General features: G+C 45.4%; 1 protein-coding gene across 1 annotated transcript; it reads left to right on the forward strand.

The window, feature by feature from the left end:
* Window positions 1-29,027: 29,027 nt before the first annotated feature.
* On the forward strand, window positions 29,028-55,349 carry LOC120836099 (zinc finger protein 782-like). Its single transcript, XM_042288297.1, has 6 exons — window positions 29,028-29,130; window positions 31,507-31,599; window positions 33,089-33,139; window positions 34,161-34,826; window positions 54,778-55,017; window positions 55,234-55,349. The coding sequence occupies exons 1-6, from the start codon at window positions 29,028-29,030 to the stop codon at window positions 55,347-55,349; spliced, it is 1,269 nt and encodes a 422-aa protein (XP_042144231.1).
* The last annotated feature ends 16,740 nt before the right edge of the window (window positions 55,350-72,089 follow it).

Raw genomic sequence — 72,089 nt, forward strand, 5'->3', positions numbered from 1 at the left:
GATTATTTGGTGTTTACGGTACCATTGTATGATGTTATGGATGTCATCTTGTATCGTCATTGCCGCTACTTCGTAATTCCCATGTGCATATACATACGGTACTATTGTATGATGCTATGGATATCATCTTGTATCGTCATTGCTGCTACTTCGTAATTCCTATGTGCATATACAATCCCCGTGTCATCTCCAAATTGAAAGGGCTTACGTTTTTAACCTAACCTTTGCTATCTTGTTAACATATAAATTAAAAAGTTGTGGACCAAGATGTACCTTGTGGTACTCCTTGTTAGATCTTAATTTCCTTCTCCTATTTGAGCCTAAACATAGTACTCGAAATCCATCAGTAAGATACTTTCGAAATAAATTGTGTCTTTCCTGGAATCCTAGTACTGTGTAGTCGATCCATTAATATATCATTATTTATTGTGTCGGATGCCCCGGTAAATTGTGTGAATAAAGCTAGTACAAAATTTCCGGTTTCCACGTTTTCATTTACATAGCCAAAAAAGTCTTTTAGAAGGTCACTGGTTCCTACATGTTCCCTGAATCCATATTGCGTTCAAGTTAATAGGCCATATTGTGCGATATAGCACCTAAGTACTTTATTAATGTATTTTTCGTTATATAACTTACCACCAAAAGGATGCATACCGGTCTATAATTTAGGAATTAATTTTTCTCACCTTTCTTGTATATTGGCCGAACGACGGATGTTTTAAGCTTTTTGGTAATGATGCCGGTAAAGAATATACAATTATACGACTGTAATAATGCAGGTTTCATTATAGGGATCTGGTATTCAATGTCTCTAGCTGTAATTTGTTCCAACCTTGTTGCTTTACTAGTCTTTAAGTGTTTTACTGTTTCAATGAGATCATTGTCATCCATATTAGGAAAAAATAATGAATCACTATTTCTTATTTGATTGGATTGTCTGTCCATTGTCGTACTGCATAGAGTTTTGATTGACTGCAGATATTCTGTATTAAAACTATTTGCTAGTGCCTCTATGTCATGTTCAGGACCCAAGTTTGTTTGAATGGTGTCTTCAATTCTTTTTTGTTGTTTTTTTCTTTTTTCCGTTGTAACGGTTGCTTTACTGAAGACCAGCATTATGCTGCATCTTTTGTCTCAGAGAATTTATTCCAATGGTAATTTATTTTTGTGAATCTTATGAATGATGTACCATATTTTCTGTGCTATAGTCCATGGACTATCCATTTCTAAAAGTTGAAATGTTAGGCTGTGCGGACATCTATGCGTGCGGACTATACAGAAATTCTCTTTTTCAAGATCGTTCATTATGACGAGACGCAGCGGACTTCGTGATTGAAAGAGTATGTTAATGATAATTTATAAAAAATACAACCTTCTTTGTGATCTCAGAAAGCAGACATTCGCCAAGGTGTGCCTTGTTTCGCAGGTCGTATTGCGGTGTTTGTTTCTACTAGAAGTACCTTTAAGCCGGGGTCACACTGCTTATGCGTTATACAAAAGACAGTCTGCAGATATCAGTCACCAGGATATCCGTGGTTCAAATGCCGCGTGCCAAGTGTCTCCTTGAACTCGTTGCCTTGCGGCATTCGAAGCTCAGATCTTGTGGTGACTGGAGTTTGAATCTGTTTGCAGACTGTCTTTTGTATGATGTACAAGCAGCGTGAGCCCGGCTTTGGGGAAAACGTATGGCGGTGAGATACAATCACCTCGCAATGAGTTCGCCATATTTTTTTTATAAACTGTGTTAATTGTAGGTACTGACTTCGGAACACAATTCCGAAGAACAAGCCATTACAAAAAGCAAAAAAAAAGTAATGGCCGGTTTGGCCCACTTTGGCCTTCTTGTTTACTTGAATGCAAGGCCTGTACCCGCCCAGGGCCATTCATGAACGTTGATGTGAAGCCCGAGCCCGGCCCGAGTGCCAGGCCGGCCCGTGGCCCGCGGTCTGGCCCGTACCAGTGCAGATCTCTACCTGTGACGCTGACAGCTCGCCCCTCTGTTATGACTGGGCAGACATCGCGGCCTCGCGGCGAGCGACGGAGTTAGCGCTATAACACACTTCTGCTGTGGACCGAGACGAATGGGACGGCTGGAGAAGCCTTCGCCTTCGCGCGCGCGCTTCGGGATCTCAAAGCTTATGGTACATCATACAAATGACAGTCTGCATACATACTCGGACGCGAGTCACCGCGAAATCCATGCTTCGAATGCCGCATGGCAATGAGTTTGAGGAGGAAACTTGGCACGCAGCATTCTGCGGTGACTCGTGTTTGCAGGCTATCTTTTGTATGATGTCTGAGTTGTGTAACCACGGCTTAGAGGGACACTGGCAGGGTATTTATGCTCGCCGAGGTTTTTAGTTGTACGTGATATATGGAGCCCAACTACCCAGAACAGAATTTGCGGCTCGAATTTCGGTTTCTTTCCGCCCAAAAACCGCCGATCGAGAACTGACCGGTCTGAGCCGCGCTCACTCCCTTTTCCGTGGTAACGTGCCGTTTTCTAAGGTTTCGACGCGACCTGCAAATTTAATCAAAGTTGTGGGTCATTGAAGGCGCACAGTCAATATTAAAAATAGAAAAAAATAGGAAACCCATTCTTTGTGGCTTCCAAACAGCTGCAAATACGTTGATTGACAAAAAGGTAGCACAGACAACGGGAAGCATTCTGTGCGTTCACTGCATAATTCTCAACATGGCACTGTTTTGCGTATCGTGAGACTAGCGGATGGCAGCGGACGACGGACGTTGGATCTACTTCAGAACTATCGTTCACGGTACCGGCGAATTCTGTCTTCCTTCGAAAGAGAAATTTTGGACCGATCAAAAGAACTGATACAGTATAGGCCACTTACAACGCAACCGCTTATAGTGCAGAACCGGGTATAACGCGTCTTTTTTGAACCACCGGTTCGCCTCCCATAGAACTCCATGTAATTACATATCGCTTAAAATGCAGGCGCGCGAAGGGAAGTACCGGTTATAGTGCGGCTTCTGGAACAGCCCGCCGACCGCGCCGACCGACCAGCGCAGCGAGCACGCTTCCCTGTGCGACACTAGATAATGGCGCTAGACACAAGCGTCACTTGCGGGGCAAGGAGGTTGCTCGAGGAAGCGGGGAAAAGTGAAGAGAGAGGCTTCAGTTGCCATAGCGACGGAGGGACGCACGCACTTGTCGTTCACGTGCGTGCGTCCCTCCGCTGCGTTGGAGACAACCGCAACGACAGACAGATCACAAATCGAGGAGAAGTGTTCGCACGCGTTGCATGCCGGTCGCGGGCCGGCTTCTTCTATCCGCAAACAGGGAGTCGGTTGTGATCGTCAACGTAGACGGCGTGGTGGATGCTCATCATTCCGCGTAAAAGCGCTATCCTTGACTGTGATTTTTCGTTGTGTGTCGCTATGATAACCCAGCACGTACTAGAAGGGAATATCCCCCTACTCGTGGGGCGATGTTGTGGCAGCACTCTCAAGACGGCAGAAACGCCCGTGTCGTCGTGTTTGTTTGCTTACTACAGTGGTGCTTTCTAAGCATTTGTGTTTTCGAACATCACCCGGATTTCTTATTTGGAGCATTTCATGCCTGTGCTAAAGTTGAAGGTATTACTGGCGCATACCGTATAAAGGATGCAAATTTTCACGCGTTTTCATTACAGGAGAAAAGTGATTAGGGTCTCTCGTTGAAAAAGGCAAAATAAAACACAAATACTATATATATATATATATATATATACAACAAATGTCACATGCCGAAGAGAATAGAAACACTTAGAAGCAATGAACTATACACTGGAATAGATAAAAATAGGTAATAGAATTGAAAACAGAGGATTGAGAGGAGACAAGCGACAAGGCAATGTGATCTCAAGGCAGAGCGGCAAGGCGAGGGACAGTCTCTCCCAAAATTCCTCGCGCGCTGGCCGGGGCGCTTGGGAAAATTGCAAATCGTCTAACGTGCATCTGTTGCTTCTCGGTCGGCAAATATGGAGAGGGGGGGAGGGTTCCGCGGCAGTCTTTGAGGCTTCCTGGGGTTCCGTGAGACCAAAAAGTCTGAGAACCCCTGAACTAAGAAATGGCTCAAAAAATGGTCAGCAGGCTTCAGGAAAGTGGCAAAAGAACCCACTGGAATGAGGAGGAAAGTTAGTTATAATTTAGGCAGAGTGGCTCAAGGGTTTGCTCAAATCAAAGTTCTTTGCCTTATTTATTTATTTATTCTACTTCACGAGTTTGTTTTTCAAACCACAGTCTCAGGTTTCAATAATCATGTATAACTTGCACCAGCTCGCCTAGACTTTAACCGGTCTTTCAGAATAAAACATGTATTTTTCGCCCAAAATGTGCGAAGAAACGAAAGCGATAGCTGTAGCACGGTCGCGCAATGCGAGTGGAATGGTGCCGTCATGTACCTGAGGACGGAGGTGTGACTTGGTTAATTATGATAGCCGTCGTGGCTTGCGTCGTGGAAACTACTCGTAGGCTCAGTTCCGCACAGCACTTCTGGATGTTGCAGAAGCATTGTGGAAACTATTTGAAAGCGCGCACTGAGTAGGAACTGAGTAAACTATTGCCGCCAGTGAATGCCATCTTCAGCACCAGAACGTGCTTGAGTGAGAAGGGACCCTATTGAAAAAGGCCAATATGAACTCGGCTTATTGGAAATATTGTATTCCACTGAGGTTGGTGGAAACCAATAAAAACTTATTGTTATCCGATTAACCCAATACGCGCGATGTGAATTCATATCGGAGCACAATAACCCGATATAGTATGCGGTTATTGGTATACAATAGGATATTGGAGCACAATATCCTGATATAACTTGCGGTTATTGGTATACAACAGGATATCGGAGCACAATATCCCGACAGAACTTACGGTTATTGGAATAGAATATGACATCGCGTGCATATTGGGGACCGACATGGACATACGGTGCGGCCACACTGGCCACACGATATATAAATATCGTTCGTCGATCACGGGCCCAGAAAGAATACAATATGATATGGCGTGCATAAATCTCAGAACGAATTCCAAGTTACCAACATGAATTACGTCGGCATCTACCGCGGACTAAGAGGAAACGTAACACAATATTGAACGTCCGTGAAGCAACATGCGGATATCGGTATGCCCACATATTCGACATCGCGTGAATGATATCGTAAAACAGCAGGAGTTACCATACGGCAATACGAGAGAGAACGATATTGGAGGCGGATGCACACAGAAACACGAAAGTTCCGCGTTGCAAACACATTCACATGGATCGAAAGCGCAAGTACTACGTACGGCTGTTGGTACGGCACACAGTACAGACAGCCTCGCGCGCTTGAAATGCTAGACAACCACCAAACCATTCAGAATAACTAGCTGGAACACCCGCGACCTACCTTTTATTGAGAAAGCCCAATAACGACGTGCTTATTGGAGTGATCGTTTTCAAACAAATGTTTATTGCAGTTGTTGTAATGCAACATAAGTTAGGTTCCCTGTGTTGAAACCCAAATCGAACACGATGCGTGACAATGTCAATTCGCACGATAACATCACGTGCATGTAGTTGCTTCTTACCCGCATATTTATCGATATTGACCCACCTTTCTGGGTAATCCTACGTCGTACACAAAATCCACGACCACATGCGAGCACATTTCACCCACCACTCTTCATCGCCTGTTTCGCGAGATGCACAAACTGTAAAAAACGACGTGAAAACTACGTGCATTTGCGCCATCAAACGATACGTTACAGACTCGTTTTTTTTTTTTTTGAGAAGGCAAGTTTCCATCGTCAACCCGCGCGCGCGAAAGCTCGAGCTTCGGATGCTTCGGAAACAGTTCGCTTTGGAGCGTTCGCAGGGAGTAGGCAGTTCGCTTCGCGCTTCGCCGCGAGCCCAGCGAGCCGGCGAGCCTGCGCGCATGCGCTGCCTGCGCTGTAGCCCATCGAGTCAGCGAGCCGCCGTCCGAGCCCAGCGGCCCCAGCCGCCCCAGCGGCCGAGCCAAGCCTGGCCGAGCCGTTGACGCCAACTGCGCAGCGACCGACCCGGCGGGACGGCGAGATTGAAGGATGACAGTTCGTCAAGTTCGTCGCGCACTTTGCTTGTAGGCTCCAAGTGAAACCAACGCGCTTTCAATCGCTTCGAAAGGTACGTATACACGACTTTATTGCTTGCAGCATTGAGTGCTTTGTATACACAGATCAAAGTGAACACTGAAGGAGAGAAAGGAGACATGATGTTTTGAAATCGCAGCTTATTTGAACGCACGTGTCCCCTGTTGAAAGCCTCTGGCTGTGCTCTCTTGCAGGCGTTCTTTCGACTGCGTGTACTCCGATGTAACGTCAGTCAGTGTTCACGCTCGGCTAGCTTCGCTATCCTGTTATCTCATGTGCCAAATAGACGTAAAAACCAGCGTATTGTCTCTTTCGGATATTCAACCTCCAGCCCCCCGGCTCCCAGCGTGCTTGCCGGCGCAAAGGCTCGTTGGGCTCGTTCGAACAGGCAGTGTTTGAAGCTGACGAGTCGCCGAAGTGTTACCGGAGCTTCTCTTTACGAAAGTCGCGATCCACGCTCGACTTTGAGCTCGTACTTTTTTTCTTCCCTGGTAGACTATGAGTGCCGACCACTGATCTGTGGTGCCGAATGGCGCCGAAAGAAGTTGAGAAACGCTAGCGAGTCAGTCGAATTTTCGTGACGCCGCCCAACTGCTCTGCTACCGGCTGCGCTCAACAAATAATGTAAGAAGGAAACAACAAAAAAAAAAGTGTTTTTGTTGTTGTTTTCCACCTCATTTAACGCAAAGTAAATCGCGGCTGTACGTTGGTTGACTCCCGATTACTGTCTGTACATGCTAGATAGTCTCATTACAACAGTGTCTTTTTGGTGTGATCTTATTCTGATATCGTTACATCTTGCTTTTTCATCTTGGCGCACTTCTAGACGACCTTCTACATGTTGCACATCTTGTCGACATGTCGCTGGTGTTTGAGACAAATTGGAAGTCACTGTTTGCTCACTCCTTGGTGCACATATTTCATGTTCAACATCGGGTATCTTAAGGAGGCGGCATGAAACCCTGGAGTTTGTTCAGAGGTACCTCAACATACTGTATTAGAGTGCCGTTTTGTGTGGTGTAGTTTCATACAAAACGAAGTTGCACTTTCTTTGCAATATACCCTATAATTGTTCACTACAATTAGAGTTGCAATAAAACATTGGCCACGAAAAATAACTCGGCCAACGCGGCCGAAAAATTTCTCGCATAATTTTCTCCATTGGTCATTTTGGACGTTGACAAATTTTCTTGTGAGTAATAAGTGTTATGGACATGTGTTTCTTCTACTTTTCGTACAGGCACCTCAGTTAGGTAAACCCCAGCAAATGCAGCAATACAGTCTCATGGGGCCACACGAAGGATAACGGCATTCCTGCTCAAGTCCGAGTCTTGTCACCGAACTTCACTGAGCATAATGGTACATTCCCTTTCCTTAACTTTTCCCTCTAAAATGTGTTTTTCTGTTCTTGTTGCTTTTTTTCTTTTGAAAAAAATGTTAATACAATGTTTAAACACCCGATGTTGTTTATTTTTTTTTTTATTTTTCTAAAATATGTAGTACATCGTTTAAACACCCAAGCGTTCGTAAATGGTCTCTGTACAAGACAATAGGGTGTCTTATACTCCATTTCATACATAGCGTGCAACGCTGTCAAAGGTACTGAAGTGGTGCGCATAAAAAAATAAAATAAAAAAAATGTGTTACTCCGCGCGTTTCGTGGACGAGTGGTAGAAGGCACTGCTCTGGTGATACTGACCTCTCAGTGGCGGTGGTATGAACCCACTTGACGTGCACAAAGTTTTTTTTTTTTTTTTAGACATAATTTTTGTGCAAGATTGTGCGCATTGCCGAAGTGCGTATTTCAATTCCTCCTTTCTTGCTTTTTATTTATAAGTCGCCGAGGAGCCAGATTGCTACCATCTGCTCTGCCGCTTTGCAAGTGTTATTTGCCTCCGGCACAGAGTTGTATTTTTCTTTCGTGCAGTGTGGAATGAGGAATCGCCCTGATAGCAGCTTTGTCCCAAAATTTATAATAAGACATTCATCCACAGTAGCTGCAGCCTGTACAATATATTTTGAAATAGCTGTCAAGGGTTGGAATCTCCATCTCAGAGTACTTGCGAGGCACCTTCAGATGAATGGCGTGTGTGAACTCATCATGCTTGACGGTCCCCGTGCTCGAAACTTTCATTTTGCGAGGTCTTCGCTTCGGGGACGCCACCTTTCCAGATAGGCACTGCGCCTTGCACTTAAAGGGACCATGAAATGATTTTAAAATCGAATTTCATCCACCGTGCGTCGTAAAAGGTGTGAAAAGAAACACAAAACCACAAAAATAGGGAGCCAAAAAAAATTATTTGCTATAGAACTTTTAAAAGAAAACTGGACTCTTTTGCGCCTTCTTTTACTACGATGCATCCGCGGAAACGGAGCACGTCAGCCGGATCCACGTCGCCTATTGGGTAAGTCAACCCAGCAATGACAGTTGGGTTGACTTCTGGAGTCTTCACCGGAAGACTCGCTGCACTTCCCAACAGGCATACTGGCGTATGGGACTAGTCCCATGCTGTCGCTGTAGCGCAACATATTGAATTTCGCTCAGCTGCGATGCGGCGATGAGAGGCGCCGATTCAGAAAATACGTCGGTTACATCAGCGCAGTAAAACCTACCGGCGCACCCCAACTCGTCGGATAACGGATGCCTGTTCGCCATTCAGTGAACATTGACGGTTTAATGTAAAATTTATCTGGAAAAAGTAAAAAAAGGTAATTTCAAGGTCCCTTTAACGACAGTACGGGTGCACACTCCGGTGTTGTTACTGGCCGTCTCCAGGACTTCACGACCGAATTCTCCAGGGGGCGTGTTCTTGTACTCGCGTACACATTGGCGATCATCTGCTTGCACTCTTTCAAGATTTTTGCAAAACGAATCTTCGAAAATATCTGAGCAGGAGAGGTACTTGAGCTTGTTGCGTAAGACGCCATCTTCTCAAAGCAAGTCAGTGCCACACAACCCCAAAACCCGCAACGGCTGCCGCACGGACGAAAACAAATATAATTTAAAGTGGTTTACATTATCTTTTCCTTTTTATTGAAAAACATTTGTGCTCCGTCGAAATCATAACGCCACCATCAGTTACTAGCCCCGAGGAGGCACATTTTTCGACTTTTTAAAATTTTTTTGCAGGGGACACACTATTTAATAGTGCGAACGAAGGCACAGTCAGCACTGCAAACCGGTGCGCCAGCTTTGACTGCGTTGCACACTATGTATGAAACGGAGTATAGGCCCGCTTCAGACGGGGCAACTCTTCCCGCAATTTCGGGGTTGGTGGCAGGTTGTTCCCTAGCTTTCCCTAGATCGACACAAATTGCTCAGATTGGGTCTGGCTCGAAGCGGACGAGCAACTCTGACTACTCGGAGATGTTTGAAGCAGCTGCAGCCAATCAGGAATGCAATATTTTCATGTGACACCCCTGTGGTGGTGATGATGACAACTGAAGACTTAGTTCTGGTTTGAAATGGATCGTTTTTGGTAATAAACTGTTTCAAAAAGATGAGTTAGTATTTTTAGCGCAATTTAAAGATATAAACACATGTTTTTAGGATATAACTGTGCATCTAAATACTGCAAGAAAAATAAAATTTTATGATGATGGCAAGTCGTAGCAATTCGTTTGCTGTGTGTGAACGCAGGCGGCCCGTGTTGCTGGTGTTGCGACGTGAAGTTGCTGGGCGAAATTGTCGCGTCTGAAGCGGGCCTTAGGGAACTAAATTCAAGAACCAACCCACCTGAAAACGTTTTTTTTTTTTTTTTTCTTAGTATTTTTATATATATACTTTTTTTTAAGTTTTAACGTATCGACACATAATTTTCACACTAATTCACTTTCAGAAGTGCTTTTATTAACACTCTGGCTTTCTAGTGCTTACAATAGCTTCTCGGTGAGCTAATGCCGGCTCTGCAAAGGGAAAGGCATCTTCCCACGCTTTGCAGGCTGTAAAGCTGTGACTTGCACAGCTCTAGCCTGTCGTACCTCGCTCACTGGCTCCATCGCGAAGCATAGGTGCTGCATGAGTCGTGCCACACCGTAAGGCCATGAAGACGCTTTGCAGCAGCTGTGCATGGAGGCCGCCATAACTGACCTTCAGTTTTTGTTTCCTCTTATTTCGTTTATTTCACTTCATCATTACCATAGCAGGCCAGGTTATTGCCTTACCAGATTTAACTGTGTCCTTTTCTAAAGCATCGGCCTTTGCAGAGGATCGTCAACTACTGTTTCAGTTGCTCGGCATCTCGGTAAGACAAGAGAAGGTCAGCAATGGCGGCTGCAATTGGGCGCGTGTGTAAAGCGTCTATACGGTCAGGTCACAGCACCTGGGACCATTGGTCACTGCACTCGGCTATTGTATGGTGGCATGGTCGGGGCATGAGCCAGGGGTACAACTTGGAAATGCTGATCTTCATCACATTTGAAACACAATTTTTATTACTTTTGTGCCGAGTTGTCAGCATTTTAAAGGTCAGAAAGCAAACAGCAGTGACTGCAAGAAAACAAAAGTTTCAAACCGCTCTTACTGAGAATCTTTTATGAGCACTAGGAAGCCACGTAGTGTAATTAAAACGCTTCTGAAGGTAAATTAGTGTATAAATTAAGTGCTTGTGCCTCAAAAATAGAAAAAGAAAACTATTTAAATATAATTATAAGGATAAAAATATACACCAGGAGGACTTAAACCAAAACTAGTCTAAGTTTGAAATTTGACACCTTAAACCACTAGGCCACCACCCAATTTTATTTCCAGGTTGTTTATCAAGGTATATGAATTTCGTTTGCAGCTGTCGGCTGCAAGAGAGATTGCCTTATTTTCATTTATTTTACTAACCCCACCAACTATGACAATTAACAAAGAATAGAACCTCGTTTGGCGGCCGAGGCACTGTGCTTGCATCAAGGCAAACTAGCCTGGCTTGGTAGGCTTATATTTTGTTTCATCACCCGTTTAGGATTCTGTTGTCGCTCATCAAAAGAAAAAGAAAACTGACTAATTCTGACTTATTTTGGTGTGCAGGTACCCTTGGCAGTAAACTCTGCTAAATGGGGCAAAATATACATGTTTTTTTAGCAAATATGCATTGTTTTAGCAAAATGAGCTACACTATTTCACTAAGGCGAAACAGAACGAGCCTCTCCACCTACCTAGGTCTGTTTTTATCTCTTGCAGACACTATTTCCAGCTTTTTGTGGTTTGTATCAGACTTTTGTGTCTCTGTCCGGCCAAAGCATCTGTGTTAGACTAAGACTGGGTTCTTTAGGATATGTGCAGGTATTCTTCGCAGCAAATGGTTGCCAATCAGGAACACGAGTTTGCTCTCGGCCACCAAGAGCAAATATTTTAAAGGTGAGCTATTACCCGCCTATATAAGTTTTGTGCTTCATTCCTCTTGGATGCCATTTCCTATGTGTAGTGGTCTTGCATTAGTATTTTGTTGTCTCTCTTCTGCAAAAACACCCAAGTTTGACTAAGATCGAGTTCTTTCTTATACATGCAGGTCTTGGTGGCAAGCACCAGCCAATCAAGGCCAGAAGTTTGCTCTTTGCCGCTCATGGCAAGTGTTTTCAAGGTGAGTAATTGATGCCTATCTGAGTTATGTGTTTCATTCCTCACGGACACTCTATTTCCTGTCTTTATAGTGGTCTTGTGTCAGGCTTTTGTGTCTCTGACCAACCAAAGCATCTGTGTTAGACTTTGCTCTTTAGGATATGTGCAGGTATTCTTCGCAGCAAATGGCTGCCAATCAGGAACACGAGTTTGTTCTCGGCCGCCAAGAGCAAGTATTTTCAAGGCGAGCTATTGCCCGCCTATATTTTATTTATTTATTATTTATTTATTTATTTGGTGATACTGCAAGCATTCTGTAGAACGCCGAGGCAGGAGGTGTACAAAAACAATATTCAAAAACAAGCGGAAGTAGTATAAACAAACAGACAGAGCCACTACTCAACAAATTGCGACAGTAGTGCTTCACTAAAAGTATCTAATGATCTCAAATTTACAACACTTTCAGGAAGCTTATTCCACTCACACGTGGTTCTAGGAAAAAAGGATGCTTTGAACAAAGTGGTTCGACATAATGGTTCGACAAGTGTTGATTGGTGTTTGCCTCTCGTGGCCCTTGTTTTTGTAAATGAAGTGTAATCACAGAGGCGCGGTCGCAAATTACCTTGTATCAGATTATAAAGAAACTTCAGCCGTTCTGTTTTTCTCCGGGTTGCTAAATCACTCAATCCCGATCTTGGGTACAAATCTGCAACGGATGACATAAAACCATAACGGTTGTACACAAACCGCAATGCTTTTTTTGCTCAGTCTCGAACATATCAATTGACAGCTTTGTACGAGGGTCCCATACAACACATGCATATTCTAGCATTGGTCTTATGATGGTTTTACAAGCAGTCAGTTTAGTTTCAGGTGAACACAGGTTAATATTTCGTTTCAAAAACCAGAGCTTCCGCATTGCTTTATGAGCCATAAACTCAATATGTGCACTCCATGACAAATCAGAGGTAATTAAAACTCCGACGTATTGATATTGTTTAACAGTCTCGAGTGGTACTCCATTGATAGAATATGTAAAAAACAAAGGGTTGTTCTTCCACGTCACGGCCATTTGAACACACTTTTTACAGTTCAGAACCATATTCCATTTTATGTACCATGCATGAACCAAAGATAGACAATAATTTAATTTTTCTTGGTCAGACAGGTTGTTTAGCTTAGCAAATAAAACTCAATCGTCAGCAAAAAATTGGCTTTGTACAATGGGGTGGTGTATCCTTAAATTGTTAATTAAAATTAAAAACAAAAGCGGCCCAAGGACCGAGCCCTGGGGCACGCCCGAGAAAACGGGGGACTCGGGGGGAAAAAACAGAGCCAACACTAACATACTGCGTTTTGGGTTTTATTCCTCTTGGATGCCATTTTTTAAATGTAGTGGTCTTGCATTAGTATTTTGTTGTCTCTCTTCTGCAAAAACACCCAAGTTTAATTAAAACCGGGTTCCTTCATATACATGCAGGTCTTGGTGGCAAGCACCAGCCAATCAAGGCCAGAAGTTTGCTCTTTGCTGCTCATGGCAAATGTTTTCAAGGTGAGTGATTGATGCCTATCTGAGTTGTGTGTTTTATTCCTCACAGACACTCTATTTCCTGTCTTTATAGTGGTCTTGTGTCAGGCTTTTGCGTCTCTGTCTGGCCAAAGCATCTGTGTTAGACTAAGACTGGGTTCTTTAGGATATGTGCAGGTATTCTTCGCAGCAAATGGCTGCCAATCAGGAACACGAGCTTGTTCTCGGCCACCAAGAGCAAGTATTTTCAAGGCGAGCTATTGCTCGCCTATATCAGTGATGTGATGGCTGCGCCAATTGCGCCAAACTGCGCCAAGGGGCTAACCCTGCTACATCCTGCTACATTTTGCCAAAATATGGGTAATCTGCGTCAAAGGGCCAATTTTGGTCGCCTTTCAAAACGGAAACTAAACTAAGTACCGTAACTGAGCATGCATGAGCTAGGCGGCGCAAACGGCCGCCCGACACAAAATACCCTGCATCAATCGTCCATGCAGGGGTGGTCCAGCTGCGCCAATTGCGCCATTTTGATAAATTCTCCTTTACCTGCGCCTTGCTGCGCCTAAAGACACAAATTGCGCCAAACCGCGCCAAACTGCGCCTAAAAGGGCTAGTCGGTCCGTGAACGAATCCTTTTTTGGAAGAATGGCGTTTTCGGCTGGCAACCCGGGGGAGTTTTATTTTCTAGGCTAGGTGGTGCTAGAGCACTATAGAGCTATATAGTGCTCTAGGTGGTGGAAGCAGGTGCAAGCTGCCGCCCGATATAAAGGGTAGAGCCGTTACCATAGCCATCACAATCCAATTCAGATTTCCGGCCCAGTGGCATTATTGCGCATTATTGTTGCGACCGTTTTGATATGCGGCGTTGTGGCTGTTCATTTCTGCATCGCCACTACTAAGTCCTTTTAAAGAGGAGCCAACGTGAGTAGTTTTTTTTTTCTGCATGCGCGTTTTAGGTTACAGACCCCATAGTAGAAATTTGCTCGGACGCTCGTTCACCGGCAGACCATGCAGCATCAATACCGAACATGGTACTCTTTTCGATCGCGTGGTCGTTGCTTGATTTCCTTGTTGCGAATTGTTGCGTGTTCCTTTTCATGTCAAATGCCGTAAACGATTGGTCACCCCTTGGTTGTCATACTGTCGCACTGCGTGCGAACTCAGAATAGAGCTTACAAACATGTTTAATAAATCGCTATAGTTTCGGACTTTCGGCAGCCGTAATATATATATATAATAATAAAGACATGGCACAGAACTGCTCTATGTTCATGCTGCTCCAAAATGTATAGTTTTCCTGATACCAAGGTGCTCCAAAACGAGCTTTTCTCTGCTCCAAAAGGGGAGTTTATGTGATACGAATTGCTCCAAAATTGGGTTTTTCTTGCTCCAAAAATTGCTCCAAAACCTAAAATGGCTGGACCACCACTGTCCATGGTTTTTTCCGCCATGCCGTCTCTCCTTTCATGTCTCGTTGTCTCGTAAGCGTAAGTCTCGTCTCGCTTTTTTTTTTTAACGATAGTTGCCGGCGTGTGTGTGTGTGCTGCGACGCTAGCGTGCTGGGTACCAGCCATGACGTGACGCTGTGAAACGAAACTATGTTTCGGCGCGGCGGGAGTTAACTTTTTGAGCTGAAGCTCTCGCTCCTGAAATCAACGGCCGCAAGACGTTGGAGATATGGAGCTTCCTAAACTGAAACATAAGGACCGCCGCATGTTCATCAACATTCATGTTCTTGTTTAAAACATACGCTGCTCCAAAATCCCTCTCTAGCTCAAAGACTGCTGTGTCGAAGTATTGATTACCTAGGTTTCTCTTGGTGGGCTTTCTTTCGAGAGGGACCCCGGTATGTGAAAAATGTGTCGCGAAGAAAAGTTGAAGTGAGCTGAAGCAAAGAAGGGAATGTCTGCACGCTGAACTTACAGAGCGCGCTTGTTTGTCTCGAGTTCAGTCGTTGCACAAAGCGACCCTGGCTCGCGATGTCTTGCATCAATGCGCTCAGGTTCTTTTTTTCTGTGTTTATCTCATACCTCACCTGCCGGCCTTGCAAGTACGCGGCGCTGGACTCTTTTTTGTCGCATGCTGGGCAGTTACATTTTGCATAGACTTTTGGCAACCAGTTGGCGGCAGAGCGGAGAGGCATGGTTTCGGTTTCGATCGAACAGCCGTTTCGCTCGCGTGACGAAGCACGTGACCTGCAAGCCTGCAGGAGTTGCCCTCACGTGCATGTGAACCAACGATGCAAACATAATTGCACAACAGAGGCACCAGCCGGGACGCTTGCAATTCATTGTTTTACATTTAATTAGTTTTGACGAAAATCTGGCACGTCGGCAACCAGTAAAACAGTGGCAAGCAGTTTTTTGGAATTGCTTGGCAATGCCTACAGCACTGTACGCTTGTGGGATGTCGCAATATTTCTTTGGAGACATTGAAATTGGACATTCATTACTACCCTAAGCTAAAGCAAAGCTTGCTCCAGCCTTGCAGAATGTTTCGAAAAGCAAAAAGAAATGTGTCATGTCATTGGCATTTCAGTTACATCTTGAAAGACTCCCAGGTGGCCGAACTTCACCATAATTGGTTTATTTCGGCGAGCATGATTCTCTTCGCGTGTCCAGCATTTAAAACAAATATTCTTATTTTTATTAGAATATCTGCTTTAAAAGCTACTTTTGCTGCTCCAAAGGCCACTTTTTCTGCTCCAAAACGGCTTAGACCAATCACATCACGGCTATATGAGTTTCAGCATTTGTCAAGGAGTGCAAAAATCACAGCCCGGGGGTTGGCCATTGCAAAAATGTTGACTCAGAAGCGCATAGGGAGGAAGCTTTACAAAAGTATCCACCTGCCTCTACAAGTGAAACCAAAAATAACAATCTGGGTTCCATTTGAAAAAAAAATTGTCAGCCCGAATTAACTCAAGGCGGCACGGAGCAAACAAGCCATGGTACGAGTAGGCTTGGTTCAGGCTTTTGTAGGGGTGGTCGATGACTTGGTGTTTTCTAAAAAGTTATCTTTTTCTAAAAGTGTGGTGGTCGAATATTCGGGGATGGGCATCGAGTCAGGATCTTAAGGTAAAAATTTCATCCACATGCCGGGATTCATGTGCCTTGTCCCCCTAGCTAGGGGGACAAGGCCTTCAAAATTTTAGGTTCGCAAAAGGGGTGCGTCAGTATTGACGTCTCATTTTACGTCAGGCCTTTCATTTTAAAACTCCCTATGAGTAACATGGCTAAAATTCGTTTGGGTGTACTTCCTCCCAGCAAGTATATGGTTCTGTCTCAAAAGGTCTAATCTGATGTTGACTGCACCTCAGGTCTCCACCGACGATTCATCAGGACGAGACCCAACCGGGACACTAGGGAGGAGCGTCTTAAGCAAGGGAGGCTACATATACGACAGCTTCTTGCGGACAAGAAACGAAAATAGATAGATGGTGAGTGTTTCAATTGCTAAGCCTTTTGGCATGCACATTCTGTTTGTTATGATTGAAGATTCCTGCAGAGTTCAATTTCAACTATTGTTAAATACCGAGCATGCGCTCAGATCGCAGAAGCGCCTACCCTCTGATTTGAAACGATCCGCAACTAATCAAAGGGCATACCAGACACCCATCCACCTGTTTTCAGCAATGCTCAAAATATTAAAAGAGCACATCAAGCTCCAGGTGCTTTGGCGTCTTTGCCACAATGGCGCCAGTTGCAGAGCTGACAGACCTGTGACTGGCACAAGCCATAGCATGGCCTTTGGAACCAGGGAATCGAGATTAAAGAAGTAGCGCAGAAATTGGAGGCGGGTGGTGAAGGTGAGCAGAGTTAATGAAAAACAACAATGAAGGGGGTCCGTCGCATGAGGCATCTATGTCCCGTGCATGTAATTTGAATGTGCTGTAGGCAGCTACTCGAAAAAAATTGTTACTTGTACGTAACTAATCAAAAATCTCTCTTGCAGTTTCCACGGCCCACAAGCCAGCAGGTGCCAGTTCGCTCTCGTTCAAAGGTGAGGATTCCAGATTTTCTAGTTTGCTCTGAAGCAGCAATACTGAAGCCAAACAAGCGGTACGGCATATTTAATTGATGGAACTTAGTACGACTGGGGACGCTTTCACTGAAGCTTGTTTTGCTGCAATACACGCGTGTATTGTAGCAAAACAAGCTTCAGCGAAAGCGTCCCCAGTCGTTCTGAGCTCCGTCAATTGAATATGCCGTATCGCTTGTCTGTCTGGCTTCAGTGTTGCTGTAGGCGACAAAACATGTGCCCAGTTTTGTCACAAGAGGCATTATATGTTACGCACATGTAATTTTGATTTTATCTGGCTTAGTGTGCTGTAGGTGGCTGGTCAAAGAAATTGGTACTTGGACGCAGCTAATCGCAAATCTTTCTGAAAGTTTCCAAGGCTTAAGAGCCAGCAGGTCCCAGTTTGCTTCTCCTCAGAGGTGAGAATTCCAGATTCCCGAAGCAGGAATACTGAAGCCAGACGACCGGTACAGCATTTTTAATTGACAGAGCTCGGAACGACTGGGGGCTCGTGCATTGAAGCTTATTTTTCTGTAATACACGCGAGCGACATTGACGTATACCCAGTTACGTTGCAAGAGGTTATCTATGTCCTGCGCATGTAATTGTTTTAATCTTTTCGACTTAGTGTGCTTTACGGGGCTACTCAATGTAATTGCTACTTGAACGCAACTAATTGCAAATCTCTCTTCCAGTTTCCATGGCCTACAAGCAAGCAAGCATCAGTCTGTTTTTCCTCAAAGGTGAGCATTCCAGATACTTTAGTTAGGTGCAAAGCAGGAACTGTGAAGCCAGATGAGCCGATAGGTTTATTTAATTGACGGAGCTCAGATTGATCCGTGGCAGTGGAATGGAAGCTTATTTTTCCACAATCAAACGCAGACATAATTTTGAATCTATCCGGCTTAGTGAAGGATTGCTACTTGTTGCGAACTATTCACAAATTTTTATTTTGCAGTTTCTATATGGCTACAGCTAGCAGGTGCTGCTTTCATTAAAAGGTGAGGATTTCACATTCTGTTTTCAAACAGCAAGTTTTTGAATGAGGGTCCTAAACAATTAACTTTCTTTTGCAGTAAATGCCAGATCCTCCAGTTTGGGAATATGTTAAATATATTTGGTATGGATAAGCCCAGTGTTTTGCTTCTTTATTCATAATTTGACAACAACAACACTTTTTATTTTATCACTCAGAAATACACACAAGCAGAGACTGCGTTGCAAAGAAATGTTGTGCTGGACGTGATATTACAACTCGCATATAGTTTTATTGGTAGCCGATATAATATATTGGATTCCAATATCCATAATACGCTGAGTATATTGGAATCGTAAACCCTTATTGGATCTCCATACGACACATGGGGATCCAATAAGGGTTTATACGGTATTGGATTCCAATATTTTCAGCGTATTATGGATATTGGAATCCCATAACAAATCCTTATTGTAATACAATACAATAAATGTAATGTTTTCCAATACACTGTCTATATTGTATTGCAATACAATAAAAAGATATTGTTTACCAATATCCATAATACGCTGTTTATATTGGGGTTTTCCAATAGGGGAGTCAAGAATCTTGATGCGCGATTGCCGAAGAGCACTAATGCCCAAGTCTCACTAGTGCGTCAAACGGAAACAAATGACAGCGACACGCCTCAAACACATGCAGCATGCTCGCGATAATACCTTAGGCAGGCGTTTAGTTCTTCAGTGCCCGTTAAGTAAGCACCCGTGATTGCAAGTCTGCCAAAGATACCCTCGCGTGCATGGTGCTTGTGTTTGAGCATAGCCTCCTTTATCCTGCAATGCCTGTCAAATCGTGAAGGATTCTGGTTTAAGGCTTGGTGCTGTCGTTTGTTTCTGTTTGTCACTCTGGTGAGACGCGGGCACTACAAACTACGACCGCTACAACGTAACAATCAGAAATCGTCCGCTGGAACCGTTAAAAATAGAACGAAAAGACTCGACGAAAGAAGTGGCACGATGAACAAAAAACCTCTTTAAAAGGGATACTGAACCGAAATCTGGATTCCACAAAACACGCGGCTAAAATGTGTAGCGGGATGCTACAAACACCGAAACATCACTAATACAGCGATATTTTGATCGGATGATCTTATTTTTAAAAAAAGAAGTCGGCGTATCTGACAGATATGTTTATGTCTTGTTTCTCTGAGAAGGAGAGGGAATGGTCTCGCGTCTTCTCTGCCTCACCACCTTGAGGGGGCGAAGCAAAGAGAGGAGAAAACGAGAAATGTTGACGTCACGCGCCTCGTCGGGCTCGTTCAATTTCCATCTCTCTTTCCAAAAATACGGCCGTCCATTCGAGATATCGCCTTACGAGTAGTGTTGTAGGGATTGTAGCGTCCTGCCTACATCTCCTGCATTGTTTTTTTGAAACAGAAATTTCGGTTCACCATTCTTTTAGAAACCAAGATGACATCAGGGCACAAGATTGCTCGACAAACATCCAACCCACTGAATGTCTGCTCAGAAGCTGGTCGTGGCATTTTACCAGCTTGAACATTCACAGCCACGACCATAGGCGTGCACACGAGGGGGGGGGGGGGGTCTGGGCCCCAGCTGATAGCCAGGAGGGGCACAAATTCAGTGTGGCAGCATTCTTTTTTTTTATGCGAAAGCATTAACTGTCTTGTGGAGCGAGCCGACGTCATCAGCTTCAAACGGCGCCTTAGATCCTGTCTCCAAGTGCAGCCAGCTATCAGCTATGAAACCACGCAAAAAGCATGACAATGGCACCTAGTTCCCCCATCCCAAAGGAGCAGAGTAAAGCTGGTGGATTTCGGCTTCAATCCCAATGGCTGGCGCGCGTCGTCAAGGCTTCCATTGGCCGCTGCGCATCAGTTTCAACGACCGCTCCCCCCATAGCGCTGCGTGTCCGTCAGCGCGCAGTTGACATGGAGCGTCCAAGGTTAGCGCGCCGAGGAGAGCGTGCGCGCTGACCGGCGACGAAGAGTGTGCAGCAAACAAAGTAAGGGAGCAGACGAGCAGCTTGCATGCTTCCGCATTTGCAACTCATAAGAAGTGCCTAGGTGTACCTCGAGCTTTTCTTTTTTTTACTTTGTGATTGATACAAAATATCATTGGGGTATTTAGTGGCCAGCTTGTTTGGCGAAACGCTGGTGAAGGCCGGACTCCTGGGAATCAAGCGGCCCTGCGGCCGTATGGTCACTTCTGCAAAACCCTGGGGCCCTACTCTTTGTCTGACAGTAACGAAACAAAAGCCAGGAACAGAAAAGCACCATCAAAATCGCATGTTTCAACTCGCGGCATTTATTTTGAAGGCGCACGCTTACTAGCTGTAGAGGGATCAGTGGAAGAGGGAGAAACCCAAATTAAGGTGCCGGAGGATAAAAGAAGCAACTGGAGGCCTAGAGGAAAGAACCGTCATAGTGGAGAGTGATGGGAGAAGCAGTAGTTCATGTGCTAAGGTCTCCACAATCATCTGTTTTGTTCAGGGTGAATCTCTCAAGGTTTGAGCGGGTGAGAGGGTAGCACAGCGTGGGTCCTCAGTTAGAGGCTGATGAAAGAATGAAGCGACTCAGAGATGCTCTTTGGAGGACCCACGCTAGGTGCCAAGTATGACGTCTATCCGCTTTCGGCTTAAAATTGGGCAATCCTCTTGTTCTGGGGTGCAGAGAAAGGTGGAACACGTCGCTTTTTCGTTTGAAAGGGAGAGATTACTCTATCAGAAACCAAAGAAAGTTAACTGGATAAAAAAAAATATATCGAAAGGACCCGGGTTATTGGGGAATAGGACTATGGCAAGGCGTATTGCTACTTTGCTCTGATGCGCTTGGCCTTTCATTGATATCTTGCACTGTATTTGCAAACTACTAAAGAACCTTGGGGATTCCCTCAAGTTTCTAGATGCGAGCTACCCGTAAGTAATGTCTGCACAAGTTAAAGTGCTTGCAGGATGCTTGGGATGGTTGAGCTCCTGGAAAATCTCACCAGTTTCCATATTATCATGCATTTTAAGATTGCCCGTTTCACAGCGTGCTCTGAGAGCCTTGGACAGCCAGACATATGTTTTAAAGCAGTGACCACATTCTTTAGAGTCGCCCTGAAAAACTTAGAAGTTTTAAAGGGGATTGTAGTTTCTTTTTTTGAAGATCGCTTTTTTTATAGTTTCTTTTTTTGTGAATTAATCTTAGGACGCAATTTTTTAGTTTGTTTGAAGCTGATAGTACCACTGGTACTTCTTACTTTGAGGCTATCCGTTTGAAGTTGTGGGATATGTTGTGGAAGTAGGGTAACAGCTTGGAGTTTTTTTATGCGTAACGTTGGTGTCTGCCGCTATCTTTCGAACAATTATTTTTTTATATGCTGTCAATAATGTGTCGATATGTAAAATTATAACCCAGCAAGTTGTAGAAAGTTAGAGGAAACTGTAGGGGCACTTTAGACATCGGCACATGGTTGCATCAATCCCCACTGTGTTCGCTTGAGATGGCGCGAGCTTTCATTGCAAAAAGATTACTATAATCCTTTCACAATAGGTGCTGACCTTCCTCTACGACGCGCAGCGCACCCAAACGCGAATGTCTGAAGTACCCTTAAATTTTGACACCCATGGATTTGTATTTGTTGAATAAAGGATGCTGGTTACCAAGTACCTGACATGGAAAGTGATGTCCAACTTATAATCTCGACTTTCTCTGGATAAAGATTATGCACGGTGTTTCACGTAAGAGTGAATGTCACTTAATGTGAAAACTATGTATCGTACGGAAATAGGGTTAGCACCATGTTAGTCAGAGTCGAGTTACCTATTTGATGGGGCACATAGGATTTACAGTAATCAATTTGTTTGCTAGTTTTGCATAATTAACTTTTTAATTATGAGACGTAAGCGCAAAGTTTGAATTACAAACTTGCTGGAGACAATCGGAAACCACTAAATCAGTCAATTTTAGAAAGATTAAGAGCGCATATGAAGCGTTGGTGTTGCAAAAAATGTTGCCACTTCGAATTCAGGCGCAAGAATGGCGGAGCAAAAATCCGGAAAATAAGAAACAAGAAATATTTGCAGGGGCGAAGCATTTTGACACATTTTTTGGGGCACAGAAAAATGGTACATATACACCCAATGTTTCTAAGTTTGACTTACTTAGTGGTTTTGGAAGATGCCCAGAAAGTTTCTAATTGGAACTGTATGTTTATTTTCACAAAATAAAGAGTTAATTAAGACATGTCAATAAGGTGCCCAATCGCTCAAGCAACCTTGTTGTGGCCGCCGATTCGGGCAAGCTAAGGGTATTAAAAGTGCCTTAACACGAGTTTTCTTGCAATATTTTTGTCGCTCTTACGTGATGCGCCCTGCATATATGGAATGTATTAGTGCCCTACCTTAGCCTTATTTTTTTTTTCGATGTGTCTTCTCGACATAAGTGCACATCGGACCCTCAGGTGAGGTGAAACATAATACACACAAAGTAAGCAGCTTCATTGCTAAAAGAATAATTGCTAAATAATTTGCATTAACATAAAATTGCTCGAAAATGCAAATAAAATGGTCCTAATCAGTAAAAACAAATTCACGAGTGTCATTCGAATCCGAAAAATTGGGGCAGATCAAAAAGTGCGTAGCGAGCATTTCGCCCTTGACTTCAAGCCCAAACAGATACTGCGGCTCCAACTTCGGTATATCCGGCGTGAGTCGGGGAGTGCGATTCTCTTTGGATGAGTTGACATGAATTCCCTTTTTAACTGATTAAGTACTAGACGGCACATATTTTCGGTAAAATTATGAAAATATGCCACCTCCGTTAAACCTTAAAATAGTTTGCCAATATACTTGGCACACAAACACTAAACGATTTTTGGGGGGCCTTTGTGACCTTCTAAAGCGTACAACAGCTTATGCACCATCACCATAGCCGACTGTGATTTTTTACTAATAAGTATATCAGTCTTGCCTAGCCATAACTTTGCCTGCGGTATTTTACTAAAATATTACACTACCTTTTTTGCTTTTAAAATTAAATAATTTTAGTCGAGACGAGTCGGTTTTGTGCGCCAGCCATTAAAACGGTACAATAGTTTTCTATAATTTTCTTTTATTTGTTTGCTGCCCAGTTGACATGAAGCGAAGAGCAACACAAACCATGTGCTCAGGAAAAGCTGTCCTGGCAACAGCAAGCAGATGACTGTGCCACGAGGTCCAGCGAAACCGGTGGTAACTGACCCGGTGAACTTCAGGAGCCATTTCAACGCCTTCGAGCAACCAGAAGCACGTGTCGGACGACGACCTGTCAAGGGAAATGCCGACTAATAACATAGGCAAGCAAGCCAGGCAATCATGCGGACCTTTCCAGCCTCACCTCAGCAGTGATGGAACTGCTGCGCCATTTGCGTCAGACTGCGCCAGAAGAAATAGCCTGCTACATGCTGCACCAAAGGCTGTATTTGTGCACAATTTGCGCCATGTCTGTACCAAAAGGGAGCTGTTCTCGAAAAGGAAACTGAAAGTGTCTGGCATTCTTGGCGATGCCACTGAAAATGAGGAAAGTTCAGTTGTTGTTTTTAGGATACCTAAATACTCTGTGAGAAGGGTAGAGCTTCATGAATATTCAAATAATAGTTTCAAATAATATGCTATTCGATATTCGCTTCAATATTAACTGCGATATTCATACTTTCGAAGCATTGATCGCGGCGGGTTAGCCCCCTTGAGTGCGCTTCTCCTCAAACAGCAGTGCACTGCGGAGAAGTAATACCCGTGAAGCTGACGCAACTATTTCTCGACTCGCTTGGCCGCAGCTCAGCCGTGCGCTTAGGTGAAAAACACACCTTAAGGGTGGTATAGTGCACGCGCAACTGGCTATTATGCAAATGTATATGTTAGGCAGCGATGTTCTAACAACCTGTGTTCATTATTTGTGCTTTTTTTTTAAATTCAGAATCGGAAGAAAATTTGTTTATATAGCAAGAAGATTTATAAATTCCCTCAATTAGGTATGTCAAGTCTGTCATTTACTTGCCATCTCAATGTATCTATTGGACTTTCTGGGGCCACGATCTATAAATATAGCTGGATTAAATTTAACAGAGCTCATAAGTAGGCAATTAGAAGCTTCGTAATAACCTTTGCGAGTTCAGCTGAATTTTCATTTATGTATGGTGTAGAAGTAGTTAAAGGCGTGGAGAAAGACACAGCAGCTATTCAGTATCTGATTTAAAATTATTCGGCCAAAACCATTTTCACTTCGAATTTGCTTCGAACCCAAAATTTATTCCTAACGAAGAGTTATCTGTTTTTGTGCGAACGATGCTTACATTGATTGCAATGAAAGGCTAGTGCTACTCGTTGTAATCGGTTAGCATGAGACACATTCAACACAAAAGTGTCCGCGTGATGTCGAACTCGCGACAATGACCTCACCGTGATACAAACCCTACAAAGTAGCCAAAAAAGTTTTTTTACTTCAAACAGACTGAAGTCGTTATTAAAGCTAATGGGTTAAAATTAAGACATTGCAGAATTACCCGTGTATCATAGTTCAAGAAATTGAGAATGTCTGTAGCGACTAGATCCCCTTTAGAAACGACACTTTAAATAGTCTCCCAGCAATCCAACAGCTGTAGTTTTTTTCCACGGGCGAACTTTCAAAGATATTATTTAAAATTGTTTGACATGAAAGCTCAAAATTGTCAACTCCAAAAGTGGGAATCTGCTCCAAAGCCCCTTTTTCCCCGTTACAAGAGCTGCTCCAAATCACCCCGTGTCAGTTCCACCGCTGTTTCAGCAACTATGCCAAGACAGGAGTCAATAATCAGAAGCACAGTTTTTGCTTACACTGGTTTACAAAGTTTTGCTGGCTTGAATACAGTCCAATGAAAGACGCTGCATTTTGCTTTTCTTGTCGCGCATGTTTGCCAGGAAGCGGTTACATGGCTTGCACGTGACGTCATTCAAAGAGCGCTCCAATGACCACCAGAGAAGAGGGGAAGAGGGAGCTCCCCTCTTATCAGGATCCTCTTTTGTGCCTCCCGGATTTTCGCAGACGTCACTATTCTCCTCCCAGAAAATTATAGAAGATTAACCCGTCACTCAAAATTCTTACAAAAGCAGCTTTTGTCTTCTCCTCTTACATGGCGGTCAGAAGTATGCAATGTGACGTCGGTGCAACCCATGTATATCGAATGGGAACCTGAACCCGTTATTTGTGTTGATTTGGTTTCGAATTCGGAAAAAAGCGATAGAAAGGTTTAATCAGCATGAAAAATTTGAGGGCCATGTTAACAGTGTCGTGTCCTGGAATTGCTCCAAGGCAAGCAAAACAATTGCTTATATGCTGGATGAAAGCATTGAACAACGAGCAATTCGAGTTGAAGAAAAACGTTAACATTACAGCAAGATGTTGAAACGCCTAACTGACATTCTAGTTCTTCTCACGAAAAGAGGGGGGGAGGCCATTTACAGGGCACATTGAGAACGGCGGAAGTGCTGAACAAGGTCTCTTCTTAGATGTAGTTAATCTCCTAAGAATATATGATGCTGTGTTCCTAGAGTCGGGTCCAAAAAACGACTCCTACACCAGCATCAGAATACGGAATGATATCATAGAGTTACTGCATAAGTTATGATGTCTTCAATAACCCAGTGCGTTCGAGGGAAAAATATTTCACTCACGTGTGATGAAACGAGTGACTGCGATCATCACGAGCAACTCTCCGTTATGCGGTATTTTTTCGAGGTCAAGAACAGGCCAGTTGAGGTATTTTCTGCTTTTGAAAGGCTTCCTTGTTTAGACAGTGGCTCGGTGTTTTCCAGTCTTGGGTAAGTTATTTTTAAAAAGTAATTTGTTACAGTTAGTTACTTTCAGAAAACAGTAGCGAAGTTACCGTTACAGTTACCACAACAAAAGAGTAACTCGTTACAGTTAGTTATTTTTAAGAAGTAACGAAGTTACTTTTAAGTTACTTTTTTATGACAAAAAGATTAAGAAGAAACTAGAAAACGCCCCTCCCCAAGTTTTATTGCATAAAATTAAAAAAAGTGTGCTTTTTAGTTTATATTGTAACCTTGCAGCAGTTGCTTCTAGAGTGTATTGTCTGAAAGTTTCCCTCTTTTGATGGCAAACACGTCCCTACCCTTGCTCAACAGGCACCCAACTGGAGCGCTGGAAGGAATTGCACGGGAACAAACGCGGACTCAATACAAATGCCCAATCCTTGGTATCACTAGCACATTGCTGGCTCGTCGACGGTTTTTCTGGGTTCATAGAGTCCCTGGACATATTTCAGTTCGTTCCCGGCAAGCCAGAAACAAACCCCGGGCAAGCAGCAGTAAATTTTGCCTCAACTGTTGACACAACGCTGGAGTAGTGGTGCAAATCAAAACACAAAACATGAGCAGTGCCCTCCGCGTGTATTGTTGATGCACGGTTGATTCACCCGATTAAAAAGCGTTTGTCCAGAAAAAAGAAAAACCGCTACATAGATAGTGCTTCAAGATACTAAGATGAAAGTGTTCAGTAACAAAGGACAAGCGCGTGCGCAGGATATTTTTTTTTATAAAATCTACACGTTGCTATATTCGGGTCGTGACTCGCGAGAAAGAACGTATTCACAAGTTTGTGCAAGGCCAACTTGGCACTCGAAATGTTGAAAAAGACAATTTGGGAAGTGCAAGGAATAGCTAGATTGAACTCGTTGAATTATATATTATTCATAAAAAACTGGAAAGTAACGACAAAAGTAACGTCGTTACTTTCATCGTTATTTCAGAAAAAGTAATAGAACTACAGTTACAAGTTTCATTTTTAAAAAGTAACTCGTTACAGTTACAAGTTACCAAAAAAGTAACAAAGTTACAGTAACGCGTTGCTAGTAACGCGTTACTACCCAAGATTGGTGTTTTCCACGCTCCAAGCAGTTCTCATTAGTCTCAAGGTTTCCTGGGATTCCGTGGCTCTGTCTGCTTTGACTGGGGGCGCCCCTACTATGTCAGAACATGTTTTTGGTGTTCAAGCTAAGTGCAAAGAGCAGAACAATAAGATTGTATACATTCACTGCTACGCCCACTGCTTAAAGCTGGTGCTTGCAGATGGATGCTTGTCACAAGCAGAAGACAGAATGTTAGAGTTTTTTGGCACTTCTTTGAAAGTAGCGCTGTACGTCATGCTGTCTTCGAGTGAATTTGTCAGACTGCCAGCACACAGTTGGAAACTTTGAAATCTTGGTCCACGACTAGGTGTGCATGTCGGGCTGAAGCTGTAAAGGCCGTTCGAGAGCGCTACACTGAACTGTCGTGTGTGGTCATTGAGATCATAAATTCAACGAAGCTCCCGAGAACGGGAGCGAAAAGCAAGGGACTGTTCTCTCAGTTGCTGAGCTGCGACTTGCATTGCTGCTTGGAAATAGCTCACCGGTCCTACACCTTATTTTGAAGGTTAGCAGGGCTTTTCAAGATTCTAAGAACCTGACTACTGCACTCAATGGCAGTGCAAAGCATGAGAGACAATGATACAGTTTTTAAAAAGATGTTTTCCGAAGCTGCTTCGATTTGCGAGACAAATGAATAGAGATACCTGACGTTCGAAGAAAAAAAATCTCAAGTCGAATTGACCGAAATTGGGAAAATGAACGTTTCTATGCGCCGAAAGAGGAAAAGTTCTTTCCTATGCTCGACGCCTTTATTTGGGGTATCGAGGAAAGGTTCACGCAAGAGACTTTTGAGCTTGCATTTTCCACGCAGAATCTTTTGAGCCTCTCTGCAGGGAATGAGCAAATAGCTCTAATTACTAGCTTTTTTGAGACGAATCCTGACAACTTGCAGGCTGAATTGCGGCTTCTGATGTCTCGAACCAGCAACGAAAGTGCGAACAACATGACCGCATATGACTGGTTGGATTCGCTATGAAAAATGGATTGGAAAAATCTGTGTTCAAAGATCTTTCTCGTGTTCTTAAGCTTTTTGTTACGATTCCTGACACTACTAGCTTCTGTGAAAGCGCATTTTTCATGCTGACAATTGTAAAACCCAAGTAGAGATCTTCTATCTCGCAGGAGCGGCTTCACTGGCTGATGCTGCCTTATGTCGAGCAGGAAATCGCAGCATCAACCAGTTTTGGGAATATTCTGAAGTATTCCACAATGAAAATGTGCAAACTTTTGTTATGAACGTGTTTTATTCTGGTGGCGATAACGGTTGTGTTACTCCTACCGCCGTCTGTTTTCAGGTTTGGTTCTCACATGTTTAGTGTTTTTGTACAGTTAACGTATGTACCTGCTTATTATTGTTTAGAACTCATTTGTTCATTTCTTTTTTTTTGCCAGCTCAGTTGTCATGAGTTTTTACAATTGTGCACAGTTCATTGCATCTGCATAGCAAATGTACAATGCCCAAGTTCTCGCGCGATTCATTTTTTGTGTGCTTTCTGCAAAAGCCCTCGCGCACTACAACTGGATTTGTTTATCGTTCTAATGAATTTGAATATTGTTTAATAAATTCCTCTTATAAGTGCAAAGAATGCGTCTCCTTCACCCTCTTTCCCCTCACGATGAGTCCGTTCTCCAAAACGTGGACATATTGCTCAGAGCATGGTCTAAGTTCGTAGGCTTGTAAAATAATAATTTTGGGTAAGCAGATTATGACAGTATGCAGTTGATGATAGTATGCATCTTTAGCCTGAACATGATGTGAGAACGTGATGCCACAATCATGCAGGCTGTAAGATGATCTTTAAAGTTTCTAAATATTCAGATACTTATAATGTTTAAATCCAGTCATTTCATGTCTTCGCAGAATCCCAAGACATTTTTTGGAGGAGAACCTGGATGTATTGGGGAGGGGGGACGCTTCCATGCGAGTCAAGCCCCCTCGAGCGCGGAACGCTGCGCACGCCTACGGCCACGACACGCAGGCAGTTGAGGAAGCGACGTGAGCTGGTGCACCCACTCATTTCCCATATACAAAATAATTTGAGAAGCCTCAGTTTATTTGCTACAACTTTGTTAAATGTCTCCGACGTAAATGTCCGGGTTTGCAGTGCATTGTCGCATGGGGACATAACTTTTGGCACAAAGGTCAAAGAAGCAACTGTGCTTATTCTTGGCCTCAGGATCTAGGTCAGGGGTCTCAAACTCATTTGACTGTGGGGGCCAGATAACCCACTCCCGAAGAGTTGAGGGCCAACGTTAGGTGGAAGGGGGGGGGGAGGGGGGCTGAGAGGATTTATAAAGGAGGAGCCTCATGCATTCTGCTTTTTGTAAATTTGCAGTTTTGCCAGTGACATCCTTAAATTTGATTTGTTCATGGGAGTACTTTAGCCCTTACCGGTTGTGATAGCAAGTTAGCATTGCTGGCATTTTTTAATAGAACAATTCACTTTGAAATTCTGCGAACTTAGAATGTCTAAAAAAAATATACATATATATAATGGGAATGAGTGAAGATTGACAAGTGCAGCCATAGTAATACTGTGAACGAAGAGGGGTGAAGGTGATTATTGAATTTATTGCATTAAAGCTAAGGAAAGTGACAGGGAAAGAGAGCTGGCGAAAAATTGGGCCAGGAGCGGGGATTGAACCTGCAACCTTCGCCTGTCCAGGGCGACGTTTTAACCAAATAGACCATCCCGGCCACTGGTTTCGGCGGACTGAATTTCTGACCAGCTCTCTGTGTACTCTTTAGTTTCGAATTCGCTTAACTTGGCAGACGACAGCCGTTGCTGAGCTAAGGCCCCTGCTATTTCGGACATGCGGCAGTGACGTGGCACGTCATCTCAGCTTGCAAATGTTGGAAAGGGCTGTTGTCAAGTGCAGCCGCAGTAATATTCTGAACGAAGAGGGAAGGAGGTGATTATTGAATTTATTGCATTAAAGCTAAGGAAAGGGAAAGGCAAGGAGAACTGGCGAAAAATTGGGCCAGGAGCGGGGATTGAACTCGCAAGCTTCGCCTGTCCGGCGTGACGCCTTCACCGATTAGACCATTCCGGCCACTGGTTTCGGCGGACTCAATTTCTGACCAGCTCTCTGTGTACCGTTTAGTTTCGAATTCGCTTACCTTGGCAGACGACAACCGTTGCTGATTTAAGGCCCCTGCTATTTCCGACATGTGGCAGTGACGTGGCACGTCATCTCAGCTTGCGAATGTCGGAATGGGCCCGTCTTCCAAGATATCTAGGGAACCACTCCTCTTCATACGGACAGGCTGCACCGTATATATAATGGGAATGAGTGAAGATTGACAAGTGCAGCCGTAGTAACATTGTGAACGAAGGGGGGAGAAGGTGATTATTGAATTTATTGCATTAAAGCTAGGGAAAGGGAAAGAGAACTGGCGAAAACTTGGGCCAGGAGCGGGGATTGAACCCGCAACCTTCACCTGTCCGGGGCGGCGCCTTAATCGATTAGACCATCCCGGCCACTGCTTTCGGCGGACTCAATTTCTGACCAGCTCTCTGTGTGCTGTTTAGTTTCGAATTCGCTTAGCTTTGTAGCGACAACCATTGCTGATTTAAAGCCCCTGCTATTTCCGACATGCGGCAGTGACGTGGCACGTCATCTCAGCTTGCAAATGTCGGAAAGGGCCCGTCTTCCAAAATATCTAGGGAACCACTCCTCCCCATAGGGACTGGCTGCACCGTATTTATAATGGGAATGAGTGAAGATTCACAAGTGCAGCCGTAGTAATATTGTGAACGAAGGGGGGAGAAGGTGATTATTGAATTTATGGGATTAAAGCTAGGGAAAGGGAAAGAGAGCTGGCGATAAATTGGGCCAGGAGCGGGGACCTTCGCCTGTCCGGGGCGACGCCTTAACCGATTAGACCATCCGGCCACTGGTTTCGGCGGACTCAATTTCTGACCAGCTCTCTGTGTACTGTTCAGTTTCGAATTCGCTTAACTTGGTAGACGACAACTCTTGCTGATTTAAGGCCCGCGCTATTTCCGACATGCGGCAGTGACGTGGCACATTATCTCAGCTTGCAAATGTTGGAAAGGGCCCAATTTTTCGCCAGCTCTCTTTTCCTTTCCCTAGCTTTAATGCAATAAATTCTAGAATCACCTTCTCCCTTCTTCGTTCACAATAAATATATATATATATATATATATATATATATATATTCTTCATGGCAGTTTCTGCTTTCCTCAGTAGCAGCAATCTTGAATATACTTGTGTTTCAATTGTGGTTAACATGGTAAAAAGCTGGAAAGCAAAAATTAAAGCTAGGCAAAATAAAACTATAACAGCAGAACTATGTTTCAAATGGAAGTGAATCGACGACATGAAGTATGGCGTTTGTCATTTCTAGCTCTGAAAACTTGGCAATGGCGCCTTGCAGCCAGTGGCCTGCGGGTTGCGTCCCAGCGAGTGGCGGGCCGCGTGTTTGAGACGCCTGATCTAGGTACATTCATCGATCCATGCTGTAGCAATGTTTCGATATAGCTTTTCTGATTCTCCATCAAGGAAAACTTCAAAGGCATGCTGCTCATTCTTGCTCATTGAAACATAGATAAAGTTCTGTCCAATTTAAAGTACTCTTAGGCCCAGGAAGTTTTGCCTTTGCTCATTCATATAAGAATACCATGTTTATATGTTTGGTCAAAATGTGAATGAATGGAGGGTTGGACATTGATGGCTGTGCCCTTTATAACGGGCATTAGCTTTTGCCACCTAGCTTAAAAACAAAAAATGGGAATCTGCCGCTTTTAAGCCAATGCATTTCTCTCAATATCACAGGGCCATGGAGGTGATTGTTGGAAGACCCTCGAGGGATCAGTTAAAAAAAATGCCCCCTCCTCATTCCCCTGTCGTGGGAGTTGCCAATTTTTTGTTGGTGTTTTCTTAATTGTTGTTTTTAAATCAGTTCTCCCTATAGACCTTTTCCACAAGGGCGCCGCCATCTTGAATTGTCGTCACTTCCAGTATGGGCGGAAACATTGTTTTACCGTCGCCACGCCAATAGAAGTCATTTAGGACATAAGCCTAACCGTCACACATTCTCGTTTTGGCTCCCCTCTATTTTTTTGCTAGTTACAGGTTGAAACGTTTTATTATTTTGTCGTCACCCATACTGGAAGTGACGACAATTCAAGATGGTGGCGCCCCTGTGGAAGATGTCTATATAGTTTCCTCCGGCAGTCTAACCTCCTCTCTGCTGCATCTACTGCAATAGTCTTGACTAATCGATTTTCTTATTTTTATAAGTGCCTCTTGTGCCTGTAATAATGAGACAAACCTCCATGTATTTACCCAGTTTGCTCCCAAAACTAGCTGTCCATAGTCTGGACTGCGGGTTTTAATATGCACAATGCAGAGTTGCATAGGGAGGGATTGGTCCCCAAAATTGTGTCTATATAGCGAGGCATTTATATTAGGGAGACATACTGCATCACGTCAAGTTCTTTTACTGATTACTTCACGGAAAGCTTTCTATCTGACCTGCATAATCAAACTCATTGTCAATTGGAAAATATCATGTCTAACAGTCTCCAGAAATATTGCTTTTGGTCCACTGAATAATAAAGTATCCAGCCCCCAAAAAGTATTCAGATCCAGATTCTAAATCTAAAGGTACTGTGGAAAAACATTTTTGTCACCAAAGGTCATTTTTAGAAAACAAACTTTCAAATCTGAGAAGATATTTAAAGTGTAATTTGAAGTCAAAATAAAAATGTTATTACTTTTTTTCTAGCATTTCTACTGTTCAAGTTTAGGGATTAGGGAATGGTTTCAGTTGCATTTGACCTGTTCCGTGAATTGAATTTCAAAGCACAGCAAAATATTAAATTGTGCAGCTGTGGCAAAACTCCATTAATGACTACTCTTTTCCAAACTGAGTGGCCATCTTCGTTGGGCTTTCCTTGTGTGTTAATACACTTTTGTTTTTCTAGGTTATGGAGCCACATTGTTGGAGGAGACCAGCTACCCATTGAAAGTCACCGAGGATATATGACGAAAAGGCAAACAGCGCGCAGAAAACGGGGACTAGAGGAAGTGCAGACAGGACAAGCGCTGACTCTCAACTGAAATTTAATCACAAGGAAACAAAACAAAGAAAACAGCAACTCCGCCCACGTCACATGACAAATTCACCACGTGTCCAAAAAAACATCTCTTTGCTACTCAGGCCCAGTGACGTTTGGCTTACGCAGTTCGCGCCGTCTTTGATGATTGCATGCGCCTCTAAAATTTCTCTATTCACTCTTTCCCTACCTTTGCCAATGATACTAGTCTTACTGAAGATAGGTTTGCACCCACAACTATGACAATGCAATGGCAAATTCCCCCTACAGATCCAACCACAGATCGCAACGACAAGTCATGCTCCCGCAATCTGTGATTAACACACCTGCCCGTCTGCCCGACGTATGCTTTCCCGCACGTTAGTGGAATCGTGTAAACAACTCCCACCTTGCAAATAACATATTGATGCTCATGCTTCACCGAGCAGGCGGTGAAGCATGGTGGGAGTTGTTTACACGATTCCACTAACGTGCGGGAAAGCATACGTCGGGCAGACGGGCAGGTGTGTTAATCACAGATTGCGGGAGCATGACTTGTCGTTGCGATCTGTGGTTGGAGCTGTAGGAGGCATTTGCCGTTGCATTGTCATAGTTGTGGGTGCAAACCTATCTTCAGTAAGACTAGTATCATTGGCAAAGGTAGGGAAAGAGTGAATAGAGAAATTTTAGAGGCGCATGCAATCATCAAAGCCGGCGCGAACTGCGTAAGCCAAACGTCACTGGGCCTGAGTAGCAAAGAGATGTTTTTTTTTGGACACGTGGTGAATTTGTCATGTGACGTGGGCGGAGTTGATGTTTTCTTTGTTTTGTTTCCTTGTGATTAAATTTCAGTTGAGAGTCAGCGCTTGTCCTGTCTGCACTTCCTCTAGTCCCCGTTTTCTGCGCGCTGTTTGCCTTTTCGTCAGCATGAACCAACTAACCCACATCGCCACCCTTATTCAGGATATATGGTTTGCATGCTGTTCCTGCACCCATGTCACCAAAGATCAGCGTGGAATTGTGAGCCACCTGGCTGCCCATGGTGATAAACAATCCAAGTGCCAGCATCCTCCCATGTCTGGCTCTAAAACCCAAGTGCTTGGAAACACTCAAAAGCAAAACAGCGAAAAGCCATTTAAGTGCAAGCTTTGCCCCCAAAAGTTTGCTTATAATTCCATTCTTACCTTTCATAATCAAACACATACTGGTGTCAAGCCATTTAGGTGCAAGCTGTGTCCCCAAGCCTTCGCTCGCAATTCCTATCTGCAAAGCCATAATAATGTGCACACTGGTGAAAAGCCATTTAAATGCAAGCAGTGCCCCAAAGCCTTTGCTCAATATTCCAGTCTGAGAAAGCATTTTCGAGCACACACTGGTGAAAAGCCATTCACATGCAAGTACTGTCTTAAAGCCCTCACCCAATTTTCCAGTCTACAAAGGCATAATCAAACACACGCAGGTGAAAAGCCATTTAAGTGGAGGCACTGTCCCAAAGCCTTTGCTCAAAATTCCTATCAGAAAGATCATAATCGAACACACACTGGCGAAAAGCCATTTATGTGCAAGCACTGTCCCAAGGCCTTTGCTCGAAATTCCTCTCTTAAAAATCATATTGGAACACATACTGGTGAAAAGCCATTTAAGTGCAATCAGTGCCTCCTAACCTTTACTCGAAATTTCCAACTAAAACACCATACTCTAATGCACACTGGTGAAAAGCCATTCAAGTGCAAGCAGTGCCCCCAAGCCTTTACCCGAAATTCCCATCTGCAAAGCCATAATCGAGCACACACTGGTGAAAAGCCATTTAAGTGCAAGCACTGTCCCAAAGCCTTTGCTCTAAATTCCTCTCTGAAAAGTCAATCAAATACACACTGGTGAAAGGTCATTTAAGTGCAAGCAGTGCCCCCAAGCCTTTGCTCGAAATTCCGATCTGCAACGCCATACTCTAATGCACACTGGCGAAAAGCCATTTAAGTGCAAGCAGTGCCCCCAAGCCTTTGCTCAGAATTCCCATCTGCAAAGGCATAATCGAACACACTGGTGAAAAGCCATTTAGGTGCTAGCAGTGTCCCAAAGCCTTTCCTTATAATAGCAGTCTGATCCATCATTGTCAAACACTGTTAAAAAAACCTCACAAGTTCAAACAGTACCCCCAAAACTGCTTAAAATACGAGTTTATTTGCCAGAGCTAGATGCACATCTGTAGAATGCCTTGCAGTTTACCCGTAAGTTGAGCCTGCCCCATGGTATTTGCACCACAAGATTTCTTGCTACCGGTTGGGACACTGCTACTTGAGTTTCCCTCACACTGCCCAGCAGGTTTTGTTATATATTGGCACTGTAGCCCTTATGATTACAGTGCAATGCCCTTTGGGACTGCATTGATGGAAGTTGTGGATAATTTGGAACTGACTAACATGCTCATATTCAAAGTGTTTTCGCCTTCCTCCTTTGCACTGGCATCTTCACAGTCAGGTATTTATGACACCTGTTTTTAGATATCACTTCCACTTGTGTTTAGTTCTCAGTATTCTCTTGCTCCGTGTTCATGTTCCTGGCATTTGTTTCCAGGTTACCTAGCCATCTGCATCAGAATTTTCCGACTGAGGTGCAAATTGTTTGCTGGAAACTTCCTTTTGCTTTTTTTGTGTAACGCATGAGAATAGTTTGTTTCTCTGCTTCTGTAATGGCTAACATAACTGTTTAATAGAAAGAGGGATCAGTGTAGCTAAGTCTCAAAAATACTAAGTTCGCCATGAATTGGCTCTGGTTACAGGATCTTTCGAATCGTTGTGCAATGTGTTTATTTTTGCAATGTGTAATTAACTTGGAAGCATATCTTTATTGCGGCGATTTTTTCTTTTTGTTTATTTCGTTCATTTTGAACAAAATCTGCAGATAAATATGTAATCAGCATTCTGTTTTACTGTTCTTCAGAAATAAAGGTTGAGAGTCAAGGTCCCGCAGTGTTGTCTTTTTTTTTCTTCGATTGCATATCTTTGCTGAGGCAAATTAGCCACGGGCAGAGTAGCTCTTTAGGAAGTTCCCACTTTGCCATCCTGCTTGATGCTGGGATCTCACTGTAGCAGTTAAAAGAGTGGCGACTTCTGGTGTTGGTCCTGACAATACCCCAATACCTGCCCACTAGCAGGTTTATGTAGGAGGAGACATCATGTTTTCAGCGCAGATGTTTAATGCATGTGCATTGCACTGCAACCTCAAATCGTGTGGAAAAGAGAATTGAAAGTCTAGGTTAACTTCGGACAGATTTTATTGGGCTGGTACTCCTCGGCACAGGCATCTTCGCAATTGTGTATTGTTAAACGACAGTTGCTGCTTTTCAACCATTACTACCTAGCACTTACGTGACTGCATTATTTTGTTGCGCCAGGCACTTCTTCCCGGGTGCTTTAGTTGTCTCTGTCTGCCAGGATTTATAGATTAGTTACAGTGCTTAGTGTTCATTTTTTTATAGCTTAAGGGGCACTGCAGCTAATATAAGGTTACGAAGCATGTAGAAAGGCCTACAGATGCATGTACAAAATCTGATGACAGGGTCTCGATTGTTTGCAGTTTGTGCTGAGTTTAGAAGTCTTGGGCCCACCCTGGATTTGCTGAAGGCAAAAAAAACAACAATTAGAATCACTGGGAAACTGAGAACGTCGGCGCGTTTCTTCCGAACGACCAACCTCCAGCATGCGCTCCACGTCTTTCGGCATGCTTCGGCAATGTATCCGCATTCAAGAAAAACAAGTTTTTCCAAGTGGGATTGCTCTTCAATGAAGACAGCACTTGAAGTTGCTCCATTTATCTGGCCTGTTTATATTCATACGATGCATGCTCACTAGACAAAATCAATGCTCTATAAGCTTTACTTAGCAATGCAGAGGCCAAGAAAAGCTCGCTTTCATTAATTCAGGCTACACAAAAATGTTGTATTAACACCAGAAGAAATACTAGGCCTTTAAAGGTCTTCAAAATGTAGAGCTGTCGAAAAAAATGATAAAGAGCTTTGACGCTAAAGTAGAGAGGAAAGCATCATATATTTCATATCTTACTCAGACTTACCTTCCTTAATGCTCGTGTGTAAAGCTTCTAAAGCTAAAATCTAAAAAAAAAAAGAAGCGAGCATTTTTCACAGCGAAGTGAGATAGGATGAATTTTTTTTTACTTTTCACAGCCAAGCATGCCAAACGAACGAAGAACATGAAAATTTTCATGTCAAATAAAGCATATCTGCCGCGAGCACCAGGCCTCTGCCATCTGTCGGATGGTTGCGCTCTGCCCCACAGTGACCTCACTCAACCGCCGGAATCTCGAGAGCAAAGACAAGCCTCGCTGTGGTCGCCGCGCCCTGAGTGAAGCGGTGGCGTAAGTGTTTTTTAGACGGTAAAATTCTGTTCATGAGTTAGGAGAATATTACACACTGCTTTGCAGGCATTCCAAATGGCATCTATCAGAGGCTTTTAGGGGGTCGGCAAGTTAGCTCGCGACCCCAACTCTGCGCGTGCCACTCTGCATGCGCTGGTTCGCAGATGTTTTAAAGGCCATGGGTCTGACGACCTTTGAGGTGCTCGTGGAAGAGGCTTGTTTTACATAAATGTAGCTTCTTTGTGAATTAATGCTATAGTTCACACGCGTATGCAGTCATGTTTTATTTTTTAGAAGATGAAATTAGTTTGTATGGTAGCAGGAAAAACGGTCAAATTGCCCCCAGTCGCATTTATGAGACGCATTGAACTGCCAAAAAATATGCACATCATTATTATCTTAATTTAGAATGTTTATACTTTTTCCCGACATTCTTTATTCCAGCCTTGTGTGTTCGGAAAATACACCGTTTAGTTTGAATTGTCATTTCCAATTAAAAGAGACACTGCTGCAGGTCTACGAAAGCTTCCTCACCCTCCAAACTTCCTACAGCTTCACTCTGGCAACAGAGCAAAACTGGAGGAACAGCAAGCATTCGAATTGCATGAACAGTGGTAGATGCTTCACTAGTAGCAGAAAATGTAGAACCTATTAGGGTCACAGTTTGCGTGAGAAAAGCTTCTGGTATTTTAGCTTTAGGACAATTTGATTTAGCTAAAATCTCCATTTTAGAGCCTAAGGGGTTATTAATGAGCTAGACACCTTCGCTTTCGTTTGTTGTAGATTACTTGAGGGATGGTATAAACAAGTCCACAGATACCACCAGTGAAGTTCATTGGAATACTATCCGAATCCAGCAAGGGACGAATGCGAGCAGGGTATATAAATAAATGTTCCTACTTTCATTACTTTGCCCCTGTACTTGGGCTGTCTCAGTTCCGATTCTCTCTTCATGGCCAAGACTATATTTAACATGTTGCTGTAGCAGCATGCAGCTTTTCTGCTTCGGAGTTTTTGTTTAAAAACAGATACAAAAAGTAGTATACATGCCATATTGCACCTACGTCACATGATGACGTCGAACACCGGTATCCACTATGCTAGTGGTTGACTCGACAGCCCTTCGCAGCGAAAGCAATGGTAAACTGCGCCGCCCTCGGCTGTAGCAATTACTGCTTATTCTGACGATCGTCCGATCGTTTCGTCGCAAGCCCCGCGAGACAGAGTAGCCGTGAAGTTAGCGAAAGTATGAGCGGCAGGAAGGGGATGCAGCCGCGGATTACCGAGTTTGCGGGACGCATTTCGCAAGGGCGAGCAACGGCACTTTTCTACCGTTGTTTACGTTCACGCACGCCTTTGCATCGGCTGTTGCCCGTTCGTGGTATAGATGGCCTTTGTCTTTCGTTACACAACGCCGTTTATACGCTTCGAGCGTACCTTAGGGGTTCCCGGGCCGAGTACGGGCGATTGTCGCGAAGCGAGCCCTGCCAGACGGCGATCGGTTAATTGGCGGCGGCCCCCGTGGGCAAGCTCGCCGAGACACCGCCGCTGCAAGGCATCGGTTTGTGCCATCCGCGAGAAGGGTAATCTTAGCAAGGAGCGAAAGCATGCAGGCGAGCCGGTTAGGAAACATCATAATATAAACCCTCCATCTTTTGATTTGTCCTTGCCTCAGGGTTTAGATTATGACGGTAGCCTTGCGTTGTTTACCAGTATTTCGCAAAATCGTAACAATTTTCCTACAAGCGACTCCTAGAGCCGCTCGTCAAATGTTGAAGCACGCAATTCAGCTTTTCTTTTTCTTTTTTTTTGTAGACTCGACAGTTTTTATGTTTTAAAACTGCGTCGGTGGCATATCGAAACTTTCTGCTCGTAGCGCGATCGCGCCAATGCCGAAAAATTATGCACTTACTGGCTAACGTCATCACCTAAGCTCGGCACGTTTTTCCAAGTTCACATGTAACATAACTGGTAGCATTTTTGAAAATATGGTGCATGTCCGGTCACTTAGCGATATCCTACGCCTTGGTGAGCGCATCCGCGCGGTGTGAGGTCAACCACCGGTATGGTGCGGGGGCCCATTCTTCCCTAGCATGACGTCACTTGTTTATTCAGACCATCAGCAGCATTGATTGCGTGAGATGTAAATGTATAGTGATGCTCCTGCAAATGTCTTCATATTTTTTTTCTTTCACATGCGAGCTGCGATTCATGCGTTGCATGCCCTGTCAACCATGCCTGAAACGTTGGTTGAAGTTTGGCCACCTCGCTGGCTCCGAGGCGAGAGCGCCGGCCGACGGATTCCCAAGTGACAGGTTCGAATCCCGGCCGAGGTGCCCGCAATCTGACGGAGGCTTATTGCGGAGGAGGCGCCGCGTAACCGAGCTTTCGGTTGCACGTCAAAAGATCTCCAGGTGGTCGAAATTAATCCTCAGTCCTCCGCTGGGGCGTGCCAGGTGCCCGTCGTAGGTTTGGCACGTAAAACTCCCAAATTTAATTTTTTTTTTGTTGGTTGAAGTTTCGCCTGCAGCTACAGGCCACACCTCAATAAAGCCAGATATGAAAATTTACACTTCCTACGAAAAATACGCGCAAAAATAATTCAGTAGAAGCGAGTGCGCCGACAGCTCAGGGACGGCGGCAGGCTTTCCATAGTTGGGAGGCAGTGGGGAGGCACACAGCATTTTGAGGGAGGCATGGGCTTTCGAAACATTATTAAATATCAGGAAAGCGATGATAATTGAATGGGAGACAGTGACTCCCGTTCAGTTATTGAGTTGAGCTTTCGAGTTCAGATGTGGTCGCTCCCAGCGGGCACGACGGTTGAAGATTTCATACCACATTATGGAAGGCAGGCTCCGATAGTTGGGCGGTTTCACAACAGACAAGACAAAAACACAGGGTCTCCTATGTTATCCCTAAGACGACTTGAGAGCGAAAGCCCAAGTGACAATGCGTTAAATAAAGACACATGATTTACTTAATGATTCCTCTTAATTCCCTTTGTCATCCTTCTTAATTTCATTGCCTCTAATTTGCCCGAGTGGTCAAGTAAACGTGATAGCGAACCTCCAAAGACAGCGCACTTTCTGACGACGCACTTTTGGCGCCGTTTTATTGGACCCGGTGATAGCGAACCTCCGAAGACAGCGCGCTGTCTGACGACATACTTTTGGCGAATTTTAGGACATTTCGCGTCGCCAATGTTTTCTCAAGGTCGACTGAACGATGAGACATATAAGGCTTTGGCCTTAATAAAAAGTCGGATGAAAGCGGCATTAGTGGCTTTTTGGTGGCAGGCTGAAAGTTATTGGTGCTGTGATTACTCGACAAAATAAAATGTCTAAGCTGCCTAGACCAAGAATATCACTGTTAGCTATCACGGATATGTAATGAAGCGCGGGGAGCACGTGCCGCTCTATGAAAGCTCTAACAACCAGTTGACCGATCATTTTTCTTGCCAGTTGAAAAGAGACTCTGGAGGAGACAGTCGGCACCCACATGGCCGTGGGCTCCCTCCCGCTTTAAGCTCTTCTAGGAGCTATCTGAACTTATCGTGTCACCTGGTCTTGTCTTGTCTAGAGGCATTGCAAGATGCTTTCTTGCTTGTAAATGCTACCGAGGGACATGTCTTCCTCGTTCGCTGTATGCCGCTTATCTGCTTCTCGCAAAAAAAAAAAAGAAGCGTTTGGTAAGGAGGGGATTTAAACTCATGCTCATTTGTATTTAATGCTCGTTTATTTATTTATTTATTTATTTATTTATTTATTTCAGATACCCTCAGGGCCAAAGGCATTAGAGAGGGGAGTGGGTACAATGTATAAGTATAAAGTTAAAAAATGCAGTGGTTATTAGTACAGTAAATTGACTCTTATTTATACAATGTTAGCTATGGCGTTCTTGAACTGCTGGGGATCTTTGATTGTTGCTGTGACGAGAGATTGTTGTTGTGACGAGAGATTTTGCGGCGGGATGTTAGGGATGGCAAATCAAGGTTAGATTTCATTGTACTGATGCTTGCAGTTCTATTATAGTTAGACAATATGAAACGAACAGAATTATTTTGAACCATTTCAAGTGAGTGTATCAAGTTTTCGTGGCTTGGATCCCAAACCGAAACGGAATATTCGAGTTTAGAGCGAATGAGGACCTTGTAGAGTAGTAGTTTTAGGGATGAAGGTGCTTTAGCAAAGTTACGTCGAAGATAACCCAGCATGCGGTTAGCGTTATTAATGACGTACGAGGTGTGAACGCTCCAAGTTAGGTTAGATGAAATGTGGACACCAAGGTATTTATAAGAAGATACGGCGTCCAAAGGCACATTATTAAGAGAGTAGACGGGCGAGTTAATATTTTTTCTAGAGACACGCATAAGTTTACATTTGTTAATGTTTAGTTCCATGCACCATGTTTTGCACCATACAGAGATGGCGTTAAGGTCAGATTGAAGAGTGGTTATATCGTTATCACATAAAATTTCCCGGAAAATTACACAGTCATCTGCAAACAAATGAATATGGGAAGAAACACAAGAAGAGAGGTCATTAATGTAGATAAGAAAAAGGAGAGGGCCAAGCACAGAGCCTTGGGGCACGCCGGAGTGGACGCCACTTGGGGGAGATGTGAGGCTGTTAGCTGAAACGAACTGAGAACGGTTAATGAGGAAGTATTCGAGCCATATAAGAAGTTTGGGATAGAGATTAAGCTGACTTAATTTAAGAAGTAAAAGCTTATGACACACCTTATCAAATGCTTTCGAAAAGTCTAAAAATATGCAGTCGGCGAGTGATGATCGGTCAAGAATGGCGTTTAGTTTATGAGTGAAAGATACCAATTGAGTTTCGCACGAATAAGTTTTACGGAAGCCGTGTTGTGAAGGTGTGAAAAATGAGTTCGATTCAAGAAAGTTAGCGAGGTTAGAAAACAGAATGTGCTCAAAAATTTTACACGGGATGCTTGTGAGCGAAATGGGTCGATAATTAAGGGGAGAATTCTTGTTACCTGATTTGTGGAGTGGAACAACCTTTCCCACCTTCCACTCAGCAGGGAGATAACCATCGTCAAGGGACTGTTGGAAAACTTTTGATAAAATGATAGAAGAATAAACACTGGTACTTTTTAAAAATTTTGGGTCAATTAAATCGCAACCAGGGGCAGAAGATTGTTTGAGTGATCTAATTACGCTTTCAACACCACTGGGATCAATAATAACAGGAAACATTGCAAGGTAATCACATGAGTTTACATTAGGCAATGGGACGTCTGTAGTTACGGAAAAATTGCGTGAAAATATATCATTAAGAACGATGGCACATTGATTAGAGGGAATGACATTACCATCACTGTTGACGAGGGTGATATCGTTATTATCTTTTGGGTTAATAACACGCCAAAACTTTTTTGTGTCAGTTGTTAGCATGACTGGCAAAGTATTTTGAAGATACTCTGCTTTAGCTTCTCTTATCGCTGTTACGTATTCCTCGGAAGCAAGCTGATATGCGGCCCAGCGCGCATCGTTTGAAGAAAGTTTAGCTGACCTGAACAGTCGTTTTTTTTTGTTAGATAGACGTTTAATGCGAACGTTAAACCACGGTGCGTTACTGTTAGAGATAATAGTGCGAGTAGGGATGTACTTATTCGTTAGAGCATTAACCTTGGTTACAAACATATCCCAGTTATTTTGTACGCTACGTTTATCAAAATCCTTCAAAAAAATATCAAGAAACACGGATAATTCAGAATTAATGGCTTCAAAGTCCGCATTCCTGTAGTTTCGAATAGTTTTCACTTTTTTAATGGTTTTAGGTCGCGACAGGTTTAAGTGTAGTGATAGCAGGGAATGATCGCTCAGGCCGGGTAAATAACTGATGTCAGATACAAGATCGGGCTGAGGTGTTAGTATGAGATCTAAGACGTTTGCGACAGATGAGGTCGTTCTGGTAGGTTGTTTCAGAAGCTGTGTGAATGAAAAGACAGAGCACATTTCTAAAAATGCATTAGCTAAGGTGGAAAAGGGGGCCATACTGGGTGTCTCACCATCCCATGTTATATTTGGAATATTGAAATCCCCAAACAAAAATAAAGGTAACGTGGGATAGCGAGTTCTGACAAGGTTGATTACATCGTGTAGATCGTTTACAAAACTAGACGAAATAGTGGGGGGGCGATAGCAAACACCGATGACAATTCTTTTGTGGCCCACTTCCATGATAGCCCACACAATCTCTAAGTCACTGGGGACATATATACACTGAGATGGAAATTCTTTAGATATCGCCAAAAGAACACCGCCTCCCTGACGGGTTATGCGGTCACAGCGATAAACAGAAAAACGATGTGCGTCTGGGAAAATTTCATGATCACGGAACTGAGAGTGCAGCCAGGTTTCAGTTAGCACTATTACGTCAGCACTACAGCTATCTACTGCAGAAGTTAAGGAATCACGCTTGTTAATAACGCTCCGAATGTTAGAAAAAAGTACCGAAACATTAGATAAAATTCGTCCACTGCCCCTCGCGTTTTCTTATCTCAGACCACGTGTCGGCAGACTGGGCTGTTGGTTATCAGGGGTATGATCTGACGCAAATCGTATCACGCTTTCAGTTGCAGTGTCATACGTGTACTGTCTCCTATTTATGACTAGTTTGTTATAGCGAAGCTGAAACGGTGGTGCTTCTGGCTGATTTTTAGCAAACTCAATTAGTTTTTTCCGAACGTAACGCGTAGCAGGAGAGAAATCCTCGCTAACATTGATGTTCTTTTCTTTCAATTTGGAGCGTGCGGAAAGTATGCTGTCTTTTATTTTGTAGCTTGAAACTTTAACTATGAGGGGGCGACATTTATTTTCCGAGTAGAACCCTAAACGATGAGCACGCTCAATTGCACCGCCCGAAAGGGTGTCAACGGTTCCCGCAAGAAATTTCCGCAATTGTTCTTCCGATTGTTGCCATGATTCACGAGAATCAGGAATTCCGTGAAATATAAGGTTGTCGCGCCGTGACCTGTCCTCCAGTTCGTCTAGCCGCGACTGTAAAGAGTCATGCTGGGTGGTCAAGACTTTCACGGAACCCAACACACCGGCCAAATCTTGATCTAAACTGTCAAGTTTTTTTGTTTTTTCTTCTAAGGTATCCAACCTTTGCTGGATGTGACCGACTTTAGTTTCTATGTTTTTCTGACCAGCCTTTATTGACTTTACGTCGGCGACCAATTCAGCCTGACTTTTTGCCGAATGAATAGAGCGGGCCTGAAGGTCTTTCAGAAGGTTAAAAATAACAGGCATCTGCTCGGAGGGCTCATCAGGTAGAGATTCAACCTCAAGAGCAGCCTCTGAACGAGTAAGAGGGCCCGGATTCGTCTCGACGTCGCCGGAGCGCAACAACAATAACACCATCGAAAAACAATCACAAGCAATATCACTCAGCTCTCCTGGGCTCGGGAGCAAAAGAAGGCAACGATTGTCGCATTTTTTAGCGTAGAGTGAAAATTGTTTACACACCTGCGAAATGCAGAAACGCGGCATGAGAGCCATGTCGTCGTCACTGCTCCCGAGCCCACTGGAGTAGTGTTCGCGTGGCATGCTGTTTAAGTAGGGGAGGGGAACTGATGTCGCTGTTGCTGACGCCGTTGTGCCGAAGGTTGGGAGTATCCGAGACGGCCGATCCAAGGTGATGCTGCTGAAGAGGCACACGTGGCTGCTGATCTCAGACGATGACATCAGCGGAACCGAGATCCCGGTCGAAGCAGAAGCCAAGGGTAAAAACCAGAGCAGGAAAAACGCCAGGATTTCCTGCGAAATGCAGAAACGCGGCATGAGAGCCATGTCGTCGTCACGGCCGCCTCCCCACGCCAATGGGAGGCGAGGGGAGGCGGCCGCCACCCCTCGCCTCCCATTGGCGCCGTCTCTGTGACAGCTAACGTCGTCACAGCCTCCACAGGGCGAGCGGGGCGAGTCGAAAAAATTTTGTCCTCGCCGTGACGTCACTCCGCTTCGCCATAAGAGAGCGCCACGCGAACTTCTCGGGGCTAATACCTCTACAAGAATCAAAAAATAATAAAAAACACTTAGGGGCAAGGACAGCCCTACTGAAAAAAACCATTTGGCGCCTATATGAAAATAAACGGGTCCATACCGGTAACAGTTTAACCATACCAGTCACCAGTTTGTCAAAGGGGTCGCCCGTATGGCTCAAAGGGGTCTCCCGTATGAGCCATAACGCTCACCTGTTTGGACAAACAGGTCACTCCTTTGTCAAACGGGTCGCTCGTTGGGCAAATGGGTCGCTCGTCTGGGCAAATGGGCGACTCGTTTGGGCAAAGTTGTCGCACGTTTGCTCAAACCGGTGACCATGTTGCAAACTGTACCGGTTTAATCAAACGGATCTCAGGAGCCCGTTTGATACTGAACGTACAGATCGCCGGCGTGGGCACGCCTAGCGTTTCATCCGTGGCAGCCAATGTTTCCGGAAGGCTGAGAGCGCCGGTTCATCCATTTCAGATCGTCCGCGTAATGCAAGTAACTATATTTATATTTCAATTGCCCTGATGCTCGCTTATATTGGAACTAAAAATAACACCTTTTTTTGTTGTTGTTTTACGTAAACGCGCGGCGTCGGTGAGCCGATATTTTTGACAGAACTTTAAAACTTTGTCCATCTTTGTTGCCTCAATTTACTTATTCAGCTCGAATCTCTCTCACAGAAGACGCGACCGCGTGAAAGAATGTACGTCTAGACTCCGTTTCAGTTTAATTCAAGACGCAGCGAAGGTAACACGCGTACACGCGGTTGCAAGAACATCGAGCATTGCGAGAGCACGCCCGTCGTTGCAGCGGTCAAACTAGTACTTTCTTCGCTCGGGCGCAAGCCGGGCTTCTGGCCGCCCCGCCGACATTTCCAAGGTTCAAGCGTGCTAAAATGCACGTGCGCGTGTTTTTTTTTTTTTTTCGAGGTTACAAAAACACATCTTATTGGAATGTCTGGGGAGAGGGAGAGGGGCCGTCCCTGTGGTCCTCGCCCCCTACCTCCTCTCTTGTCACCCGTCACGTGACCTGCAGCCGCGCGCGAGCTACACGCTGATAAGCACCGAGATCCGGAAGGGTGCGCCTAGCAGCGGCTTTTTTCTTTGTCTGCTTGTTGTCAGTTTCAGCTCGACCTTCGCGCGTCCACCTGCTACGACCTGTCACCTAACCCCGCAGTCTTATTAGAATGTCTCTCGACAACGTATTGGATGTGCACGAAAGCTATCAGTGTTCGAAAAGTCCGACGCCTATATCGGCAACAAGCGATTCTTCGAAGAAGTCAGGAAATCTTGCGGTTTGGTTGGGTTCGACAACTGACAGCTTGTGCGCCACATCGTGTTGAAACTTCCAAGAAGCCGTTCCCTCTCATTTGTGTTTGTGTGGTTGTCCTGCTTTGACCGTGTCGACAAATATCGCGGATTACATCTTTCAAGTCCGCTATTTTTAAGGTAAGTGCACTGCAACCTTACTTCTTGGCAACGAATGACCGTTCTTCTGCTCGTACTCTTCCAGATTATCTATATAATTATGCAGCCACTATTCTCGCGGCAGCCGGGCGAATAATTTCCCGAAAGTCTACCTTCCTATTCTAGAATTACCTCGGTTCTTGTTTGGTTTGCTATCCTCTCAGTTGTATAAAAGCTTAGAGTGCCTCGCACATTTCACAGATTGCTTGCACGTTTGTACTTGTCTACAGAAGACGTAATAAACTTTGAGGAGAGTTGAAAACAATCTTTTGTGTCTGTTTTCCTGTCCATTTGCAAACACCTACGTGAGCACATTTGTTCTACGTGTTTCCTTCATGTTATAAATAGGTTTATGAGTTTCGGAACGTCTTAAATAAGTTTAAGATAACCAACCTACCAGACGATCCCCGTTTAGGGCTAGCGCATAATTTACCGATTCAAAAGGCACGTTCAAACGTGTGGTCACGTGCAAGGTCGAACGGGCACCCGTTTCAAACGGGCACCTGTATCAAATGGGTACCGTTTCGAGCGGGTACCGTTTCAAACGGCTACCCTTACCCCATAATCACGTTTGATCCAAACGGGTCGACAAGTTTGCACCCGTTTGATTTACCAGTTTGCCACCCATTTGAATTTCAAATGTTTTTTTTCAGTAGGGAGACAGCACAGTTCTTTCAACTTGCAACAAACATTTACTGACGTCTCCTTCAATACGCACTATCTCCCTCCCGATTTTAAGGATACATCAGTAAATGTTTGTTGCTAGTTGAAAGAACTGTGCTGTCTGTCCTTGTACCGAAGTATTTTTATTCTTTCTTTGATTCTTATATTTTCAGCAACCCGCTCTTTGTTCTTTGTAATACCTCTCATTATACTTCAGCGTCTGTCGCACTTGCATCAAGTTCACAACTGCTTCCTCCCTGAGAAACCGAAGCTCACGTCGACAAATTAAACTCGCTCATACTGAAAATACACGCACACCGGCAAAGCGCCGGCCTACGGATCCCGAGGTGGCGGGTTCAAATCCCGGCCGAGGTGCCCGCAACCTCGCCGTGTAACCGAGCTTTCGGTTGCACGTCAGAAGATCCGCAGGGGGTCAAAATCAATCCCCAGTCCTCCGCTGGGGCGTGTTAGATGCCCGTCGTTGGTTTGGGAAGTAAAACCCCCAAATTTGACCTAAGACAAAATGATAGATGATAAGCATGTAGCGCTCCCCGAACGCATTTCTCCGCAAAGATTGCGGCAATGGCAGACTACGAAGTCTTTCATATGCAAAAAGCTTTTTGTACAGTGCATTTACTTTCCTTTTGGCAATCATTTGGTATAGACCCTTTTGCTGTTTACAAACATGAAGTGCCGCTTCCGTCCCAAGCGACTTCTGGGTCACTAAACTCGTCAAGCACAACTTTGTGCCCGAAGTTTGCGGAACGCGCTAACTGGAGTCTCGCGACGCTGACGTCGCGCCGAGCGAGGTGTCAATCATTCGAACGCTCATTTCTTTGAGAGAGGCAGAATGTTGCAAAGTTCATCGAGGCGCGCGTGCGGCGCGTGAGGGGCGCGAGGAGCCTGCTGATTGAACGGCTTCGCCGATGACGTAGCGCCCCTTTGTCGCTACATCCCTACGCCAAGCTAAAATTAATGCTTTGCAGATTGTCCCTAGGCGACCTGCTGACGCTCAAAATCCCTCCTAAGTTTGTGTAAAAAAGAAACCTCGTTTGTCGAAGTGGTCGCTGACGTCAAAGTGACGTTTCCGAACTTCGCGAGAGCCGTGGTTTGAGCTCGAGATCTTCGCTTCGGATCGAGGCGAAGCTAAACTTTGTCAACATGGCGGTGCCGTACGCTGCGGCCGAGCTTATCTTCCGCCACCTTTGGTGTCGCTACTGAGACCACCGGGGGCGCTTTTCAACTCCCCGACGACGACTTTCGGCGACAGTACCAGCTATCGAAAGCCGTTGTGCGTTGACTCTGCGACGAGCTTCGTTCGCCGCCTCGGACCGTGCAGCAACAAGTTCTCTGCGCGCTCCGATTGTTCGGAGCCGGTAGCTTTCAAGGCATGATGGCGACTGACGAGCACCTGTCAGTCTCCAACATGACTGTGAGCCCAGCTGTCAGAGGTTTTGCGGCTGCAATTGTTTTTTTTTCTGTAATATTCGAGGAGGTACTAATAAGCTTGTATACAATTCAGAATGTTGGGAAGCAAGCAAGAACCGGGGTAATTCTTGAGTAGGGTCGAGTCTCCCGGCAGCCGGCAGAATTATTTCCCCGAAATTCTACTGGCAGTCGTCACTCATTGGCGGTCAAATCAGTTCATCGAACGACGTGTCATCAACAGATTGTTTCATCGGCACGCGATGTAATCACATGAAACAGATTGTCTTCCGTTAGAGGTATATACACCCATTAAACATTTTCACACCTTTATACATGTAAGTGGGGTGTCCCATAACTAACACCCTAATAAGTGTAGCGACGGACCTTATAAAAGAAATGTAAACCTCACACCTTTAAAAATGTGTGATTTTTTAATCACGTTCCTTAAAATGTGTGATAATGCACTACACCTTTTTATAAAGATGTAAAACTACAATACCCCTTCTCGTCAGGCTATACATTTAAGTGGGGTCTCCCATGATTAACACCCTAATAAGTGTAGCAATAGACTTTATAAAAAATATAAACCTCACACCTTTAAAAATGAGTCATTTTTTAAACACGTTTATTAAAACGTGTGATAATGCACTACACCTTTTTATAAAGATGTAAAACTACAATACCCCTTCTCGTCAGGCACGTAGCCAAGGGGGGGGGGGGGAAGCAGAAGGCCCGCCCCCCCCCCCCCCCCCCCGAAATCTTCTATTTTGCTGGGGCCTCCTCTCCTCCCTCCCCCTCATAGAACACTTTGCCATCGGCGCCCCCCCCCCCTTCCCCCCCCCCCCCCTTAAACAAAATTCTGGCTACGTGCCTGCTTCTCGTCAAGGTCTAGTTACCACAGTACATTTCTTTTTTAGGGTGTACACTGTGGCCGGGGACCCAATAATATGGCTGAACAAATAAATGACAAAAACGAGTCGCCGAAACAGCACGTTGCTTCTTGGCGAGTGTCGAGGCAATATCGGCCGAAAACCGGCTTCAATATTGGCCGGATGTACGGTTTTGCGCCTCGTCCCGACATCCGGCAGGTATGGGTGTACCGATGCAAAGAAACGATTTATGTCTAATAGCACTGGCACCACTGATTTCTTAGGAGGCTAGATCGCGGATAGAGGCCTGTATTGCTGGGGTCGAGCGGCACCACCGGCAGTCATCGCTTGACACGATCTTATGCATGCTATAGGAGAAACGGAAAAACTCAATATTATTATGTTAGTAGGTTGTTCTCTACCATGCAACTTCTATCGCGTTTCCGCAAATAACAGTTAATCATGTGCGCATTATTAACTGTTAACGCGTTAGAATACCAATCTTGTTTAACTAAATGTTGTGTGGTTGAGGGTCCAGGGCGGCTTTGTTGGGCGTTAACTGTAATGTGTTTAATGAGACAAGGGCTACCGAGAGTTATCGAGGAGTCATCCGTGGTTTCGGAGTCATCAAAGCTCAGCAAACGATAAGTTAGAATGCGTTTACTGGGGACATTCGCCTCGTTTTGACCGCTTGTACAGTCGCCGGCCATATGAGCTCCCCCGGCCGAACGCCGACCGCAGCAGCGAAAATGCCGCATGCGGCGCGTCGAGCGTTGCCGCGTTCTGGGAGCCGGGCTATTGGGACCAAACCATTCAGTTATCAAAGGGTTGGACGCAGGAAGTTTCATAGCATTCCGTGTTTTGCAACGAGAATCTGAAGCACGGCAGATTACAATCCCGCTTCCGGTTGTAAATAAGCGCAGACGGCTTATCGCAATTCTTCGCTGCATCATATCTCTGACATGTTATATGCTACATTTTTTATTTGCAAAACCGGTTTGTCATTTAAATGTTTCCTACCCGAAGAGTAATCCTACGCACAAACTTTCTTACAATCTTTCTTAAATCTAGACCAGACAATGACAAGCGATTTTGAAATAATTTATTTAATCTATAAGGATATGATATAAATAACAAAAAGAAAAAGATTTGTGTCGAAGCAGAATAAAGATTCAGGCACTTTTCATGAACGCGTTTTATCGCAGAGACTCTATTGTTCTGCGCTCAGTAGCGTGTTGCTTCGCCAAGGGTAATTATCTACACGATGACTTTGCAGATGGCTTCCTGGTCAGCCACTTCTCGCTTGCCGAGGGATCATTGTTGTCATGCCTAATATCATATCAAACATAGGGTCTTTACATTTGTAAGCATCGATCGAGCCGTGCTGCTTTATCTGCGCCTAAAGCACGCTCCAGTTTATCAGCAATTATACTGTCCTCTCCGAACACTTGGTGCCAACACCCGAAGACGGCGATTCTAATCGGCCATGTTTTCGTGATTCACACTTCTAAAGGCTGAAATTCCGATAAAAGCTATGCGTCCACCCCTTTGATAACGGAATGGTTCGGTCCCAATAGCCCGGTTCCCAATGCGGGGCAACGTTCGAAGCGCCGCGTGTGGGATTTTCGCTGATCCGGTCGGCGTTCGGCCGGGGGAGCTCATATGGCCGGCGACTGTACATAGTGGTTCATGGTGAAAGCTTTTTCTTTGAACTGCTGTGAGGGCTTCCGTGACAAACTGAAACTCGGAGCGTGCCGTTCAGTCGCTGAACGTGCCATTTATTTAGCAACCGAAGCAAGCGACGTCGATAAAGTCAATCGTACTCCGGCCAATTTGTTTTTAATCGATGTTCAAACGCTTGACGAATGTCTATTTGATCTCCAAGAACCCGACATAATCATCGCAGCACGTCATAAAATGCTCGCCCTCGAGCACCGCGTACAAGCTTCCAATTTTTGCGGTTTCTCCCTTAGACTTGCGTGTATTGCCTCATGGTGTAATAGGCCAAAGCAACAAGGACGAAAACGAAGGGAGAACTACACAGGACGCGGCGTATTGCCTGTTGTCAAGCAATGGCCGCCGGCGAGGCCAGTGAGGGGCTCCCGATTCGCTATCCAGACTTGCACTGTTAGAGTTCTAACGCATTACACCCGCCGAGTGCAGCACGGAGAACCGGCCCCGAACGAACTTGCTGAATGCACCGAGTGCAGACTGATGCTGTCGCCACAGATGTTGTAGAAAAGTACCGACCTCAAACCGAAACTAGCGCCTTTTTGTTCGACGTGATGGGTGGGAATGCGAGAGTGCCAGTCGCTGCCATCGTTCATCTATATAAACGTTGGTTGCTGCAATGTGGAACTTGCATTTTCGATGACTTCCACTTAAGCAACTCGGCTGTCAGAGATATCTACGGTGTAAGTTTCCGAAACCAGCTGACTACAAAACAGCCTACACTTGAGAAAATTGATGGCACTGTACTCGCAAGAGCTTGCTTCGTTTTAAGCATAGTATTATGAGGGAACCACTGAAAGGATACGGCTTAAATCTAGTTCTTTTGAACATCTAGCAGTATGTTTCGTAAGACTTTTTATTTCCCTGGTGAGGGCATTGAGAACGAGAGATTTTTCAAAACAAAATATGACGGGGCAAGATAGCTGCCGTTCAAATATGACTTTGCTTGAGTCTCGGGCAACGTCTCCATGTTTAGCCTTCCCGGACGCTGAGTGAATGCATCACAGGTTTCTGCTGTGGGAGCTTTGTCGAAAAAGGTTCCACTTTTCACCCATACACAAATGATGCCAGATCTCGCGGCCTCTGTGGTTGCCCTTGGCCTTTCATTACACACTGATAGGTTTCAGCGTCTGTACGGCTACAAAACGACTCAAATTTTGCAAATAAAACATGGGCCGTCGATTCCTCCCTTCGTGAAATATCAGACGCTTACAATTCAAGCTCGCGTTTGAGTTTGTGACCCGCGGGACGCGATTTCGAGCAGAAAACCAACTTTTTCTTTCAGTTCCGCTGTGCGAAGGCCTCATCGTAGTTGACGAACTCTCGTTGTTTGCTCTCGCTCCTCCCGTCATGCCTGGGCGAGGCATGACGGGATTGTCGGCGCTAGAGAGCTCAAAGACAACGTACAGCGAGCGGCGTGAACGCTCGCCTCCCCGCGCTGTCTCGTGCTCTCGTGCACCGCCTAGGGATCGCGGGAGATTTTTCGTCAAAAGTTGCGAAGTTGAGCGCGCGCAGGGAGGAGGAAACTTTGCGGCGTTCTTTTGGTCACTCCCCCCGCTACGGACAAAAAGAGAATAATGTTTTGCTCCACGAGTTTAGCTACCATTGTCGCACCGCCTTTGCAAGCCTGTTGAGCTTGCTTATGTCACCAAGCCTAGAAAGCTACACGAACAACAAAGTTGGAGATTTAATGAGGGCCTCCGGCTGTACAATATTACACCTTCGAGAACTCAAGTTTGCTTAACAATTTAACAAATCTCGCAATCCTTCGTTCCTTTGGCGTTCACCTGGAGAATCGGTAGTAAAACGTTTCATCTACATATCAAGCAGCGGTGCTAAGGTAGCCTCCTTGCTGTGGCAACTCGTCGTTCATTCTTTTTATAAACCGGAAGTTCATTGGGACGTCAAGGACAGGAGCCCCACTTGTTGGCGTTTCCAAGAAAAGGGTAAACAGTGTAGTGAGCAATCGTTGCAGGTGATACCACAGCTTCGCACTTGTCTAACCATCTTCACGGCGTGGATTGTAGCCTTAATTGTTTTTTCGTAACAAAGATTTCATCTCGTATCTACCGCGAGGACCTAGCTGGTTTCCTAAGAATACTGGGGCCGCTTGCTAGAAAGTCTTGACTCAAGTCTTGGCTCAAGTCTTGACTCAGGCGCCTGGCGGTCTCGGCTGAGACCGTGACCGAGACCAAGACGGATCCAGCACGGTCTCCGGCGCGGTCGTGACTCAAGTCCGGACTTGAGTCTGGCACCCAGACCGCCAAGAACGGAGTGAGCAGTACCTAGAGAGGGAATCTAGGGAAACCTGAAGAAATACCGGAGGAAACAGAGGGTGCGTTCCAAATCTACTCGAATGGATCCGAGTTACCCTGGCAGATCATGTCACGTGACAACAAAAATCTAGTAATGCCGGACGCGGGTAGGTTTTCGATCGCAAAGGTACAAAACCTTTACCCTACAGTGAGACCGAGTAAATTTTGGAACACGGCCGAAGATTCCGGACGTGGAAGTGACGAGTTGTGACCTCTTGTCAAATAAGAAAGCGCCGGAGACGCAAGGCGGCAAGCGAGAGATCGTCTGCTTCTGCTACGCTGCGATCGGTTTGGACAAAGAGAAACGACGACAGTCGCAAAACTGCGGCACATGTCTCGCACATACCGTGGTTCTGTGCAAAATAGAAGAAGAAAAAAGTCAGCGATGCGCGCTTTTGGGTAGAGTTTAGTGCGCACCAACGCTGTCATATTGCTTCGTACGCTATCGTCTGTCACCACCGTCGTCGACGTCCAGTGCGTACGCCGAATAAAGTTGTCTACAGAAATGCTTGCGTGTCCTTAGACGCCCAATTATTTAAGAAAAAGAAATGTGCTGGACGTATTTTCTCGGAAGCGTTTGCAATAAGAGTTGATAATTATGTTTCGATCATTAAGTTAGCAGACGGCCGTCCGAGTTTGCTGCACGCAGACATGGATGTCGCCGGTCCATCACGGATGCCTCCCAAGGTAAAGAAATCAAATTGGTCCGAAGATGATAATTTTCAATTGGTTTACGAAATCGAGAAACGAAAACGTATAATTAAGAACAAAATTAACAACAATATTACAAAAGCTGCTAAAAGAAAAGCGTGGCAGGAGATCGCATCCGTGGCGAATTCGCGGCATCCATCGACGCTGCGCACTGTGCCGCAACTCAAAAAGCAGTGGCAAAACCTCAAATCTCGCAGCCGCGCTGAACTGACCCTCTCGAAGAGAGCAGACTCCACGACCGGTGAGTTTACTATACATGTTTTTACTGCACATAAAAATGAAGCACACATTCTGTGTGCTAAAGAAGTTTTTTTCCACTTTCTCATTTTCTTGGCTAAATTATAGAAGCAATTGAGATATAAAGCTATTAATCAAATCAAAACAATGAATGGGCCTGCTGCAATCAGACAAAATTTAATGCTCAAACAAAACATAAAGAGAACCTTTTCTTCCACAGGCGCAGGGCGCAACGACCACACACTGACACCGCTGGCTGAGGCTGTGCTGGCGGTCATTGGTTCCACAAGCCCCAACCTTCTGGGCATTGAAGGAGGCATAGACACCGACGAGTGAGCTGTCATGTTACTGCTATTTGTACGAAGTCTAGCCTTTCGAGATTCACACGATTGGGGGTTCTACTAGCAAAGCTAATATTGTATTCATAGTCATATCTGAAGTTCGCAAGTACTAAATACTGGGCCACTCAAAGAAATGCTCTGGTGTGTTCTCTCCAGAGCAAAAAAAGAACCGTGCGCATCCAAGAACTCTAAAACTTTGAGCCATGTTACTTGAAGTTAAAGTTGAGCTAGGCATGTCAATGAAAGACCACTGCGCTCATCAATGATGATAATAAAAATAATATAAACAATAATAATAATAGTAATTATTGAACTAGGAGAGCCACGGCACTGCAGAAAGGCAGCAGCCCGTGCAAGGTACGCCCGCAATGCCACATCCTGTGATGGTGATTATGTGATGATGTAAGATCACGACCTAATCTTGTGAGATGCAAGATTAAAATGATGGTGATTATGAGCCGACATGTCCATGGGGAAGACGACGCAGTCTTCTGAACATTGCAAGCGCCGTTGGCCGAGTCTTGGAAGTTTGGGAGAGAAAAATGATAGCAGACTTAGGCTGGTACACTGCTGAAATGGTAGAAGGTATATCTTAAAAGGGTATCATGCAATGCAAACAAGACAAAGGGGATTGTATTTCTACTACACTACCATTACAAAATACATCATACTTGCATGATTTCAAACTCCAGGAAGCCACGAATTTTGTTTGATTTATCAGAAATTTATATAAATAATGATGCAAGATAAAAAAATGATTCGCCTTATGAGTGGCTTCACATACACAGAAGATATTTCATGCTTTCCTTTACATAGGCCTACTGATCATAACCAGGTATGCTACGCATGAAACACTCGTGAAATGTAACGCAAAAGCTTATTTATCCCTCAAAAATGTTCATTGTTGTGGGCTGTTGAAACAGCACATGACAACTCAAAACAAAATTCAGTTTGTTCATCGGGTCAAGAAGTTGTCTAGTGTGAACTATTAAACGGGGGACACGAGAACAATAAAAGCTGGCACTGCGCCACAGTTTTCATAGTAACTTGTGAGGACGTTGTGACTTGCCCAAGCTATGCCACTTAAATTCAATGCAGTTGTCCTGTAATTCATATTTTTTGTTCTTGCAGCCCTTTTGTTTAGTACACTTGATGATGATGGTTGGGGTTTAATGGCGCAAGAGCAACTTAGGCCATATTGCGCCAAAACAGAGGTTTTTATAAGAAGCTTAGAAATGCAATCTAAAATAACTGCAAGCTACAGCTGGTGTAAAAGGCCAGTTTTATGCGGAAATTTTAAAACTCGATTGAACGGTACCAAGGGTTGATCACCAAGTAGAAAATATAGATGAAAAGGAAGATGATCCCGGAACAGTTCTGGGAAACATGATTGGCGCTGTTGATTTAAAGATTTACAATGCCACAGGATGTGCAGGACAGTCATAGCTTTACCACAGTTGTCGCAGAGCTTAACGTCCTCATCGCAAAGAAGGTGCAGGTGAGTCAAACGGGTATCCCCAATCCTTAAGCTGCAAAGAAGAACTTCAACGTGACGGTCTTTATGAAAAGAGCTCTCCCATACCCCCAGAAGGGGCTTGATGACGTGGAGTTTGTTCTCTTCTTCCATATCCCAGTCCAGCTGCCATGACTTCATAATCGATTTCTGTATGAACGGTTTCAGGTCTTGGTGTGGCAGGCCAAGGGGCAGTTTTGGGCACTCTTTCAAAGAGGCAGCAAGCAAGTCTGCTTTCTCATTGCCAGGAATACCCACGTGGCTTGGAACCCAGCAGAATTTGATCAGATGTCCTTGCTGAAGAGCTTGATTTAACGGAACCCGAAGACGTTGCACAAGAGGGTTCTTGCTGTCTGTTAAGGACGAAATTGCTAGAAGAACGCTCTGGGAATCGACAAACAGAATTGTTTTCGTGATATTGTTCTCTAATAAATACTCCACAGCCATTAAAATGGCATACAATTCAGCTGTAAAAATACTTGCAAGAGTGTTGAGTTGTTGAACTTTCCTGAAAGCATTGGAATAAACCGCACATCCCGCAAAAGTAGAGGTTTTAGACCCATCAGTGTATAAATGCAAATAGTCCTTGTATTTCTGTTGTAAATCGAAAAACTCCTGTTGAAGAACAAATGGTGAAGCAGCTCTCTTTCTGTACTTGGACAGTGACCAGTCACAGGAGATTGGTAGAAGGTCCCAAGGTGCAACTCTCTCATTGCTCTCCAGCAAAGCAGCGTCACTAAAGGGAAGATGGAGCGATGTTGTCATCATTTGAACTCTGAAACTCAGTGGCCGAACAATACTAGGCTTGTTTTCAAACAGTCGGAAGGATCTAGAACGTTGGAGGGCACCAAAAGTTGGATGTTGAGGATAGCTGAGTATTTTTTAAGCATAGCAAAGACTCAAATATTGCCTTCGTCTTTCCAGGGACATTTGATGTGTATCAGCATACAAGCTCAGCACAGGTGATGTTCGAAATGCCCCCGTGGCAAGTTGGAACCCCAGATGATGGACGGGGTCCAACATCTTTAGGGCAGACGGACGCGCCGACCCATAAACAATCGCGCCATAGTCCAGGCGGGACCGCACCAAGGAGTTATAGAGTCGTAGGAGGCACCGTCTGTCAGACCCCCAGGACGTATGCGACAGGACTTTGAGGATGTTTGATGAACGTAAGCATTTATGTTTCAACTCTTTCAAAGGGGGTATAAAAGTGAGCTTTTTATCAAATATTATTCCTAAAAAATTGTGTTCCTCCTTTACAGATATAGCAACATCATTCAAGTGCAACACTGGATCTGGAAACAGGCCACGACGGAGGGAAAATGAAACACAGATTGTCTTTTCGGGGAAGAACCAGAAGCCTTTTTGGTCAGCCCATCTGCTCATCTTATTGATTGTGAGCTGCAGTTGCCGTTCACAGCTGGACAAGTTACAAGAGGAAAACGATATCTGCACATCGTCCACATACATTGAATAGGATACAGATGGTGGTATAACCTTAGCCAGACTATTAATTTTCACGGCAAAGAGTGTAACGCTTAATACTCCACCCTGAGGGACGCCATTCTCCAGGGGAAAAACATCCGACAGGATGGAGCCTAACCGCACTTGGAAGGTCCAACCCGTCAAGAAACTTTGAATGCAGCGAAGCATGCGACCTCGGACACCATATGAGTACAAGTCTCGAAGGATCCCACATCTCCGAGTCGTGTCGTAAGCCTTTTCTAGGTTAAAGAAGACAGAAACACAATGCTGGCGATGGACAAATGCTTCCCGAATAGAAGTTTCCTGGTGGACAAGGTGGTCAACCGTGGAGCGGCCCGCTCGGAAGCCGCACTGATTTCTATCAAACACACTCTCTGCCTCTAAAAAGTGGACAAGACGGCGATTAATAAGTCTCTCATAGGTTTTGCCCAGGCAGCTTGTCAATGCAATCGGGCGATAGCTCGTCGTTAAGGAGGGGTCTTTGCTGGGTTTCAGTAGAGGAATTATGTGTGCCATTTTCCAGCAGTCAGGAAAACTAGCAGCATCCCAGAATAAATTAAAAAAAAGGTGAGCAAACTGTTTAAAGATTCAGGCGATAGTCTCCATAACATCTCGTATTGAATCCTGTCTGGCCCAGCCGCAGAGTCTTTTTTGACGCCGAGAGCCAGTTCAAGCTCACACCGTGTAAATGGCTTGTTATAAGGAGCACCCTGACCACCAGACAAAGGAATAGTTTGTTTTTCTGCTACTGATCGAAACTTCTTAAAAAGATTCACTATAACTGGCCGAGTTAGACACTTCCTGGAAGTGTTTACCAAGAACATTTGCTTGTTCCTTAAGCAATGTTGCTGATGGAAAAAGAGGTATCCTGAAAGACCGATAGTCTCCCCTGATGTTCCTAAGATGATCCCACACTTCCTTTGAAGAAACAAAACTACTCAAAGAGGTTACATACTTTCTCCACGAACTGCCTTTAGCTTGCCTTCGTGTCCAGCGAGCATTGGCTCTTCTTTTCTTGAATTCAAGTAGATTGCTATGAGTGGGATAACGTCTGAAGATGCACCATGCCTTGTTTTGCAACTTGCGTGTTGTGGAGCAGTCCTTGTTCCACCATGGCTTGCACCTCTTGGGGAGTCGTCCAGAGGTCTGGGGGATACCGTGTGATGCGGAATTTATGATCGCTTCAGTAACGTACAGCGTGGCATCTTCAGGGCTCATATTTACGAGAACAGATGAATCAATAAAAGCCTCCAAAAGAAAAAAAGACCAATCAGCCTTTTCCAATTTCCACCTTGGAAGTGGTGTCGGAATGGAAGGAATTGGCATCGTGCTTTCTAAAACAATAGGAAAATGATCGCCCCCTAAAGGGTTATTTAAGTCAGTCCATGAAAAGCATGGAAGTAAAATTGGTGATGCAATAGAAAGGTCAATAGATGAGAATGATTGATGTGCTGCACTAAAAAATGTAGGTTCCCTCCCATTAAAAAGATACAACCCAGATGATAATAAAAACTGCTCTACGAGACCTCCACGTGAATCCTGGCGAGCACTACCCCACAAAGGGTGGTGGGCATTAAAATCGCCTAAAATTAAAAAAGGTTGAGGTAGTTGTTTTACAAGTGACTTAAGTTTACTGATATGCAGTTGAGAGTTAGGTGGCAAATAGAGAGAAACAACTGTGCGGTCAACAAGAAGGCGTACCGCTACAGCCTCCAAGGGCGTAGAAAGGGGTACCTCCGAGCAAGCAACACCACTCTGCACCACCAGTGCCACTCCTCCCGACGTATTTGGGGAGAGTCTATCTTTCCTAAAAACTTGGTGCCGACGGAAATTTTGTGTATGAGTGTCATTTAAATGTGTTTCTTGCAGGCTGAGGGCGATTGGTCTCAACTCGTCCATAAAATAATTTACACCATCTATATTTCTGATAAGGCCACGGCAGTTCCACTGCATAAAATGGAAATTGGTCATTGTTAAAAAAATGAGATTAAAATATGAATTAAGAAGAAACACTGGGTGAATAAATGAAAGTTCTAAAGCTGCTGCATGTGGCATAAATTAATTTACAATCTCACGTTGGAGGGATCACAGGTTTTTTGCTTTTGTGTTTACTTTTAGAAGTCTGCCACTCCATGTCGTCTTGGTCAGACGCATGAGTGGAGACTTCTTCACACTCATCCACGGCCTCAGTTTCCTGAGGCGAGGCTTTTCCTGCTGGTTTCTTTAGGTTCGGGGAACGGGGCGCCATGCGCCGCCCGCGACCAGACCCAGCCAAAGGGGCAGAGGAGGTGCTGGGCGGAGCGTCACCCGAGTCCACCCGTTCGTGTCCCTTAGGCGCTGCAGGTGCAGCACGAGAGCCATGCCGCTCCTTCGATGATGCCCTTTCCAGGGAGTGTGGGCGAGAGTGTACACCATTCTCCCTGGAAGGAGACTGCGGAGGAGGGACAGTTGCAGTAGCCACCGGTCCATCCTGTGTCTGGGAAACAGCCAGAGAGGACAAAGGCTGTTGTCCCGTTGGAGCGCGAGGGTTCGCACTCTGGCGGGGAGGGTCGGTAGACCACCCGGCCGAGATCACACGCCCCGGAAGTTGAATCTTCAGCTGGGGCGTGGGGGACTGCCGTGGCTTCCCATAGTCCAAAAAGGACGTCTGGGTTGCCACTGCAACCTTCAGTGGTGCAGGTCCCCGCTGCACCACTTGGGCGTAGCCGCCTTTTCGCGCGAATGCAAAGCGACGGCGTGCTTCAGTATAAGAAAGGTTTTCTTTGACTTTCAAGGTAAGGACCTCTTTCTCATCTTTCCATGTCTTGCATGATCTGGAGTATGCTGGGTGATGTTCTGAGCAGTTTACGCAGTGTGGGTTGTTGGTACATGCATCGGCTTCGTGGTCGGTCTTGCTACACTTTGCACATGTGGCCTTTCCACGGCAGTTTTGAGAGCCATGGCCAAATCTCTGGCACTTAAAGCATCTACGGGGGTTCGGCACATAAGGCCGAACGCTGCCACGCAGGTACCCAGCCCTCACAGCTTCAGGAAGGACGTCGATTGGAAATTGAGTACCACATGTTTTGTCTTCAGCTCGTTCCCGTCACGACGCATGGTGATACGCCTTGCAGCTGTGACACCTTGGTCAGAGAGGCCTTCAACAATTTCACTTTCAGAGCTATCAAGAAGGTCATCCTCGGAGATAACTCCTTGAATGCTGTTTAACGTTCGGTGGGAAGAGACAGAGACGTCATAGCCAGAAACAGACGTTAAGCCTAATAGCACACTACTCTGCTGATTTGTTTCCATCTCAACAAGCAAATCCCCAGAGCTCATTTTTTTGTTTTGTAGTTTCTCCCAATTGCACCTTCAAGTACCTTTGCTCCTAAGAATGGGGACATTTGTGAGACTCGTTTATCACCTTCAGAATGTATAACTAAAAACTTGGAGAATTTCGAAGGAAGGTCAGGTGTTTTTGCAGTGGTGGCTTCGGTGCGGACCCTTTTCAGGGCCCGATCAGGGGTTTTTTGGCTAGAACCCATAAAGATAGGAGAAAAGTTCAGTGCTCGGGCGCACCGCCCACCACGGGGCCCAACAAGGGGTTAGGTAATGTGCCATAACAAGAAAGGCTTCCCTAATGAAAAATACACCAGGCAATCCTGGTGTGACATCAGAGAATCCTCGTGTGACACCAGAATATCTGATGTGCCCACCAGCGATGTGATGTATCGAGCACACCAGCCTAGTGTGCCCAACAGAAATGCTGGTGTACCCGCACATCAGACTGATGGGTACACCAAGAGAGAATGGTTTCACACCACAAGGACTTATGTGCCGACCAGGCAGCCTGGTGTGCACACCACGCAGTTTGATGTGACACCAGAGTTGTGTTTTCTTTACTGTGCCCCCCGTCCGCGCGCGTGTTTTGTATTAGTTTGTGTGCTGCTCCGTCCCTCGACGGGGTGCCTTGTTTCCTCCCGTCTTGGTGGTCGCCGGAGACCCCGCGGCGGGCTCCTTTGTGCTCAAGAAGTGCACCCCTCGTCCCGAGCACTTTCCCGGGCGGCCTTGAGCAGCTTGGGGCGCTCGCCGGCTCGCCTCTTCGAGGGTTTCTCTTTCCCTTTCCGCCGGTATTCTTGTTTAAGTTTGAGAAAGTAAAGAAGTCTTCTTTGTGAGTCGAAGCCGAAAAGATGTGTTGGTGCGCTTTCCTTACTTCCGATGAGCTTGGTTTGGTAGCAAAGCAACAAAGGAAGCTATAGTCAGTTACAGGTTAAGAAGGTAGCGGCAAATGCTCCTCAAAGGGAATCGGATATCCCTCCGCCACCTCCGCATCTAATAGCGTCCCACCGTTTCCGTGACGTCGCGGCCAACGCGCGAGGAGGGTCTTGCCTTTCTGTACATATTTGCTTTATCTTTCGACTTTGACTTAGCACTGTGGAAGCCACGAGAAGGAGATTAGAGTTCCCCCCACCGACGGAAACAAATACGACTTTCGGGGATTAGCTTCCCCCCCGATGGATACAAAGGCTGCTTTCAGGGGCTCGGTTCCCTCTCCGATGAATACAAAGGTCGCTTTCTTAAAAAGTGGGATCGGAGACAAGTGGGAATCCATTGAAGCGGAACAAGGAGCGTTTCCAGTGAACTCTTCTTTCGACTGCGGAGAGATTTGAAACGGGCGCATCACACTTGTGGGAGGAGCTTCTCCTACCTTCTTGACTTGTAACCGACTATAGTAATTATTACAGTTTTTGGGGCCGAAATGCCTACTACGAGCGAGGAGGGCGTCGACCGCCTGAAGCGAAACAGGATTACCCTGCGAGCCGCCACAACAAAGATCATCAACGAGATTGGCGTCTGCTGGCCACGGATCTAACCGACATCGGTGAGCTCGAAGAAACATTTGATATTGTTCTACTTAAGGAGGCTTCCCTGAAAGAGCTGGACAAGGAAATCGAGCTATCTGTCGAACATGATGCCTGAAAAGAGGAACTTTCTAGTGCGGAGGGGTACGCGGAACGGATCAGCGTAACTAAGACACGAGTCAACCGCATGCTGAAAGGCCAATAAATTCGAAACGACAGGGTATCCGGTTCTTCGACGCAGGGCAGTGGCTCCGGACTAACTCCAGTTTATCACGGCCAACTCCCTACAACAGCAAAGCTTTCGAAGCTTTACTGTTGTGCTTTTTTGCTTTTTTGAATAAAGTAATTATGGCAGCAGCGTTGTTGTCAAACTTTTCATTGCACCCTTTTTTGTGAGTAAAGCAACACCCAGTCAACAGGTGGTCTGGTATCACATTACAACAACTCCTGATGTCCCTCCAGAACACCAGATTTCTGGTGTAACATCAGAACACCAGATTTCTGGTGTCACACCCACACATCAGATTTCTGGTGTCACACCAGAACACCAGATTTCTGGTGTCACACCAGGAAATGTCGCAAATCACATCTGTGAAAAACTCTGGTGTAACATCAAGTCACACCAGCCCTCGACCTGGTGTATTTTTCACTAGGGTTGGCTGAAACAATTACACTACCTGTGCTGCCCGGGCACTATACCCTAGTGTGGTTCCAGGGACGGGACCTGTTTCCACTCAAGGTTAGCCCTTGCCGCCTAAGAAGGTGAAAAAGGAAGGAAGAGAGTGCAGAAGAAAAGAGAAAGAGGTGGGAGGAAAAGTGAAAGAAGGAAGAAGAGGGTAGAAGAGGCGACTGACTGAATCATCCTGGTCGGGCCTAGCCAGGACACCCGTCTACGAGAAGCAGGGGTCGAAGCGGTGTATTGCCTCGCCCGGGGGGGCCCGAAGGTTCCAAACATACCCCGGGCTCAGCTCAACCACCAGGGTCCCCTTTTCCCCGGACACGGGTACGCCACGCACAGCCAGACGTGGGCGGGCGAACCCACATGGCTCGGGGTTCGTAGTGACGCCACTCACCAAGCACCTACAAAAGTAGGTGCCCCCTGCGTGCGGGTATGGTGGCCCACGTGGCTGGGGTCCGTGGTGACGCTACTCACCAAGCACTTAGCACCTAAGGTGCAGGTGCCCCCTGCGGGGCTCGGGTCCGTGGAGACGCCACTCTCCAAACACCTGCATTCACAGGTGCCCCCTGCGGGGGTTTAGTACACTTCGTTCCGAGCATTGGTGCACTGCAGAGGGAACACCCATGGATCTGTTGCTTCTCCGGAATGTGCCAGTGCTCGGTGTATGCCATGCTACCAGATCCCAGCGTGTGCGCAAGTTGCTGTAGAAATTTCCTCATGAGCCCCGTTGAGTGCGCTTATCACCGAGCGCCGGTGCATTGCGGAGAAGCAACAGCTCCATGGGTGTTCCCTCTGCAGTGTACCGGTGCTCGGAAAGAAGCACACTCAACAAAAGGGCTGCAAGAACAAAAAAATATGAATTACAGGAAAACAGCATTCGGCTTAAGTGGCATATGGATACACTAAGAACATAGCGAGACAACCAAACTTAGGAAATTTGTTTGAATTAACCAGAAGTATAATATCCGAGTTTGAATTATCGCAAGGCTACCGTATACGGGCTAGACTTTTATGAAGTCAAGCCGAACTATGACAAACAGCAAAACAAATATATTGTTTTATGTTGAAAACTCTACTGCTACGTAGACCCAAAGGTCACAAACACAAAGCTTGGATCTCATTTGCTTCAAGTCCGTTGTATTGAGATGGCAAGTCAAATGAATGAAGGCAAAAAGCTGAGACAATCGGTTACATAAACATATTTGTGCGAGGTTAGTGCTCTGAAATTTTGCTCATTTTGTAGGTAGCATTCACTGTCACAGCCGAATTCGCTGCTGCTGAGGATATGCTGACGTCAAGCTTTTGCAACACTTCCAACATGCACATTGCATACAATGAGGAATGTCGTTTCTGGAATAAAACCACCCTGAAAGAGTGAACACTATTGATAAATAAAAGAAATCAAAAGTAATCCTGAACAGTCAGTTCAAATATGATGTAAAGTGAGTACAATTTATTAAAGGGAAGCTACGGAGCTTCTTGGAAAAAATGAGTTAGAAGTGAATTCTAGTGTATTTTTACCCCGTGAACCCGAATACCCAAACCATTTGCTGCGTAAGTATTGTTAAACGCGAGAAAAACGCGAAAGACAGTCGCTGTCCGTGACGTCATCGACGGATCTTTTGGCTGCCCAAGACTAGGGGGGCGGGGCTTCAGCCCTATTTTGAAATTGCTCTTGTGGCTCTCCGGCGCTTCGCATTGAAATATAATTTTGATTTCTGTTATTCTGAAGGCCAAATGAACGCAATTCAAGCGTTTTTTCTCAAATGTAGAAGTGCCCCATCTTCCCTTTAAGCACCGACCAGTAGACACTACCACTAAATTGGGAATCACCCTGAGAAAATCTGCTGCTCCACATGGTAGTCTTTTTGACATAAAAAAGAATTCTAGGGACAAGCAACCAGAAATATGTGGCCGGCATCAACACTGCACACTGGATCTGCATGAAGCCAGCTGCTTTCACAACTAATAGCCGCAACAGCCAAGATCGGGCTTGACCTGCACACTGTAGGCTGGCTTTACTAAAGCCCACATACTTTCACAACTAATAGCAGCAATGGCCGAGAGATGAGGAGTCGAGCTTGATCCACATGCACACAAAAAGCAAGAATGAAATACAAATAAGAGTGTTCTCAAATTATGTACAAGGGTGACAAGACTAACATTCTTGTGTATTTTCCTTAGGGCCAGCACAGCACCAGTCAGCGTGCAGCCAACCACTAACGAGGTGGTTGGAGAGGGCCGAGTCCTCAGCTACGAAGTTGAGGTGGACCCCGGGGTCGCATTCCTCGAGGGGCCGGAGTCCGAAGAAACCCTGGACTACGAGCCTCCAGACTGGCCGCTGGGCGAGGATGGGGCACCCGTGGAGCCTGGTGCAGCAGCTGCGCTGCTACGTCGGGAGGGGCCTCCTCCTGTGGCAGGGGGACCGCCTGAGGCAGCAGCTGCTGCTGAAGGGCGACCGGCACTACTGGGCCGGCGGGGGCCACCTCGGTCACGACCGGTCTGGAGGCCCAGCGCACCACCCGCAGGCTTGGCAGCCAGCACACGGGCTGCAGACAAACAGTTTTATAGAGAGATCTTGGAGCAACAACACCAGAACATAAAGTTAGAATGGCAGTGCCTCCTTGCCAAACTGAAGGTGACGGAAGAGCAGCAAGGGCAGCAAGGGCAGCCTGCGAGGCTGCCGAAATGATTCAAAGGCAGCAAACTTCTGTATTGAACAGGGAGAAAAAATGTTCACGTTACTTGGGAAGGCCCTACAACAAGGCCCTTAAAGGGGAGGAGGGGCCTTCAGTTTGGCAAAAAGGCATTGCCGTTTTAGCTTTACTTTGTAAATACAATAAACAGTTTTTTTTATTAGTTCTCTTCAATGCCTTTTTGGTTCCAAGTATGCAAAAAACTTCCACTGCATTATGTATTTCATTTAGAAACATGCAAAACTAAAAAAATGATGGCATTATAAAAAATGCAACGACTTTTACACACTCAGCTAAGTAAAAGTGAGAGTCATTACTGTAATAAACACGCGTAAGTACCGCACCCGCAAAAAAAATGTTTGCCTTGCGCACCATTGCATTTGTACAGGCCTGAGCGATGTCACCGCCGACGTGGCATGCAGTCAGCATCAAAGCTTTTTTTTCCTTTGCAATCCTTACAATCATCTCCCTTCTTGCTGCCTTTTGTCGAAGTTGCTTAAGCCACATTCAGCCAAGACACTTAACTATTCATCTCCCTTTTTATGTTTGAGCAAACCTCCATCTATGATCTACTGACGTCAAAGCCGAGTGAGAAGGACAACGAAAGAAAGTACAAACTGCAGGTCCAAAATGGAAGCGCAGCGGCTTAAAGGCCCATACACACAGTTTCGTTTCAGTGCGTTTGACTGCACTGTATCGAAAAGTAGCCATAACTCCTTGGGCTGCCTGTGGTTTATATAAAACGAAGCAACTAACTTGCTTATCAGGTGGCAAACGAACGGGGGCCATGCTGGTGATTGACTTCCCACCACATGGAAGCACTTACCAAGGCATAGGATGCCACAAATTGCCGGGACATGCACTGATGTGCACCATATTTTCTATAAAACTACCTGGTTTTTGGCATGTGAACTTGAAAAACTGTGCTAAACTTACGATGACGACATTCAACCAGCACGTACGGGATATTTCGGCGTTCGTAAAGTGTGCTACGAGCAGAAAGTTCAAATATGCCACCGACAAAGTTTTGATGCGAAAGTCTATTGTGTCGGAAGAACAAATTTAAATATGCGGTTCAAGGCATAACTGGAATCCCGCAATTATTTGTCCAGCGGCTCTAGACGCCATTCATAGTACAGTTATGAGTTAGTGAAGAACTGGTAAACAATGCAAGGATCCATATGTCATGGACCGCAAAGGCCGATGTCTCGGTGGCAGCGTCTCAGCGAGCATGCATTTGGGGGCCACTGCCAACTGATCATTGCCTGGCCGAGCTCACGGCGAGGCATGCTTTCCGTATTCGGCGAGGAGGCCCCGAAGGTGCGCTCAAGACATGGAAAATACATCATGAAGATAAAGGCAAAGGGCATCGTTATCACGAACAGGCAAGGCTGATGCAAAGAGTGTGTGAACAAAAATGTTAAAAAGTGCCATCAATGCACCACCACGAAGAGTCCTGCCAACTGTGTAGCCGCAGCCCTCCTCTGCCACTCGGACTTTCTTTTCTTTGACGGTTACTCAGTTGCGGGGCGACTCAAAAAAACTATCGCCGCGATATATAGCAAGTGCTACAGTTGAATCAGGCGCATTTTACCATAGCGCTCGCTGCAAATGGCCGTCGCCTCAACCACCAGTATACAGTCGACTACAGACACGATGGTTGTAATCACATTCTGGTTGTACAGTGGCGTCGAAAAGAAATAGGGGGGAGGGGGGGGGGGAGACTGCCCCCGACAGGTCAGAAATTTAATGGAAAAGATATGGGGGAGGGGTGCAAACTTGCCCTTCCCCCCACCACTGTCGCCCCCCCCCCCTCCCCCCCTCTGCTGAATGGTTCTGACGTCTCTGTGCTTGTAACCACCACTTTTTTCTGACAAAAACTTTTACTTCAGTGTCCTATTCGAAAGTTTCTGGCAATAGCCAGTTTCAATAGATTGTTCGCGGTGAATGTTGCGTGTAGAGTGGTGGCACCATCTGGGACACGGATCGCAAACCTAAAAAATTACGCCACACCGCGGAAAAAATGCGAAGCACGCAGTCAACGGCCAACGCCAGCCAGTGAACCTATCATGTCTTCATTACGTAGCCTTTGTATCTTGAGTCAATAAATAGTTCATGTTATCCGGTCATCATCTACTGGCCAGGATCTATCATGTGGTGATGAGGATAAGATTGCATAGAGACTGCCGCACTCTACGGCCCCACATCGGAACGTACAGGTGAGGCACAAGGTTTGTGAACATCGCCCTTTGTTCGCGTACCCTCCTTGTACCCTCAACAAGAAATGGCGACCCTGGGACAGATAGGAGAATTCAGCCCTGCGTTTCCGGAGAAGTGGGATGCCTACAAGGCAAGATTGAACTTCCACCTCGAGGCAAACGATATCACCAACCCAACCAGAAAACGTGCTGTTTTTTTTTAAGCGTTTGCGGAGCTGCCACTTTTGACTTAGTACAGTCACTAATCGCGTTGGCAACTCCCAAAAGGAAGACCTTCAGCCAACCGTCGGAGATTGTACGCCAGAATGCCTTTACCGGCGGAATGGGGGTCCCGAGAAGTCTGTGGCCGTGTTCGTTGTGGAACTACGGCGGTTGTCACAATACTGCAACTTTCCCAATCTCGCGGAAACACTGTGAGATCGACTCGTGTGTGACCTGAGGGATGAAACTCTTGAAGCTCGACTCTTCGAGAAAAAAAAACTCTCGTTCAAGATCGCTCAGGAAGAAGTGCTGGCAGCTGAAGCGGCGGCTCAAAGCACCCACGATCTGAGGGGAGGAGAACCAGCTGTGGCAACCGACGTTGCCATACGTCAGGACTAAAAGGAAGGAGAAAACACGCTTAGGCAACCGACAAGGGAACGGTATACCACGGGAAAACAAAGCCTTGCAATGGGTGCGGAGGAGCTCACGCAGGGGAGTATTGTCAATTTAAGGATGCCCCGTGTCACTTACGCAGAAAACTCGGCCTTATAGACTCTGTGTGTCACATGAAACAATGAGCGCAGAGCGGGCCATGGGAACAAGAGGATCCAAATCTACGGCGAACGTTCTGAACTTGGACACACAATCTGATGATGTGTACGATACTAACCAACTGGCCCCGCCACAGGCATCACAGACACGTAAGCACCGGACGTCGGCAATGATGGAAGTTGACTTGGGGTCAGAGTTATCGATGATCCCAGAACAAACAAATGAGGTCATGAAGAAGATGCTGTACCGTGTGAGCCATTTCAATCGCAAGTCAGATTTCCATGGCAATGCGGTGCAGATCAAGAGAGTTTCGCAGTCGGCGCGACACCGACTGCGAAATGCGGTTCTCATGTCACATCGTTTCCCAGGTGGCCGGTGCTCTTCTCGTTACGTTCCTGCCGGGCCCATCGGAGACTCCACCGGACCAAATCTCGAACCATGTTCCCCGGAGCGACGACCTTTTTTCGGTGATTCTTCCGCAACTCGCCGAAAAAGACTGGCCTCGACCGGTGTTTGCGTCAACTTCATCGGCATGTTCAACGGTCGGCTGGCAATGTTGTTCTTCATGCGGCGACGAGAGGGGCGTATTTAAGCGCAGCCTGGACGCACAGCCATTTCGGCGCGACACCGACTGCGAAATGCGGTACTCATGTCACATCGTTTCCCAGGTGGCCGGTGCTCTTCTCGTTACGTTCCTGCCGGGCCCATCGGTGACTCCACTGGACCAAGTCTCGAACCATGTTCCCCGGAGCGACGACCTTTTTTCGGTGATTCTTCCGCAACTCGCCGAAAAAGACTGGCCTCGAACGGTGTTTGCGTCAACTTCATCGGCATGTTCAACGGTCGGCTGGCAACGTTGTTCTTCGTGCGGCGGCGAGAGGGGCGTATTTAAGCGCAGCCTGGACGCACAGCCATTTCGGCGCGACACCGACTGCGAAAGGCGGTACTCATGTCATATCGTTTCCCAGGTTTGTCCTTCTTGGCCTTGCTCTTATCGCGACAATAACGTTCTTGTCATTGCGGTGTCGTGCCCACCTAGCGTATTTGACCGTGTGATCTCTTTGAAGTGTCGAATACCTGCATTTTTAAGGAAACTATTGTTGTTATCAGGGGACGTAGAAACGAATCCGGGACCTGACGATATCGTTCCCGAGGTTGCTGTATCTTTGAATGATGTGATGCCGGTATTAAATAGGTTAACGGAGGGTCAAAAGCTGATTTTAAATGAAATCAAGCAGTTGCAACAAAGGCAAAACCAGACCGACGGTGTTCTTGAATCTTTAAAATCGGAGATCGCTGGCATAAAGCTAGAATTTGCTGGCCTTACACAGTTGAAAAGCGATGTTGATAAGATTTCGGACACAATCCTTAGTAACACAACCTCACTGCAACGCCTCGCGGAAAAATGCGACAATTTAGAAAACCAGTCTCGACGGAACAACATTCTGTTCTATAACATCCCGGACACCCCTAATGAGACATGGCGGGAATTGGAAGAAAAAGTAATAAGTTTCTGCCACTCCAGGCTTGGTGTTACCCTCGCACCATCCACCATTGAACAAGCACACAGACTCGGAATGTATCGTGCCGAGGGTACTCCTCCCAGGCCCATAATTGCCAAATTTAACTTTTTCAAAGATAAAGAACTCGTCGTATCCAAGGGACCCACACTAAAGGGATCTCTTTTTCGGTTCAGCGAGGATTTTTCTCCGGATATACGCATGGCAAGGCGAGCATTGTTAACCTTTGCAAAAAACCAAGGACAGGAGTTTCGGTTGCGGTACGATAAACTTTTCATCGGAAGAAATCGGTATGCGTTTGACAGGGAAACACATTCTGTGAAAGCTGTTTCAGCATAGCGATCACGGCATAAAAAAAAAGACATTATCTCGAAGAGACCTATCTTCCTGCCTTTCTTTTTTATCGCAAACGCAAGAAGCGTATTCTCTAAACAAGAAGAGTTGCAATCAGCTGTCGATTCATGTTCGGCTGATATCGTGGTTATAACGGAATCTTGGTTGACTCGAAACATTGATAATTCTGAACTACTTTTGAGTGATTCGTATTCAACCTTCGCAGAGACAGAATGGGACGTAGGGGAGGAGGCGTCTTTATAGCGATTAAAAATACATTACATGTTCAAAAAAGCGAAGTATTACATGATTGTGAAGCATTGTCGGTTCGAATAAAAATGTCCTCGTTCTTTGTACTGGTCATTGCCTGTTATAGGTTGCCCGATCTTCTTGGATTCCCATCCTTTCTTGAGAAAAGTTTGGAATCACTCGCGCAGATGTATCCCACAGACGTATTTATACTCACTGGAGACTTTAACTACCCTGAAATCCGATGGCCTGTTGTACCTCCTCGCATGCCTTTTGACTCGTGGCGCTGCTTTCCCGCTCAGGCCCGAGGTTTCGTTGACTTGTGCAGCGCGTACTCACTGTCCCAAATGATTAATGAACCAACTCGCGCTTCAGCAATTCTCGATCTCTTTCTTACTACCAACCCTGAGTGTGTGAGAGCGGTCGAACTCCTAGAGCCTCTTAGTG

The sequence above is a fragment of the Ixodes scapularis genome, unplaced genomic scaffold (assembly GCF_016920785.2).
Source record: "Ixodes scapularis isolate PalLabHiFi unplaced genomic scaffold, ASM1692078v2 ptg001612l_1___fragment_1__unscaffolded, whole genome shotgun sequence".
Classification (NCBI taxonomy): Eukaryota; Metazoa; Arthropoda; class Arachnida; order Ixodida; family Ixodidae; genus Ixodes; species Ixodes scapularis.

Bases quoted from the DNA above. Each gene is read 5' to 3' on its own strand.
- LOC120836099 (XM_042288297.1), top strand. From the start codon at position 29,028: ATGTATTGGGGAGGGGGGACGCTTCCATGCGAGTCAAGCCCCCTCGAG. The intron at 34,827-54,777 runs GTGAAAAGCCAT...ATTGGTCCGAAG, and splicing joins TCATATTGGAACACATACTG to ATGATAATTTTCAATTGGTT. The intron at 55,018-55,233 runs GTGAGTTTACTA...TTTCTTCCACAG, and splicing joins GAGAGCAGACTCCACGACCG to GCGCAGGGCGCAACGACCAC.